General features: G+C 43.3%; 6 protein-coding genes across 9 annotated transcripts; 3 read left to right on the top strand and 3 right to left on the bottom strand.

The window, feature by feature from the left end:
- The first annotated feature begins 9960 nt into the window (after positions 1-9960).
- LOC121178068 (L-threonine 3-dehydrogenase, mitochondrial-like) lies at positions 9961-12052 on the top strand. The gene is made up of 9 exons (XM_041032572.1): positions 9961-10144; positions 10239-10281; positions 10450-10520; positions 10634-10783; positions 10904-11076; positions 11199-11289; positions 11437-11529; positions 11615-11791; positions 11906-12052. The coding sequence occupies exons 1-9, from the start codon at positions 9961-9963 to the stop codon at positions 12043-12045; spliced, it is 1122 nt and encodes a 373-aa protein (XP_040888506.1). The 3' UTR covers positions 12046-12052.
- c24h8orf74 (chromosome 24 C8orf74 homolog) lies at positions 11830-15385 on the bottom strand. 2 transcript variants are annotated; one of them, XM_041032573.1, is made up of 5 exons: positions 14914-14974; positions 13998-14181; positions 13609-13832; positions 13341-13490; positions 11830-13251 (listed from the first exon to the last, which is right to left on the bottom strand). In XM_041032573.1, exons 1-5 carry the CDS (start codon positions 14959-14961, stop codon positions 13018-13020), a joined length of 840 nt encoding a protein of 279 aa, XP_040888507.1. In that variant the 5' UTR covers positions 14962-14974; the 3' UTR covers positions 11830-13017. The 2 variants fall into 2 exon arrangements, with proteins under 2 accessions (XP_040888507.1, XP_040888508.1); XM_041032574.1 differs by lacking the exon at positions 14914-14974 and adding an exon at positions 15300-15385 and having other exon boundaries at positions 12892-13251.
- A 5561-nt stretch (positions 15386-20946) lies between these two features.
- On the top strand, positions 20947-31130 carry rp1l1a (rp1 like 1a). Its single transcript, XM_041032808.1, has 7 exons — positions 20947-21180; positions 21456-21848; positions 21943-22207; positions 22363-27464; positions 27814-28791; positions 28874-30040; positions 30657-31130. The coding sequence occupies exons 1-7, from the start codon at positions 20947-20949 to the stop codon at positions 31128-31130; spliced, it is 8613 nt and encodes a 2870-aa protein (XP_040888742.1).
- A 3452-nt stretch (positions 31131-34582) lies between these two features.
- gckr (glucokinase (hexokinase 4) regulator) lies at positions 34583-49458 on the bottom strand. The gene is made up of 19 exons (XM_041032807.1): positions 49117-49458; positions 41466-41615; positions 41305-41373; positions 41145-41213; positions 40944-41017; positions 40559-40625; positions 40356-40409; positions 40180-40274; positions 39958-40063; positions 39687-39805; positions 38793-38891; positions 38384-38481; positions 38083-38159; positions 36815-36911; positions 36628-36737; positions 36292-36369; positions 35676-35819; positions 34958-35092; positions 34583-34862 (listed from the first exon to the last, which is right to left on the bottom strand). Exons 1-19 carry the CDS (start codon positions 49456-49458, stop codon positions 34749-34751), a joined length of 2097 nt encoding a protein of 698 aa, XP_040888741.1. The 3' UTR covers positions 34583-34748.
- LOC121177810 (XK-related protein 6) lies at positions 49199-56194 on the top strand. Its single transcript, XM_041032148.1, has 4 exons — positions 49199-50043; positions 53246-53442; positions 54196-54613; positions 54708-56194. Exons 1-4 carry the CDS (start codon positions 49457-49459, stop codon positions 55210-55212), a joined length of 1707 nt encoding a protein of 568 aa, XP_040888082.1. The 5' UTR covers positions 49199-49456; the 3' UTR covers positions 55213-56194.
- Positions 56195-60969: 4775 nt separating this feature from the next.
- Positions 60970-69253, bottom strand: enpp4 (ectonucleotide pyrophosphatase/phosphodiesterase 4). Of its 3 annotated transcripts, XM_041032150.1 has the most exons (9): positions 69145-69253; positions 66774-67011; positions 66341-66634; positions 66067-66171; positions 65168-65366; positions 64872-65045; positions 64369-64638; positions 64177-64284; positions 60970-61765 (listed from the first exon to the last, which is right to left on the bottom strand). In XM_041032150.1, exons 1-8 carry the CDS (start codon positions 69177-69179, stop codon positions 64181-64183), a joined length of 1419 nt encoding a protein of 472 aa, XP_040888084.1. In that variant the 5' UTR covers positions 69180-69253; the 3' UTR covers positions 60970-61765; positions 64177-64180. The 3 variants fall into 3 exon arrangements, with proteins under 3 accessions (XP_040888084.1, XP_040888083.1, XP_040888085.1); XM_041032149.1 differs by lacking the exon at positions 60970-61765 and having other exon boundaries at positions 63401-64284; XM_041032151.1 differs by lacking the exon at positions 60970-61765 and having other exon boundaries at positions 63401-64284; positions 66774-67039; positions 69145-69245.
- Between the last annotated feature and the right edge of the window lie 520 nt (positions 69254-69773).

The following is a 69773-nucleotide window of genomic DNA, read 5'->3' as shown; positions in this document are numbered from 1 at the left end:
AGAACACATTTTTCCAAATTAATACAACAAAGGTGGCAAATGCAAAGTTATTATGACAGATTAGTAGGGACAGCCATTATCTATGAGCATAAGTCAAAGGCTGATAAACAACAGAATACCAGCAGCACATATTTCTCCAGCTGACCTAATGAGAGCTGTAATAGTACACAATGGACGGGGGAAGCAACATCAGGTTCATCTGACCCTGGTCTGCATGAAGCAGTTGTGTTGCCACAGAACTTATTATTAAATATTCAATATTAAAAATACTATAATTACTTTATGCCTGTGTACACTGGGAATTTGTTTTTACATTGTAATGAATCTTTAAGTAATTTGATGTCTTGTTTTTGTTTTATGTGAGCTCACCAAAGGTAAAAAAAAAAAAAAACTACTAAAATCCTAATTATGCCAAATTACAAATTTTCTACTAATAGAGGCAACAGTAAATGATATATAGGACAGTATATAAAAAATATGAATGTATTTTCAGAATATGAATGGATATATGGTGATATAGGTCACACTCTCTGCCCAAAGATAACACAAAACATTTGTGACACTGAGAAAATTCAGTTCATTCCAATTTAGATTAAAACCCATACGGAGTGCAATGCAATGTTTTGGTCCTGAGAAAACTGAAATTAGGTCGAGAGCAGGTGGTGACCGCCACCCACACACCCTTCACACAACACACACATACACACACACACACTTGCGGCACAGAGGAAGCTTCAGTCCTGGTGGGAGGTCTGAGGTCTGGCCCTCCACATTCCACAGACAAGTGTCTAGCACCTGCTAGGCCTCAGTCAGCCTTTACTGGCCAACAGATTAGGACGGGCGGACACACTCCAAATCCATTTAGTTTACAGTCTGTGTATTTGCATGTGTGTGTGTGTCTCAGAGAGAGAGAGAGAGAGAGAGAGAAGAAAGTTATTGTGCGACAAACTGAAATATTTAGCCGCACAAATTTTTCTTAATTTCTCTGAACAGTTTGTGTATTTTTTGTTTTAGCTCACATTAAAATCTCAATGTAACACAACACAAACATTTTGAAACAAAAGACTAATGAATCAACTGCGAGACACACACACACACACCCTTTTATACAGCATGTACATATAAATGCACACACACTTTCAGAAGCCCATGTCTGACAGGTGTACATGTCAGTGGTTAGTTCAACCTGGATCAGAGCATTTGGTCTCACTCCATAGAAGCCAGGCCCCCAGGGTACGTGTGTGTGTGTCTGTGTGCATGTATGTATGTGTGTGCCCATAACCCAAGGGCCCAATGCTCAGTACCCAGACACTACCCATATTGTTTTCTTCAGTGGAGCTAGAAAAAGGGAAGCTGATTTACAGAGCTGTCTGGCACTGGAGCACACGGATGCATGACTGACTCGGCCTAATGGAGTTTTCAGCTTTGGATTTACACTTCTCCCTCTATGAGAGAAGCCGAGCTGCACATAAGCACAATCTGGCTGCCGCACATCTCTGTGGCAGCTATGTCTGCGCCGCGATCTCGTCCTGCAACTGTTACCAAGTTACGTTTGCCAACAGATTTGACGTCTACAGTCTGGGCATTTTTTTTTTCTTTTTTATAATTCAGTAATAAAAGTAATTTTCCCCCACCCCACTATATCCATTTTTTGTGCACCTGTGCCCTTACTGTTGAATTATAATTTAATAAATTACACACTCTTGCTTTCAATGAATGATTCTAATGAATAAAAACAAAACCAGAGAGGAAATTTAAGCATGTAAATTCACTTACTGTATATTACTCTCAATTTAAGCGACAGTAACTGTTGTTAAAGCATCTTTATAGTTTTATTAAGGTATTACAACACTTAATGACTGCATTTAATATTTATTTTTGTTTTGTTTTATGCTCTGCACATATTAGCTTTAATATTCCTGGGAATATCTAAACAAAAGCAGCAGATACCTGATGGAAAATCACTGTGAGAAAAAAACTGTTACAGCTTCCATCCTGACAAAAAACAGAAGAAATTAAGAAATAAGGTCACAGGCTATAAATTGTTCAAAAAGCTGTCAAAAAGAAGAAAAGTGTCCAACTTGTCTCTCCTCCAGCATGGCAGCATGTCCCAGGCAACCACCGCCCTCGTCAGAATTAACCATCTCTGCTCTGTGAGCCACTGAGAGCCGAAGCTGGTAACGCTAGGAAAGCCAACATTAACGTGTTAACTGAACCTAAATCGGTTTTGTCTGTGTCGGATTGTTGGACTGCGATCAGGACAGGATTGTGTAACTGCGTGCAGCTGCCCCCAAACGCTGCCTTCAACAAATTACCCATTTCACAGCTCACAAAGCATTTAGCCTCCAAACTATGCAAACAAATCAATTCCTGTGCTTTTGGAAGGACACCCACTCACATGTGAGTGTAATATTTCTATCAGTGACCTTAATGCCCTGGACCCACTTCTAAGGAGTTCAAAGGCGGGAGATGTAATCATTAATCTACAATCATCGGTTTAAATTCATAATTTTCAGAGTATGTACCGTGCATCTGGGGCTGACGCTGGAGAACAACTAATTTCAGCGAGACCTGATTTCACCTGGCAAAGTATTCTGTGATGTTGAGACAAAACACAGCTAGAAGAAGAAAAAAAAAACAGCTTGAGCAGGGGTGTGAGCATAAACTATGAGAGCTGACTTTTCAAGAAACCTCAAGTCAAGACCAACAACTGCCAAGTCAAGTCCACATCAAGGGACAAGCCAGGGACATTTTAGCAAAGCCAGATTTGTGTACTTGTCGGCTCATAAGTATCAGCATTGCCAAACTAGGTCTGAGGTCTTTTAGACTCGAGGACATTGAGCACATCCAGACTTCCTTTATTATTTTATCAATTTGCCGTCATTGTCTGAGGGGGATCCTGAAGCATGCACGCCAAAAAAAAAAAAAAAAAAAAACGCTGGGTGGAATGACTCCCATAGTAAAAGCTTTGGTCCAGCATCAACTGTTGGCAGTGGCTAATGAATGCTATATAAACTGGAAAACTGATTTCCTTAATCCACTTACATTTCTTTAGATTCTATGGTGCGGTAAGCCTATTAGGCCACGGAGCTGTGGCGAATCGTGCACTAAGTGTTGAAAGCAACAGCGGTGGGAGACTGAGGAGGAAGGAACAACTGTGGCACAATTGTCTCGAAGAATACGCTACGTATGTACGATCAGTTCGTGCTTAATGTGAGCCACGGAGAGAAAGAAAACTAGAGGTTGAAAGCAAACCACAGATTTCTTCATCGCCTGTGTCCATAGCACTAAGCTTGGATTTGTCTCAGGGGTTTTTTTTCTACAGCATTTATCGAGAAAGAAAGAGACCAAGGGAGACAGAAAGAGACAGAGAGGGATCAAGGTCTCTCCCTATAATTACAAAGATAGCACGGTCGCATTCCCTCCCCAGTGGAGGCTCTGAGGCGTCACTCCCCGTCCCTTCATATTGTATAAAGACTGTTCTATCAGCCCAGGAACGGCATCATTGCTTGTAAATTAATTTGGGGTTCCTGTCAGTCGGGGCCCTCTCCTCTCTTATCTGGCAGTGTAATATGGGAAGCTGAGAGGCTGGGGAGATACTGCTGAGAGCGCTGGAGGAGAGGAGGTGAGGGAAGAGGGGACGGGGAGGAAGGGTGTGTGGCAGGGGGGTGGTGGTGGAAGTGAGTATTAAAGAGAAGAGAGATAAATAGGAGGAAAGAGCGAGGCAGGGACAAAACAAGAGAGGCGAGTGAGAGAAGAAAATGAGTCCCTGCTGGATATCAAGAGAGGATCTGAGGAAGGACCTGACTCAGAATATGGTCTGGCATCCTATTTACTCCTCCACCTCTCCTCCTCACATACACACTCACCAACACAAGCTATTTGTCATCCACATTGGACTCTACACCGAGAGGCCTTCACCTATCAGCACTATTTGTCCCCGTGTCACAGCCGGCGGATAAATCTTCTCCCGAGGACCCTTGTTTAAATCCGCCCCCTATTACCGAAGGTCCGGCCCTCTCATGATCACATGTGCTCAACACATACGCACATATACACACGTCTGACCCCTTCAGTTGTTTCTAATTAACCCCTCACCCACTGTATGTAGCCTCAATTCCCTAAAGGCAATAAATAGGTCTGACTACAATCCCATTAGCAACCGGAGTCATGATAGTGAATTAGAAGAGACACTGACTAAACGCTGGGATGGAGTCCATTCACATACAATATGAGGACTATTGTACTTATATATTAATTAAAAATATAACAACAACATGTATTATGACCACTGTGGTTTACAGAACACTTCCTCCTGTTATACGCTCCCTTTAAATCAAACTAATTCAGAGTTAATGATGTTTGTGTGTGTGTGTTCTTATATAACAGCCTGTGTTGATGGCTTGTTTATTTTAACAACTAATTCATGTTGGGCTGAAATCATCAAGACAAAGAGATGAAACTAAAAGACAGCTCCAAATGAATAGAGATGTGTTACATCTAAGAGGCTTTTATTTTGCTAATTTCAAACCAACAGCACTGTTTTTAATCCGGGGGGGAAATGGAGGAACTGTTGTGTCTGAGAACTGAACAGAGGCCGGATTAAGAAAAACACAACAGCTCACTTTATCGTAAGAGAAGTTAGTGCTTTCTAATACTGACAGAAGATCAGCGGTGAAGACGAGACACATGGTTTTGGGGCGTTTGTATTTCCTTTCTATGCTTCTTTATACTTCTGTGTCACCACATTTCAGAGGGAAATGTACTTTTTACTCTGCAACATATATTTGACAGCTATAGTTACTTTATAGATCGAATGTTTCCTTTAATAGTTTTTAAAATATAATGAATTGCTAGAGATTAAAATAACCAACATTATATAATGTTATTAAAATTAGCTCCATTGTGACACTTAGAGTTCCTGCATAAATAACAATATTCCAAAAATATCTACACTGAGTGGAGACATTGTGTATTAGTGCTTTGGATACTTTAACTTTTACTTCAGTGAAACATCTTAATACTTCCTCCAACACTGCTAATTACAAGGGAGAAGACTTAGAACATGAAACACAGATAACAACAATTATAAAGAAACCAGCAGCCTGACAGAGACTGTATTAAGTGTCAGTTAGGTAAAATGTGTTGACAGTTTTCAGTATATATTTCAACATGTCTACATAACAGCAGTGGGAAACTTTAACTTTGAGTCATATGGCTTCAAAGTGTGAATGACTAGTCAATGAGAAAAACCATCTGTGTGATGAGTGAGACTATTTCTGGCTCACGAAAGTTACAAAACACTGGTATTTCTCCACCATAATACACTGTAGGAAGCTAATAATTTACTGTTAATTGTATTCTTTGGACAGTGTACATGATAATACCACAGGGCATCACTTCATTGTGTTGCTGCGAGGGTAAAAGCCTTTGTTTCACCCAGGATTTTATGAGTAATTACATTCATGTTTGTGTAAGTAAACAATATATTTTTTTCCTGTGCTGCATTTCCACACGAAAACAAAGAATATCTTCTTTTTCATGTGGAGAACCAAAGCTGCCACAGCAAGAAAAGCCTCCTGTTATTTCAGGCATGTACACAAGACAACAATGAGCAAAACAAGCCTGGAGTATGTGTATACTACATATTCAGATATTTGGCAGAACTCCAGAACGGCCAAAACAACAGAGGCTATTTAAGCAAATGAACAATAAGACATGCATCATCTATTGTCGCCCCTTCTGTAGGGTTGGAACTGAATCCACAAGAAAAACTGGCTCAAATCCAGATGTTTGGATTGTGGAGGTAGAACAGGCCGCTGTAACACTGCTGATGGATAAATCCTGTCCAAGTCTTTTCTAAATAAATACACAAATACTTTCAAGTTAAGCAGCCGGTACTTTCTAGGAACAGGGAAGCAGGAACTCCAAACATTCAAATGCTGTCAATCCACAGAGAGCACCAGAGAAAATACAGCACATACAAATACATTTTAATCAGCTGGTATGTTTGAAATAAGCTGAGCTTTTCCTTTAAAAAACATCTGACTCTTGAAGCCATTGCAAAAGCTGTTAGAAATTATACAAATAAAATGAAAATAGTTTGCATTAGAAAATTACACAAGATTTTTAAAAAAAACAACAGTCCTTTTACTGCATCTGCAGGCACAGGAGGAAGCAAAGCAGAGATACAGGCCTCTTGAATTCTTGGATTTCTAGGTATCTACTGCCACCTAGTGACTCTCAGCAAACACACAATAATATGAATAAGAAAGCATTATTTTGAAACATGTCGATTTATATTCTGTTTTCAAGGAATTTGAGTGAACTATAAGCCAATCTTAAAAGTGTAGTAAACATGAAATTAAACAGTAGGGCACCAACTAATTATTCCTTTTAGAATTGATTATTCTATCCATAATTGTTTAGTCTATAAAACATCCTAAATATTGCCTGTAACAGCTTCACAAAGCCTGAGGTGACATCTTCAAATGTCCTGTTTTCTCTAACCAACTGTCCTAAAAGCCACTTTCATTCAGTGATAATGAATAAATACAGAGAAAAGCTGCAAATCCTTACAATGGAGAAGCTGAAAACCACAGAGCATTTGCCATAACTTAGTAGTAACTGACTTAAACAACTAATCCACTATGAGAACTGATCTATGGTAAAAATACAAGCTCAGATAAGTGTCACAGGCCTGATTCCTCACATGCATGACCTCATCCAGATAATCAGAGGATAAGATCTCAGCCTCATGGATGCAACATCAGAGAAAACTGCAAAATTATGATGAATCTCTCATTGGATGCATGTGCAGGTGTGTGTTTGCTGTTGTCTAGGAGTGTGTGTGTGTGTGTGTGTGTGTGCATTTGTAATGCAAGACACAGATTAATCTTCCTGCATGTAACAGAGAATAAATCACTTGTACATAATTAGCAGGGGCAAGGTTAGAACTGACACCAAGTTTCATCTTAATTACAGGAGGGAAATCTGTTCCATTAGTTTTATGCTGTTTGCATGAACACATCTTAACTAAGTTAATCACACCTGTCATTGTTCCAGGAAATGCCCACAACAACTTAGTGGTCACTTAATTTATTCTTATGGGAACGTCTGAATTTAATAATTTAATTATTCAGTACTGGTTGGGATAAAATGTGTGCAGTGTTAAGGTGATCGTTCTTATCAACAGAGAGAAGCAATCACAGATATATGACTGATGGTTTATACTGTGACACAGGTACAGATCAGTACCAAGCATTCACACATTTATATGTCAGAAAGAGTGCATGTGTCAAATACATGACGTACACAGTCGTAGCTAGTTGTATGTGTGGTATACAAATGACAAACAAGGTCTTCAGGTATTTCAGCCATTAAAGCCAGTGGCTCACAACAGTACAACAAAACAACAAATTCCCACAAGCAACTTACTGATCTTCTCCAGCCTCCCATTCACATATCATAGGCTTCAGAATCAACAGGTAACTGATCAACCAATAAATGCAACAACAACTAATAAATCCAAATTACTCAAAGCCTCTACGGGCTTTTTGACCTGGAAACTGTCTCTCTGCAGACAGAAGCTTCAGTGCAGGACATTACATAGCATCCATCAACAAGCACACAGCGAAGAGTTAAATGCAAGACCACAAAAGGCAAAAAAAAAAAAAAACAGTCATGGGAGGACATTGAGCCAACAGGAAACAAACCAGCCAGCAACAAGAAAACAGGCAGGGAGTGTGTGTGTGTGTGTGACTCACGTTTTGAAGCTCACTGAAGTTCATTCTTCTTTACTTCATAGAGATGAAGTTTCCCTGTCATGTAGTTAATGTCCAACCACACATTTTGCCATGTTGGTCCTTTACTTTGTCGGTTGACGCAGGAAGTCCTCATCTCCTCTCTCCACCTGCGAGCGCAGCCAAGGCAGGAGATAATATTACAAACAAGCAAACCTGAAAGTTGTTGTTGTTTTTTATTTACAGTTTATTACATATGTTGCTAAATGTATTTACATTGTTATTAAAAGGTGAGAGTATGGTATGAGTGACACTTAACTTAACATTTTGTTTTCCAAAGCCTCGTCCTTCCAGAGCGCAGCGTACGGCGTTTCTTCTTCTTTGCCAATCAACTTCACCTGGCGTCTTTACGATAGACGTCAGTGAGGGTGCAATACCGTCACCTGACCACAACGGCTGGGCGACGTTCACCAGCCATTACAGCCCAGAGGGGCTCTGTTGCGTTAATTAAAGGAGACAACGGAAGATGTGGAAGACAAGAATAATATAGTAATATCATAAAGTGACAGTTTTGAATAGCCAGAGAGCACAACCTCGCAATCTAAAATATTAAATCAAAAGACTGAGAGAAAATGAGAAAATCGCTGTAATGCGACTTATGTGAAACTAAGTTTTTTAAATTATTTTCAGAATAGATGGATATTAATTAAAATCTTTTTAAGTTTCTATGGATTTGATGTTCTGCTAGATTGCATTACTGCCAGGAGTTTCCATTGTTTGCCCGCTATACGAAGGGAATAAACTATTTCAAAGATTTAATGACATTATCACACACTACTGCCCCGAAAAGCATCAGTGTTGTCAACAACAAACACAACAAGCACTGGGCATTTTAAGTATAATGTCTTGTTTTTTGTTTTTGTTTTTGTTTTTTGTTTGTTTGTTTGTTTGTTTTTTACTGTGAATTGCATGTTTCCATAAAGAGTACATGTTAGATTTTATGAATTATAGCATCAGCAGCGACAGTAGCACAGGAAGTCAGTTCGATCACCATTTCTTTCAGCTAAAAGGTACAATCGCATACAGTCATCACATTTTATTTTGAAAATATAAAGAGGAAGCTCGTCTTTTATTTGGACAGGCTCGGTCGCCGAGCCTCTCGAGCCCTAAGCCAATCACCGGGCGACGGACGTCTGTCACAGCGCCGCGACTGCCTTCATGTTTCATCCCAAACACTGTTCTGTGTGAAGGAGTTTCAAAACGTCTTTTTTTCCCTTCCACTCCCCTGGTTCTCTTCAAAGTAAGGAATAAATGTTTTCCTGTACGTTTTCCTGTAGGCAGCGGTGCAGCCCGTTACGGCCGGCTTGGCTAAGTTTGAAGCTTCAGCTAGCCAAAGTTAATGTCAGACGGTTTAAAATTTAAATGATAGGCAGGCTAAGGTTACCGTTAGGGACCGTTATGTTAGCAGATCTTTTCAATCTAGAAGTAAAACACACTAAAAATGACTTTCAAACACAGACCATGACTAAACACATTTTAATTAATAGCGTGGATTCTGTTATTTAATGCGGCATGTACAGTGTACACCAGCTAGGACCAGCTTTGGGCTTCGGTTAACTAGTTATTAAATGGTAATATTAGGAATAATCGATGTATTTGTTGTGCAATTAAAAACCATAACACTGACTGAGAAACAATAATTCCTTTATTATGTCCAAAGAGTGGAGCTGACAGTGAGATGCTGTGATTGTGTAATAGTCACATGTTCGTGTTATATTTACCAGTTTAACACAATACAATGTACACAAATGTAGTCCCTGTTACAAAGCTGATAGATTGTACAGATCAAGGTTGGTGTTTCAGATTCGGTCACATTAATCTGACTGTCACCGTGAGTTTAAGAATGGTCTGGAATATAGATGGAGGAGTCTATATTTAGGCCAAGCAGGCTGTAAGGAGCTAATCTCAGATGGGTGTGGGGATTTAGGTCAGACTTATTTCACATATAGTGTTTTTCTTTTCCTTTTTGACTTTCAATATAATAAATATACAACATGTGTCTTTAGACTAAGTGGTGAGGCTTATTAAAGCCCAACATGAAGCAGCATTAAAGAACTGGTTGGCCAGAGTGCAACAAAAATAAAATAAATACACTTCCTGTCAGTAAACCTTTAATTTATGCTAACAATACATGCATGGGTTTCTAGGAGACTTTGTGATGCTGCTGGTGCAGTTGCTGAGAGGTCCAGTGAGGCATGCTGGGAGCAGGCCCCAGCGCAGTGTGGAGCAACTGATCTCGGCAGTATGTGGCGTCAGCTCATCTTCACGGCAGTTATCAGCGTCTGTGAGAACTCAGAGTCCATCCTGCACTGACACGGACCACCCCACAGTCCTCATCACTGGTCGGTTTTTGCACCGTCATTGTTACTATGCCAGTTTCTTTTTTTCAGGCTGTTGTTCTCACTTCCACTTTGTCTTTTCTTTTCATCACTGTAGGAGGACTTGGACAGCTGGGGGTGGGACTTGCCAAGTTGCTAAGGTAAGGAATTTACACCAAGTCCTATTTTATTGTTTAGCTATGTCCAACAAATAGTCTCTTGCTCAGTCGTGACAGAGTGACGAGTTATGGCACAGCAAAAGGAAGATATCCAAGTGCCGCCATCACTTTCCCCAGAATGTCTCACCTGTCTGTATGTTTTACCCTCAGGAGACGATTTGGTAAAAACAACGTGATCCTGTCTGACATCCGGAAACCTCCCAACCATGTTTACCATAACGGTGAGCATACTGGAAAAGACTGCTACGGTTTCTTTTAGACATTTCAGTCTCACTTTGACCATGCAAATGCAAAACATCTGTACCTAAAACCAGGTTGTGTTCAAACTCCACAGGCCCGTTCATCTTCTCAGACATCCTGGACTATAAGAACCTCAGGGAGATTGTGGTCAACAACAACATCAGCTGGCTGGTGCATTACTCGGCTGTGCTGTCTGCTGTAGGAGAGAACAATGTCGCTCTGGCCAAAGAAGTCAACATCACAGGTACATGCACACTCACATTTGTTTAAAATCACTGAAGACAGACACTTAAGTGTATGTTGCAGCAGCATTTAGAACCATCTTACTATGACACACTTATGCACAGCCTCTCTCTCTTCATAGGTCTCCATAACATATTAGACATTGCAACCGAACATGGTCTGCGTCTGTTTGTCCCCAGCACTATCGGTGCCTTTGGTCCGTCCTCGCCCAGGGACCCTACTCCTGAGCTGTGTGTGCAGAGACCACGCACCATCTACGGTGTCTCCAAGGTCCACGCAGAGCTGATGGGTGAGGTGAGACACTCATGTACAGACTGTGACAGACACATAGAAAGACATCTCAAGTCTCAAGATTCCTGTGTCTTTTTTAAGGCCCAGCGTTTCCGAGCCATGTCCTTCCTCTCTTTCTCTCTCAGTACTACCACCACAGGTATGGGCTGGATTTCCGCTGTCTCAGGTATCCGGGCATCATCTCAGCTGACTCTCAGCCTGGAGGAGGAACCACAGGTAAGCAGGTCTGAGCTGGAGGAATCCTCTCAGGATGACACCAACCCCTGACCCGGTTGTCCTCAGTGTCTTTGCTTCAGATCTTGTTTGTCTGGTGGTGTTGCTCATCGTCCTGTGAAGACCGGTCCCGTTTCTCCATTGTTTCAGACTATGCCGTGCAGATCTTTCATTCAGCTGTGAAGACCGGTCATTTCGAGTGCAACCTGCGCAGCGATACACGGCTTCCAATGATGTATATAGGTATGATAGACTTATGATAGAAATGTGTTTTCCCTGTCAATGCTTTAACTCTTCACCTCCTCCTTGTCCTCCTCCTCTTGTCCAGATGACTGTCTCAGAGCTACTCTGGAGTTCCTGGAGGTTCCAGCAGACACACTAGTCAACCGCACCTATAACATCAACGCCATGAGTTTCACACCACATGACCTCACCCAGGAGATACAGAAAATCCTGCCTGACCTCAAGGTCACCTACAATTTGGATCCTGTCAGACAGGCTATAGGTTAGAGTGCTGTATAAGTGGTATAATGACATCTCAACTGTTACACTGATGTTATTCCAAAATAAGAATTTAGGCTGGACACCTTTATCACATACCTCTCCTGTCCTTTCTCAGCGGACGGCTGGCCAATGGCATTAGAGGACAGCGCAGCGAGGCGGGACTGGGGCTGGAAGCACGAGTACGACCTCCCAGAGCTGGTGCAGACCATGCTCACCCACATCACCACAGCCAACCAGCTGGCACAAGCCTACTGAGCCTTTCTGTAGCAGCTCCATACAAAGCTTTATTTGAAAGGAGGCGAGGTTTCACTGCTACACTTCAGAAAATTCTGTCTGACCTGAGTCCTACCAACAATATTAAAATCCTATATTAACAACAAACAATTACAAGGAATGAGATCATTCAAATAAATACCAACAATTAAACTAAAATGCAAAACTCAAAATCAGAGGCAAAGAACATTCCAAACCACTAACTATCAGATTTGATCATATGATAATTAGTAGTTGATTAGATTTGTGATCATCTCTATTTCTCACCACCTTCCTCTCCCTCCTCATCTGTTCTGTTCTTTCTGAATGTACTGTAAGTTTGTGTATTTTATGTGTATATGCAGATGGTTTTGCCAGCCTGCTGTATGTAGGTGTGTAGCAGATAAATGCTCGCCTTAGAGGGCACTACTGCCGTCCTGAAAAACCAGTTGGCTTTTAAGTAAGAGCTGCACTCCACCTGGTCACCAATATGTACTGTAATCACTTACTGAAAGGCTTTACCTCAGGTACTGTTGTTATAGAAACTAATTACCTGATTGGCTAAACTTAACTTGACCTCTACACTAGGTGCTTTGAATGTTATTTAATTTCTGTTTAAATTATTTTTATTGTTAGCTGCGGTCACAGTGCAGAATATTTATGAATGTTGAATCTATGAATGCATGAGCAGTTACAAGCTGAACTTAGCTCTGTGAAAGAAATGTGTGAAATGAAGGGAGTGGATATTGTTTTGTTTATGTTGATGTTATTTATGATGCTGTTCTTTGCAGCTTTTCCTGTCAAATTAAAGGATTTCAGGATCAGAGACTTTTTAAAAAAAAAAAAAAATCCTGATGTGAAACCGGTTTTCAGGACTGTCCCTTCTGTGTCCATTCACACATACACATTTACTTGAAAATTGTGTGATTAAATAATAATATTGGCAGTGATTTCCCTCTACATTAGCTTTATTCACTACTGCTTCAGTCCTGTTTTAGTTTTTACTGTTTGTGTTTTCGTCTTTGCTGGTGTGTCTGGACGTAGACCTGTATTGGAGGGAACAGGATTGTGGAGCCTCCTGGTGGCTAAAGATGCCTGCTGCAGTTTGAGCTGCAGGATGTCACTGAGCAGTGAGACCTCTTGGTTCAGACTCGACAGCATCTGGCCTTCAGTGGCACTCACGGCTGCACGGACCACATCCAGAACACCCTGCAGAGAGACAGAGACTCAGCCTAAGTCAGGGAACAAAAAACACGAAACATACTTCTCTCTTATGCATAAACATTTTAAGTGTTAACCTCTTTGTCCAGCTGTACATCCTCAGGAATATCTCCCAGAGTGACCCTTAACCCATCGCGGAGACTCCTCAGCTCCTCCTCCTTCTGTTGCAAGGCTGAGGTGAGTTGGGTTTGCTGTTGCTGATGCTCCCACTGGTGCAGTTCTGTGCCCTGCAACAAATACAGTGCAACAATCATCAGGAGCCATTTCGTGGAGGCAAATATTTTTTTTCTTTAAATTATATGTTAATTGTAGCCATTTAGTTTCTAGTCACTGGTTACTGATCACCTGTGCCAGAGGGCAGGGTGTGGGCGGCAACTGCACCTCCAAGTGTAGCTCAGTGATGGACAGGTTTGCGGCTCCACCCACCGTCGCCTGGAAAAGCCTCCGCCGAGTGGTGAAGGTGTCTGAGAGGAACTGGGTGAACTTGTGTCGGTGCACAGGGGTTAGGTCTGGTAAACACTCAGACAACGTGTCTCTCAGCAAGGACAGTAGATCGGGTGTGTCGAGACCTGATGGATAGAGGACAATAAAATCCAGATGCCTGAGAGGAGGCTTACTAAATCAAACCAAATCAAACCTGGTGGCCATATTAAAAGCTCCCTGATAATGACCTTCAGGTGAAACACCCTGCCACCTACAAGACTTCAGTACAGTACACTGCTGTTTCCTCTCACCATCCAGCTGTGGGAAGATGCTTTTGGCAATCACAGCTGTCCGGATTACATCAGACCAGGGGAAGCCCTGGGCAGAGGCAAACATAGAGACGTCGTACACAAACTCCTGATGGAAGCACCGTCGTTCATCGCAGAACTCAGGCCATGAGAAGTGACAGCTGAGCCTCTGGACGCCAGCATCCCTCTGAAAGGACAGTACAGACACAAGTAAATGCATCCTATGTCTTAAAATCAAGTCTATGGCTTTGATCCAGGGCTTTGATCAGAATAAAATTTGTACATCTGTAAAATGCTGCCCCCTTCTGTAACTCTAACTTCCTACATCAAAGTTCACAAGTTGTACTTTGACTGAAGATACCAGCCAAACTGACCTTCATGCAAAATAGCTGCTTTAAGAGTGTTCTATTACTGAATAAGAATTATGACTGATTCACTCACTTCGGTATAATAAGAATAGTTTTTAGTACCTTTTATTTTTTATGTTCGCTTTTCATGTTTTATTTTGTAGGGTTTTTTTTCTGTGTAAGTTTCTTTACAATTCATGATTTTTTTTCCCCTTCCTTTAGCTGCTGTGACACTTCCGTTTCAGTGTGTGGGACCAATAAAGTTTTTATTTTCTATACGGTTACGTGGCTACTTTATAACCATGTGTCAGGTTATATGAGGTCATCATATTGTTTTGTATAATAGTCCATGAATTAGAAAAGCTGTCAGATAAACAGTGAAATTAAAATTAGAATATTTTCAATAGCATGTGTTTGGGCGGAAGTGGCTCTCACTGCGGTCGGTCACTTCCTGTTTGGCTTGATTATTTCCTTTTTAAAATTCCAAGCAGCATTTTAAGACAGTAATAACAGTAATTTCCCTCTGTACCCCTTCAGTCTCAGACCCAGGTGTTCATTCAGTGCCTGCCTACCTGAAGTCTCGATACCTGCGCTATCTCCCACTCTGAGAGGGAATCCATCCTTGTTTAACACAGGCGCACTTGATTGCCATGGGATACGGACGCGTGCGCGTTCGCCGCTGTCAACGCGGTGACGTCGGATGCACGCACGACGTGAGGGAGATGACGGAATGTTCGGATAAAGATTTTAGGTTATTATAGAGCTTTCTGTCACACTATTCAACATTAAAGAAAATTAACAGTATTCTAAATATTTAATTAAATACTTATTCTGAAATAATAACACAGCTATGAGCATAATGAGTCCAGCGGGCACCTGTTGATTAGGTTTAATGGCGACAGCTGTGGTTGACAAGTTATAATGATGGGACTGACTGAAGCAGCAGCAGGTCTCTCACTGTTATTGTTTGTGTCGGTGAGTTTGTTGGAGAACAACTCATCTGTCATGTAACTGGGCTTATCAGTCCGGGGCCACAGATGGCTCAGGCAGGTCTAATCCTCTTTAACATGAATCCCACTCCTCCTCTTCTTCTCTCCCTTCCTCCTCCCCTCTTCTTTCTTCTTCTCTTGTCCTCCTCCTCTGGTTCTGCAGGAAATATCGCGGACATAAGAAAGGATAACGAAAGTAATGCAAAAATAACGGATTTAACTTTTGTCAAGTTGGCCAAAAGCTCATAACACAACTTCCGGTTGTGCCTTTAAAAATAAAATATCTATTACCTGAAATTTCTAGAGTGGCATTTATTTTTTCCTCAATGCTTTCAATCGTATTAGAAAGCCGTCTGTGAGCTTAAGTAATATTTAAAACATATGCTCAGAAAAAAGTTTTGTTGCAGATCAATTTATTTCAGTGTATCTTGGTGATAATGGCTCAGGTAATTTTCAAAACAGAGCTAAGGATTTAAGGATGAGGATTTAAGCCTTCTGAAAAATGTTTTGAGAAGATAAATGTTTGCAATAAAGATTGTAATATTAAATGTAAAGCAGTAAACTACCACGTCAGACCCCTTTCTTTACCCACCCTTATGGTCACGAATTTGAGCTTATATATTTTTTTTACTTAATCTACATGTGTTTTAAATTCTGATTTAATATTTACCGTCACAAATTAATTTGGAAGTGTAACTTAGTGTACTTCCGGTCTGTAGGCTGCTAGCTTGACGCATGTCTGAACGTGCGCTTCTTATATGCGATCTCCGTCGCTGTGGCCGATCCGACAGACGGAGCGGTATCTCACCTCGGTCCATGCTCACCACTGGTCCTGACTCGACCTGACTTTAACACCTTTCTAACAAAATTCTTTTTGTTTTTTTCTTTTTCCTGGAGCTATTGATCTTCCATCATTCCCATCGGTATGCGTCCACACTGGTGAGAATAATCTTTCTTTTTCTTCTTTACTCCTGTTGCATTCAACAGAACAGGCCCATAAGATCTGTAGTGGGTGTAAATGTTTGTGTGTGTAGGCTGCCTGTGAATACACACTGAAAACATTACTGACTTTGTGTGTATACATATTTGCGTTAGTGATCCAGTTGTTAGAATGACACACATACACACCTGCTGATGGGATACGAGAGGGAGAGCAGACAGAGGAGTGAGTCCAAAAGTAGGCCACACATCATATAATCTCTCCTTTGCTTTCTTCTTCCTTTGTCCTGCTCACTGAACCGTTTAAGCCTCAGCTCTGACAAAACTTCACTCAGTTTTGTTTCCATTTAAAGAAGGAGAACACTGAGGTCCATCATTCAGAGGCTGGTACTGAAACATAAGAGTTTTGTTTCCTGCAGGATGAGGTGTGTCTGCCTGAATGCAGTTGTGTAACATCCACAGTGTAGAAGTGATAAACTCCTTGATTTATCCACAAGGAATACCTGTTAGTTTTCCGGAGAGCAGCTGCCTGATGCTTCACTTTCATGCCTCGAACCTGTCAGCACAGGAACTACTCATCCCTGACTTCCTGTCTTCCCAGAACTCTCTGAGGCCCACCTACTCTTTCCCCGTCCTTCATTAAGGCTGTGGAGCAGAGACAGATTGATGAAATATGAGTTACATAAGCCTTATGCAATAATTTGCTCAGTAAATCAACATCTCTTATTTCAAGGACACGTTCTGTGGATGGGCATAATACACCACTGTGTAAAATGCCCACGGTGATCTCAGAATCTCCAAGAGAGCATACTGTTGATTGGCAAAAGATATTTTTTCTTTTTTAAAGCACATTTTGTTGTTTGCAATATACTGAACAGCAACAAGAAACACTGCTCTTACTGAACAAGAAAGTCTGAAGGACACTCATAGTAATAATCCAGCTGAATAAAGCTTCAGCTTGTTGCTTCTTAAAGTATTTTTTTTATAGCACTTCATACTCTTCATATAGCACTTAATCACATTTTCATACAGATTTAGCATCAGTGTTTTCTGGCCAGAAACGTTACAGTTCCCGCAGCTGTTTTCAAAGAAACAGTCAGAAAGAATTTAGCAGCTACAGATAACACAGTGTGCTGGTCTTTCTCAGATGCAAAGAAGTTTACCAGAGGGGGTAAATATGTAAGTTCAATTATGTTTTGGAGTATGAGGCATCTTCTTTGCCTCATTCTGATTCACCAAGCTGTAACAGGCTCATTACTAACCACTGAGGCAGAGGGGTGTAAAAACCCAGAGTGTTTTTCCCCCCATCAGCCACGAGGGACAGCAATGAACCCATTCCTTACACAAACACAAACATGCAACACAAAGGTGAAGTACATGTTTTATCCACAGGGTTTCTGAACAGTGTATTTTGGTTTAATAATCATTTCTGGTTAACTTTAATTAATATTTAATGGAGTATAAGTCTGTTACAGTACTGCTACTTTTATTAAGTACAGGATCTGAAGTGTTATTTCAACACTGAGGCAGATGCAACACAGACTGTAGCCACGAGGGATCTGTCTGTCTGTCTGCGACAGATGCCTCACAGGTGAAGCCATTATTAAGTTCAGGCCACTTTTGGCATTAATGGATCAGCAGATTAGATTTTAGAGTCTTTAGATTCAGACTTACAAACTTGCCTTTGCTTTACCCCTTTTCTCACAGTCCACAGGTCTCATTACACAGCATCTGTAAAGCTCAAATTCCACTGTCATTCCCTAAATATCACTCTTTGTAAACAGGATCAAAAAACAGAACAGTAACAAGTCAAATCAAGGTGTAAATAAAAGATACTGCATGTGGTTTATGCTCAGAATAATGTTGTTTGTAACTGACCGTGATGACCAACTGGTCGTGATTGGTTCAGCATCAATTTTTCTGTCACTCCACCAATAATAATAAGAGGTTTGCCATGACACAGTTCAATAGGAGCAGTTGGTGTTTTCGGTGATTTCTACGCACCCTGCTGTCAAACAGATTGGCTGTAATTACAATCCTCTCTAGCTAGAGACGCGCATGTGTGTGTGTGAGGAAGACACACAAAGAGGGAACAATATGTGCTGGAAATCTCAGGTCTCAAGTAAAACCTTTGTATCCTGCTCGTTGTACAAACAGACTTTCTATATGTCGGCTGAAGTTGCAGTTGCTGTATCTTCACTAATATAACTTTGAGTGTAGGAATGTTTCAGTTACAGGCAAGAACCTAATTATCCTTCATATATTTGCCTTTGATAGCTAAGTTTTCTGCTCACCCTTGTTAAAAATCATCCCCATACGTTAAAGGAAAAATCAATCAAAATTGCAAAACAGCAGGCTCTTCTTCTCCAGGTCAGGTTCAGCGTGCATAAGAACATCACTTGTCTCACCACCATCTTGGCCTCACCATAGCAACCCCTCCCCCCCCCCTTCTCCCACACACACACACCGGTTCTTAAGCAGGCTTTTCGTTCTATCCTTAGCCTTTTCCCCCTCCTGTCCTCTCCTCACTTCCCCTCTCTCCGCCTGCCCCCTCCCTCCTCCGTGTGCCCAATTACTGACTGCCATTTTACCCTGAGAGCTGTGGAGCCGGGGGCTCTGCTGTAGCTGCATCTCAGTGTATGACTCAGGCTGCAGAGAAGAAAGCTGCCACACATTCACACACCTGCACGGATAGAAACAGCTCCCCTGCAGCTTTTTCACATCTCTTTGGACCATGTTTCCTGAATATGTGAGTAGCGTACCTGACAGTTGGAAGTAATCTGGTGCGAAAACGAATTTGTGGTCGATACTGTTCTTAAGTAGTTATATGATGATCAAAATTCTCTTAAATAATATATAGTGATATAATGAATGTGCTAAAACTGATCTGAAGTTTTGTTGAAATGTGCCTCAGCTTGTTTTTATGCTCAAAGAGCTGGCGCATAAAACTCTGAGTTAAAATGTTTGATTGTTAGTGTTTTGTGTACTGCACAATATATTTAAACAAAAATACCAAAAATTGGTTCCAGCTTCTTAAATGTTGAATTTACTGCTTTGTTTGTCAGACATGATAAAACGTAAGTATTATTAAGTGTGAACAAGAAGAATGCAGACTGGGCTGCATGTTCAGGTGCATGCAAACTGTAACCTCACACAAGGTGGGATTAAGTTGCTTGTTTGGTCCTCAGCTGGGAAAATAACTCAAAGCTTAGCTCTTAGCCTGTGCAGCTATTTCTACGAGTCAGAACAGAACGCATCCTGAATGTTAAACTTCAGACCTTCTTTTAGTCCTGCAGCAAATTCTGTCCCCCTTCATCGCTGTTTCACTGGTCTTTGCAAACAACTTAAAAATCATAATATTTATGTCCTGAGCCTCACAGTTCAAATGCATTCTCATCAGTTTCAGAGCTAATCAGAATGATTCGGGAACTATTTGTTTACGCCGCGTCACCTTGGAAACCAATGATTTGCTGCCGTGTTTTTAAAAACCACACACTTGCACTTGTAAAATGCAGTCAGCTGTACTAATTCTGTAGTTAACATGTAAATATGATATTCAACTGTCACACTCCCCTTAAAAGATGTAAAGTTGTTAAGAGGGACAGAGCTGAAGGGGGATTAAGCAGCAGTGCGTCATGTTGGGAGTGTCTACAGCTAAGAGCAGTGATTTGGCCTGAAGTCTGGCTTCATGGGACTTAAAAGCTAAGCTGCTGATAACATTCACCTTTTTTCATAGGTTACTGAAAGTCATCGCAGGTAACAGTCATGATTACCGTCATTAACATTTTACTGAATATAAGCAGTGAGGTGGACTGATCACTGTCGGCTCGTATCAGGGATACGTGATGTTTGTTTTTTGGTTTGGTCCAAGCTTCAAGTCTGCATGTACATGATTATCCAATTATCCACACAGACCTGATCAAACCCATCAAAGCCAATCAGAACTGCACTGATTGTTATTGTTATCACACAGAGTGAAACAGTATGAATTACGCACAGTACATTATGCAAGCTGGTTTATGCTGCCTGTTCAGAAGCAGGACAGAAACTTTTTACGTCCGCTCCAAATAGGATTTCTAGATGTGTGCTAGTCCACACCACTAAATATAGCAGACTGTGGGAAGCTCTGTCTTTAACGTCTATATACTGTAGCTCTTTATGTAGCAGCGTTTGATATCGCCCGTCTACATTATGTAACTATTTTATCCTTAAAGTTGAAGCCAGTTCAGACGCCTTTTGTCCCAAAATTGACCAAATCTTTTGGAAAGCATTGTCAGTTTATATCCTTTTTGGCCATTTAAACAACAGTGAATGCAGAAAAGCAACAACGGTTTGTCAGATAACAAAACATTGCCTACTGGTTTGATTCAGAAAGTACTTTGTATAAAATCTTACCCTGTTTTAGCCACATGACATATGTAACTCCCTGATTGTCAGGTAGTCCTGTTAGTGGATGTCCTGTCCTAAATCCTCAGTCAAACCGTAACCCTGACTTTGACTTGTGACACTGTGTGCATGCTTAGAAAGTCTGTGAACAGAAAGGCAACAAATAAAAGCTAATGCAGACAAAATGGCAACTGAATCCTCTGAAATCATTTGCATTGGAATTGCTCTTTTCTGTATTACATATTTTAACTGCTTTGCTATGCATCCCTCAGGTGTGTGTAAAGGTGCAGCATGCATTCGGTCCAGACAGCTTTGTGGGACCCCCGCCCCCCATCTAAACATGCCTCACCTCTCCCGGCGCCACACCCCACCAGCTTACGCCTCGCCCGTGTGACCACAGCAACTCCGGCAAAGCGGATCACCTTCTACAAAAGCGGCGACAGCCAGTTCGGAGGCGTCAGGATGGCCATCCACAAGCGCAGCTTCAAATGCTTCGACGCCCTGCTGGACGACCTTTCCCAAAAGGTTAGTGGGACCGCTGTCAGAGCTGTGATGACGAGATTTCTTTTGAAGCTCACTGTGAAGATGCAGACGCACAGCACTTGTAACCTTGGCAACAGCATTTGTTCCACTTTCCTAAATTTTCACCCGACATGAAAGACATCTCTCTAATTTCTTTCAAACTGCCTTTTTCTTGTGAAAACATTTGATTTGGAGACATAACAGCAACAGATAGATACAAAGCTACAGTAGATTTCTATAGAAAGCATGTATATGTGTATATATGTGTCCTCACACAGGTGCCCCTGCCATTTGGTGTGCGGACTGTAACCACCCCCCGCGGCACCAACACCATCAAACACCTGGAGCAGCTCCAGGATGGCGGCTGCTACCTGTGCTCTGACCGGCGCCAGGCTAAGCCAATCAACATGGAGCTGGCCTGCAAACGCCCGAGCATCTGGTATCATCACGGCCGGAGGCCCCAGAGGCCTGAAACCTCATCCGCAACGCCACCCGGCCATTTGCCTTACAGGCAGCGACGGATTCTGCTGGTGAAGAACAGCGAGCCGGGGATGAGGAGGAGCGTGGTGCTGAGCAGGAGGTCGACCAGGAGCATGAGGGCCTTTCTGGATGAAGTGTCCGAGGTGATGCAGTTTCATGTCCGCAAGCTTTACACTGCAGAGGGACGCAGGGTAAGAAGTGATCTGTATCATTATTATTATTATCTGTATTACAATTTAAAGTGTGTTTTGCATTTCAGTGGAAACACTGTGAATTTGTTTCCAGATTGACAGCATTCAGACCCTGATGACTTGCCCTGGTGTCTTGGTGTGTGTCGGCCGGGAAGCGTTCAGTCCACTGCTGATAAACTATATCAAGAAGAGCTCTGAGGAAAAACTGCCTGGTCTGGGCAGCAGGTCCCCTGGTCTCGGCCCCAGGACTCCTGGAAATGGCGCCCGGTCTCCTGCTACACAAGGAGCAAGATCCCCGCCTCATGGAGCTCAGTCCAGAGCCAGCGAGTACAGTGAAGGACATGAAAGCAAGAAAAATGGTAAGTTGTTTGGTCAAAGTGTTTATATGGACACAACTGAGTAGGTGAATATGCCACAAACAAACCTCAGCTTCAACAACAGACCTGTAAGTGGTAAAAGGAGCAAGAAAATTAGAAATAATATTTACATTTAAATGTGCTTTTTCTCTTTTCAGTTAACTTTGGTCTGGAAACCAAAAAGAGCATCATCCACCCTCGTTCTGATTCTTCAAACCGCTCTGCCCGCTTCTCTTTGTCTTCAGAGAAATCATACGGCAACGGTGTCAGTGCCTACTCCCAGGCCAGGCCGGCTATTATGAACGATGACATTGAAAAGCGTGTGCTCGTCAATAAAGACGGCAGCCTCTCAGTAGAGATGAGGGTGCGTTTTCGCCTCCACAACGATGAGACCCTACAGTGGTCCACGCAGATTAAAAAATCCCCGTCTCTGACCAATGACTGTTGCCCCCTGAGCCAGGTCCAGTCCGATTATCTGCAGCAGGGCCAGTCAGAGAGCTGCTCTGACCCTGATTCCATGTCATTTGACCCGGAGGGTGTGGATTATTCCAACCAACCTCTGCAGCGTGCGTTGGAAGCAAACCGCTGCCCTTGCTGCTACCAGAAACAGGCGCAGCAGTATGACTTGTGGGAAAATCCAGCACACAGCCACAAACAGCCTCTTGTCCCACCCCTGCATCCACATACGTCTAGTCACACCCACACTATGATGAGACACACACACTCCTCTAGTTCTTCTTCATCATGTAATTCCAGGAGAGTGGTGCGCTGTCGAGCACAGCTCTCCAGCTGTGGAGCAGGTTCAGGTTCGGAGCAGAGCCAGCTAGTTCAGGAGGAGATGTGTGTGACGGAGCAGGTTGAGCGCAGAGTCGAGGTGGCGCAGGATGGAGACACCCATGTAGAGGTATGCAGGGTGAGCCGCTGCTGCAGCCGCAGCGAAGTGGTCGCAGTGGACAGCAACCTACGACCGCACAGCAGCAAGTCGGTCGAGGATGAGCTAATGATGGAGGACGAGGGGGTGCGCCCGCTGTCTGCAGTCAGCAGCTCCTCACATGTCCTGCAATCACTGAAAGAGGACCAGGATGATGATGATGACGATGAAGATTACGACCTGCCACCCAGCGCCTCACAGTGCTGTCACAGCAATGAACCGTCACCATGCCCAACATCCCAGACTCAGGACAAGCCAGTAAGTAATGAAGGCAGAGGAAGCAGGGCATTATCTGTAGCTTCCTCCTGTCACTGTGGAGCAGAGGAGACAGATCGGGCTCCCAGCTCCAAGTCCAGAATGAGCAGAACCTCTTGCAGGTCTAGCAAAGCCAAGATCCCAAACTCAGAGGAAGAGGGGGCAGCAGATGATGAGGATGATGAGATAAAGAGGGGTGTCAGTGGCTTGTCTGGTCACACAGGACTTTCAGCAGGCTCTCAGAAATCAGGAGTTTCCAGTGTGTGCCCTAACTGTGGGGGCTGCAAACATGGAGTCAACTCTGATTCCAATAGTACAGCTTCACAGAGGTCCCACCGTTCCCTTCAAGTCTCTCCAAGTCCTGCCTCACCCCTCTACAAGCAAGAGAATGCCACTAATGGCAGTAATGACGATGACTCAGATGATTCAGCTATGTCAACACAATCCAACAAGACCAACCTCACCAACCACGGGCGCCTCTCTGCAATATCAAATGTCCTGGACGGCAGAGCATCTGGTGCCATGTCCAGAACACCCACACCCACTGAGCCAGCAGTAAAAGAGGAAGAACGGGCTCCTAGTGCCGCCTCAGCAACAAGCCACAGGTCCAACAAATCACACAAGTCTGGCTGTAACGGTGCCACTGATGTCACGGGTGACAACGAGGAGGAGAGAAGCCCCAGCGCCACTGGGGCTCAGTCCAACGTGTCTGCCAAGTCCAGAAAGTCTCACAAGTCCAACTGCAGCGGCACAGCTGAAGCGCCTGACATGACAACAAGAGAGGAAGCAGAGGGAGAGAATGCTGTAGAGAGAGCAACCAGCTCCATGTCAGCCAAATCTGGTGTTTCGGCAAAGACCAGTGCTTCAGTCAAGTCTAATAAGTCCAACTGTCCAGGAAGTACTCAGGTTGCCTCCCCAGTTGACAATACAGCTGTGGAGGATGATGACACAAACAAAAAATCTCCCAGTAGCCTTTCTGTAAAGTCTAATGCTTCTGCCACATCTGGCAAGGCAGAAAGACCTGACAGTGCCCTGTCAGCTAAATCAGCTAAATCAAATGTAACAGCAAAGTCCAGCACTTCTCATAGGTCCACTTGCAGTCGCTGTGCAAAAGTAGTATGTCCAGATGCTAAGGTAGCAGATGAACCCATCAAAGCATCAGGACAGGAAGACGGAACAGAGGGGGAAGAGAGAGCAGCGAGTGCCATGTCAGCCAAGTCCAATCTGTCTGTGAAGTCGAACAAATCCCATAAGTCCACCAAAGCTTTGGAGAGGTCACTTTCTCCCAGGTCACAGGCTGAAGGAGATGGAGAAGAAAGGGCAGTCAGTCAAATGTCTGCCAGATCAGTTAAATCTAACACGTCTGTTAAGTCCTCAAAGTCTTGTAAGTCTAACTGTAATCGCAATGAAACTGTGGCATCTCCAGGCTTACAGGTCGCAGAGGAAGCTGAAGAAAAAGAAAACGAGACTGTAGAGGAGGAGACACAGAAGAGGTCAGAAAGTGCAATGTCTGCTAAATCTGAAAAAGAAGAAAGAGCAGCCAGTGCCAGGTCCTCAAGGTCTCATAAGTCTAACTGTAATGGTAACACAGGAGCAAGTCCTGAAAGACAAGACAATACAGAAGATGGTGAAAAAGCTGAGGAACGGGCTGCTAGCGCTTTATCTGTTAAATCAGATTGCTCTGTAAAGTCTAACCATATAAAGACAGACGCAGACAGCATGGTGGACAGAACCCCCAGCGCCATGTCGGGGAAATCACACAAGTCCCAGAAGTCAGAGCGCAATGCAGCATCTCCAAACAGAGAGGAGAAGCAAGATGAAGGTCAAGAACGGGTTGCTAGTGCCATGTCTGTAAAGTCCAAATCTTCAGTGAGGTCCAGTACTTCTCACAAGTCAAATTCTAGCAAGAATCTCAAATCAGTGTCACCAAGTCCAAATGTTGTTACCATTAACACACCAGAGGAAAATGAGACAGCGGAGAGAGCACCAAGCACTGCTTCAGCTAAATCAGTGAAATCTAATGTTTCGTCCAATCATAATGGAACAGCTGATGAAAAGGCTGTGGAAGACAGAACACCGAGAAGTAAATCCTCTGAACACTTACTTGGCCAAACACTTTCACCCAAGAGGATACGTTCCCCAAGGACCCACGCACCTAAAGTTCCAGCTGTATCCCCCAACAGTCCTCAGTCCTCTGTCCAAAAGCTGCTGCCTGGCCCCAATGCTGAAGAGACAAGAGGGCCCAGTGCCTTGTCAGTTCACTCCACAACCTCTGCTAAATCTGGCAGGTCCAAATGTCACTGTGGAGCAGCTTCAGCACTTGCAAAGGCGAAGAAAGAAAAGGAAGAGGAGAATAAGGAAGTGGAGAAAAGGGAAGACAACGAGGAGCTTAAAAGTGAGGAGGCTTCTGAGCAGGCTGCTAGCATCTTATCATCCTCTTCCAAAAGACAGAGAAGGGAATCAGGAGGCACTGAGCAACCGCTGAGTCGACACTCATCAGGGTCAGTCTCTCTTGGGTTGCCAGAAGACCAAGAAACAGCTGACTCAGACAGCGGCAAGTCCAGCATTTCGTTTCACACAAACACTGAGAGTAAGGGCCGAGTGAAGACAGCAACTCCTGATGTCCCCAAAAGCGCAGAGGAGTCTGCTGTAAAGGAAGATGTGGAGGAAGCAGGGTCCACCGTGTCTCAAAAGTCCAAGAATAATAGCAATAAAAGCACCTCGTCTCACAATCTTCCAGCAGTCGATATCCCCACTATTGAAACTCCTGGAGAGGGTGAAGATAAAGATAAAGATGAAGAAGATGGAGTGCAGAAAACAGAAAGAGCAGCCAGTGAAGTTTCAGCCAAAAGCAACAGGTCTCACAAGTCCTCTTGTAACTGTAGTGTCAAAGCAGCAGCTCATAAGCCTAAAGAGCGACGTGTTAGTGCCAGCTCAGCAGGAAATGACCTTGAAACAGAAAGTGTGAAGTCTGCTTCAACATCAAAAGCTAAAAATCTGGATACCCCCGACAAGAGAACCTCATCTGCAATGTCATCGGCAAGTGCTAAAGTTCGGAATAAATCCCCTGCAAGTGCCAGCGCAGCAAAAACACCTGTTGGAGACTTATCAAGTAATGACACTGAAAACCAGAACATCAGTAGACCAGTGAGTGAGGCCAAAGGGAAAGAAGACATTGCAGATGACGAGACAGCCAGTGTTCACTCCAAGAGTCCATGTTGCCTCAGGCCTGAGTCTGCAGCTTCAGCTCAATCAGGAGCAAAAATGAAAGCCACAAAGCAAAGTAAAGGAGACGATTCAGTCAAATCTGACCATTTGAATCCAGTCAAAGGTCCCAAGGCCAGATCTACTGCAGGTAGCGACAGTGGCAGTGTCAAAACATCCAGTTCCCAAAAGAAAGAAACACTTATCAAATCCTCTAGCCCTGGTCCCTCACACAGCTCCAGACCAAGCAGTAAAGTGGAGACATGTAGTGAAAGTACTCTGTCTCACTCTCTGTCAGCGGCTGACCTGCTAAAGGAAACCATGGCGGCCCGTCCACACAGCCAGCAGTCGAAGGCCAGCAAAACCAGCGGCAAAACCAGGAGTGAGAAAAGCGCCAAGTGTCAGAAAATCAAGAACCAGAATGATCAGGAGGAGGAGCTGACACCTGCCTGTCTGCCCAACGCTTCCCCTAATGAGGTTGTCAGCAACTGGCTGCAGAGCATTCCTGTTGACAGCAGCATGCTGACAGTAGGTGATGAGCTGCATGAGGGCGAGCAGGACGAGGAGGTGGAAGAGAACCCTGGAGAAGAGGTAGCAAAGGAGGGGGAGAGTACTGAAAATGAGAAAGTGGAGAAAGAGGAGAAAAGTGAAGCTGAAGAGGGAGTAGAGAAGGAGGGAGAAGCTAAATGTGATGCAGTAGAGGAGGAGAAGAGTCCAGATCCAGCTCCAGGTGATGCAGTGGGGACTTCTTCTCGAAACAACCCTCTGCTATTGAGTAGTGAGTCTCTGCCCAGGAACTGGCATTCTTCTGCCGCTGTAATGAAGGTTCTTCTGAGCTCCTCTCTGGGTCGATGCCGGAGCATGCCGGAGGTAAGCCAAGAACTTAAATGACTTCTTTTCTATGTGATCGTGTGATCATCTTATTCTGTAATCACAATAATCACAAAATGCATCAAGGTTCAAGCTGTCTTTTTTGTGTCTTAATAAAGAACCTATTATGGCTCCATTGAACTATTTAACTATTTGTGATATGGTTAATGTGTATTTCATCAATTAATTTATCAATCAGAACAGTAAGAGCAGTTGAAAGCCTAAAAATATTTAACTTGCAATAATAAACACAAACAGAAAATCAGGAATCAATCATCAATGTGAAGCATCAATGTTATGAATGTTATGTGGATTATTGGTATTCTTCTACATTTCGTGTCTTCTGTAGGTGTCTCCAGTTTATGGTCGCAGACTGAGCACATCGGCCAGAGGGCTGTTGGACTGTCTGGCCCAGCTCCAGCTCATTGAACCTGCAGGGAGCCCTGGCTATGATCAACAGAAAGACCGCAAACAGCAGTATGAAGACATTATGGCCATCCTCCAATCCCTCTGGCTCACTGAACCCAGGGACATTGAGGCCATGAGGGTGAAGGACACTGGCGGAGAGCAGGTGACGCCACCAAGGTCCTCATCCGGGGTGGACATGAGCAGTGGCTCTGGTGGATCAGGAAAGGAGAATGGAAATCAAGGTGGAGATGAAACACCCCCAAAAGAGACAGAATCTCTACATGAGGATGATGGAGCAGAGAAGGGTGTAGAAAAGGATGAGGAAAGAAATGCAGAGGCAGGACATAAGGACACTGAGGCAGAACCAGAGGAGACATCCACACAACAAGCAACTCCAAACATAGCAGATGAACAGGAGCAGAGCGAAGAACAAAGTACAGTCCCTCCAAGTCTGGACAGCCCAAAAGCCACTGACAACCCCTCATCGTCGGAGAAGAGCTCTGCCAACGACAGCTCCAAATCCCCCACCGATAATGAGCATGAGACGGTCGAGGACTCCAGTTCAGGCACACCTCCAACTGTGCTGCGAGCACCCTTGTCCAAACGACTATCCCAAGACCCTGATCCAGTCTGGGTCATGCACCTTCTGAAGAAGCTGGAGAAACAGTTCATGAACCATTACATTAACGCCATGGCGGAGTTTAAGGTTCGCTGGGACCTTGATGACAGTCTCATCTTGGACACAATGATCTCTGAGCTCAGGGACGAGGTGAGTCGGCGCATCCAGAGCAGCATTGAACGCGAGATGAGGAAGATTCAGAGTCGGGCTGGCAGAGGGGGGAGGTCGCCCCGCCCACCGCAAGGAGGGAACCTCTCCAGGGAGTCCACCATGACAGAGAAGAGACGTCGAATGTTAAAGGTAAATCCAAAGCAAACATGCTTTACATTTAACAAGGTACTGCTGCTCGAATGCAGAAAGATAATTATGATTTATTTTTCAGGTCATGAAGAACCAATCAGTGAAAACCGCTGACTCTCTCAGCGATGGAGAGATGACAGGTGAATTCAGTGACCAGCGAAGCGACGATGAATACTGCCCCTGCGATGCTTGTGTTCGGAAGAAAATGGCTGCCAGACCTCTCAAAACCAACCCCATGGCGGCTGAAGCACCAGTGATGATGGAGTTTGACCTCCTTAAGATACTTCAGCTGAAGAAAAGCCCATCACCTGCGCCTGTAGCCGTGCCCCAATCCACAGATAAGGAAGTAGACAGAGTGGTCATAGATGAGGAGGGGAGGAATTTAGAGGTAGTGAGGGAGGAAGAGGAGGAGGATGAAACCAAAGAGGACATTAAAGCTGAGATTGTTTTAGAGGAGACGATCCCAGAGGAGGACGAGGAGATGGAACAAGAAGAAGACGGGGGTGAGGCAGGAGAAGAGGAGGAGGTAGGAGATGAAAATAGTTTAGATGATGAGGAGCATGAAGAGGGACAGACAGGTGGTGAGGAAACTGGAGAAGAGGAAGCGCCGGTAAATGGAGAGGAGGAGGAAGAGGGGGAAGAAGAGGGGGAGGGAGAATGTCAATGCCAGTCTGCCCGAAATGAGGAGGAGAGTGACGAGGCAGAAGAGGGAGAGGAGGCTGAGGAGACCGGTGACAACAAAGGTGAGGATGAAACAACAGATGATGAAGAGAGACGAAAGGTGGAAGGGGGTGAGAACGCAGAGGATGAAGAAGAGACAGGAGAGGATGAGACGGGGGACAACGAGGGTGAGACAGGAACTGGGGAGGAGGAGAGCGACAAGGAGACAGTCACAGAGGCAACAGCAGGTAAAGGAGAGGCCACTGACAATGGTGAGGATGAGGAGGAGACAGAAGAGAAAGAGTGTGAGGTGTGTGATTTTAAGCCTGAGGAAGAGGAAACATCAGAGGGGGAGAGCGGAGGAGAGGAGGAGACAGACGGTGACAATGTTGTAAAGAATGAGGCAAAGGAAAAATCGACTCCGGCAGAGGAGTTTGTGGAGGGAAACGTCAGCACGTCTGCAGAGGCAGAGGATGAAGATGACGGGGAAGATGGCACCGGAGAGGGGGAGTCGCATGAGGACGGAAAGGGAGGAGAGAGTGAGAAGGGGGAAGAGGAGTCATCTGAGGAGGAAAGAGCCTCAAAACAGGTAAAGGAGGAGACAAAAATGCAAAAGGAATTTATCCAGACAAATGTGGAACAGCTCTGTGAGGCTTTATTCTTAAAAAGCTTGGAACAAATTAACTGGGACACATAACTAACTGTTCCTGCATTAAAATTATCGACACCAATTTGAGCACCTCCTATTTTAAGGCTCCACCAAGTGCCTGAACACGACCGCAAGTCCACTGTGCCTTAAAGAGGAACCTGACCCACTGCAGCCTCACCGCTAATTCTAAGCCTGTGGGAAAAGATAATCTCACTATCCAATTAGACAGACTGAACAAATCTGTTTTGTTTGGCCGCAACGCAAGAGCTTCCACTGACAGACGTCTACTGTTACTGTCAGTCACCTTTAACCAAAACCTGTGTGTTCTCATCTTGTTTGACTCAGACTGAGACTGAAAGTGTGTTATTCAGTTTTAGAGATGCAGCCTCCTGCTCTGATTAAATGAAACTAATTACGATACCAAGCATTAGATTTTTGCCTGCTATGTAACTCACTTGTAGCTGTAATTAGTGACACTTAGCTGCCCCAGCAGTGCCCAACTTAGTTAATTACAACTCCTCAAAGATAATTTACTGTTATCTTGTTCAATCCTCAGGACCAGGGGGTGGCTCCACCTGTCTGTGTGACAGAGGGAGAGGAGGCCGACGCCGAAGACTCAGACACCGACAACAAGCGTCCAAGTGACACCAGCGCGGACGAATCAGGACGCGAGGGTGCTGGAACCACAGGAGACGAGGAGGAGAAAGAGGGAGGAAGAGATGGAGATGAGGAGGAGGTTGAAGAGGATGCTGTGGAGGAGTTCAAGCCTGAGGAGGAGGTGAATGGCAGCATGAGAAAGGATGGCGCTCTCCTCCATCAGTTCACCAGGACCTCTGTGGAGTCCCAGCCGGGGTCCCTGGAGAACATTGACATGGATTCACTCCTGAACCCTGTGAGCTCTGTAGAAGTGCCCAAAATGGCTGCCGGCATATCCACCACTGGTGGTACGAGCCAGAGAAGGAGCCGGTCGCCAGCCAGGGTCAAACGTCGCAAACCCAAAGAGAGTGATGTCGAACTGGATAACTTATAACTCACACAGAAACCAAAACTATGGTGCGAATTCACAGACTTTGAAAGGGTCCGAGACTCCCAGAAACCCTTGCTCTGTCAGTGACTACACAGGTAGAATTACGTAGGTTAAAAAAAAACTGTAACCTAAAAAACACAGACTCAAACACTTGAAGCACTTTATCACTCCAGATCCCGTGTAGGAGGAGTCACAGTGATTTACATGTAGAATCCTGAAACTTGAAACCACCACCTTATCCTATTTAATGAAATGAATTATATTTATAATGGTTATTTGTACATTCTGAAGGTAACTGTATGTATCTATTGCTGTACTGTATGTGTACAAATAAGGTATATTTTTGAAAAAAAAAAAAAGCATTCTTGACACCTATGGGTGCACAGTATTATGCGAACTCTTTTGTGTTCAGTGGACCACAGGTTTAATGATTTATTGACTCATATAGCCATTAATATACCAAGTACCTCAGAGATATGTTAGATGTTAACTGACTGTTTCAGTAGTGTTTGACAGAACCACTGTTCTAATATTTGGTTTGAGTATCAGTTCATTTCTTTGTCTATTTATTGGGCTTGTCAGTGGATTCTCAGGGGTTTGGACAGCCAGGTTAATTTGGAAAGCAGTCATCTCCAAGCTGTTATTATTCTGTTATTAGTAAGTTCTAAACTTACTGAAGCTCTCTGATGTAATCTTTCTCTCTAAGAGTTAGATGAAAAGATAAAGTACAACTCTCACACTGGCACAAAGACTCAAAACAGGAGGGAAAAGTCAGCCAGGCTCTTATTAAAGGTAAAACAATAGCCTACTGTTACACCTAAAGCTAATTAACATGTTTTACCTTCTTTGTATAACCTGTAAAACGATAGCTGACATGTAAAACGACAAGTTGTGGTTCTGCAGGAACTTCCATGAGCCAGATACAGCATGTTCATCTGTGACCTTTCGGGCCAGGCTACCCACTCCTCTCTGCGAGAAAGTCAATGAGCTTATTTTTCAAAATGCTGAACTATTCCTGTGAGTTGCTTTTGAATTACTTTATTGTCTAGAAAAAAACAAAAACAAACTAATTTACTCCAAATCACAGCCTGTATTTTCATAGATGTATTCTTTTATCTTTTTAGATGTTCAGAATTTGTTTTTCCTTTAAATTTGCTTATGTGTAAACTCTTCTCAGCACCTGTACCTCATTATATTTATTTAGTTAAATTACTGTGACTATTTATTGTATATCTATTTCTTTTCCCACAAATGTAGTTAAAACGCTTACAGTGACACTGAGCATATCTTTTGTGTTTCTGGTGCACAAAAATATCTACAGTAAATTCCAGGAGGCAACAGACTGAATTTCAGTTTGATGTGAACCTTCCTCTGCTGCTTTTCTTAGGTGTGTGTTGCATGCTGTAGATTCAGGTGGGGTTTGCATAACCAGGGTGGAACAACAGCGTGAAGCGTGTTACTGATGCCTTACTGTATCCATGGTTATATGAAGGTAGATCGACAGACGCAGAGGGGGAGATCACGGTTAAGCGGCTATCTCTCTCTGTCAGCGGCTCTCTAGCAGAATCAAAGAGCCTGTAAAAGACACAGGAATGTATCAAAGCTGCTCTTTAAAATGCTGGAAGATATACTTTTTAGGGCCCCTAAGAAGTATTTTCTCTTATTTACCCAAACCAAGCTGAGTGAGCTGGGTTCTAGGCTTACTCCCTAACTGTATTTCTGGAGCAGAGACATTCTGCGAATGGTCACTGTGTGTTCAGGACAGTATGAAGGAGGCAAAACATGTTTATCTCTTATTGTTTTTTTCTTTCTTTTTTTGACAAAAGCCTCCAGTCTGGGGTACCAAGAGGTTGTGTGTGCCTATGCTGCTATTGGTCTGTTTGGCTGTCCATTAATCTGTGACATCAACAAGTGAACATCATGTACCTGGAGCAAATGAATATATGAATGTAATAAAGTTGAAATAAATAAAAGAAGTCGGTGATTGTCATTATTTCACCTCAGTGTGAGCTAACTGAAACGTTGCTACGGTGGTGGATTTCCATTCATTCTAATGCTTTTTAACCGTTGACCATTTCTTACTTCACACTGGTGTGATCTGATTTTAATCTAGGTCTAACACATTTTGAACTTAATGGACATTCTAGGAAATAGACTTACCCACTTTCTTATCAGGAGTGTGTACGAAATATGGAGCTAGAGCCTAGAGGCAGTTAGCTTAGCATGAAATGTGAATAAAGGGGAAACTAGCTAAGGCTCACTCAAAAACACACCTGCCAGCACCTCTAATGCTGCATCAACGCAGAGCCTGCACGACAGGAAGAAGAGGAAAACCTCATCTTGGTTACAGCAACTAGCTTTACAGCTGTTTAGTTTTTATTTCCAAACTACTTTCTACTGAATCACTTGTGCAATGAGCAACTCAAATGAAATTCCATTCACCCTCCTCATTTTGTGTGAGCAGCTACAGAAATCTCAGGGACAGACTCTTCAAACCCTCAGCAAATAAAACCTAAACTACCAGCACCCAGAGATCACTATAGCAGCACTGTAAATGAGAACCTGTGAGAACCAACCCCCCTGAACAATCATCCAGTTTCCCCTCTCTTCTTTCTGTCCTGCCTGCAGGTATTGAAGCATGTTGTTGCATCAAACTGGTGAATTTGACACATTATTTTCGTATCTGGAGCACCAAGTGTGTTAATTAGATTTTAAAAAGTACTTTTCAGAGCAGTATACTGCATTTACTTTCCAATGGTTCACTATGTGTAGCTGCAGTCCTTGTATTGGTCTCTAGGTGGCAAACAGTACCTGTTTTTTATTAGAAAAAACCTCAGAGGTGTTCATTTAAATGCAAGAATTATGTGCTAATGCCTTCTGATCCAGATCTGATGTCCACTTTTCCTTCCTGCGTTGCCTTTGCTCTGTGATTCTCCACTGTGTTTGGCTCTGCTCCAAAGGTGTTTCCAAAGCTGCTCAACCGCTCTCAAGATACACTCACACGTCACGCTAATCCAGTACCTGTGAGTGTGTGTGTTTAGCCATGGAGGGATTGAGGTTGACTTACATCACACGGGCCAATGAGGTAGAGCCTGTACCTCCAGAAAACTGTCACAGAACACAAGATGAAAATGTCCGTCAAACATCATCCAAGGGTCAGTTTTAAACATTTTAAAATAATTCAGGTAATAATACGTGTTGTGTTTATTTCTAAGTTCATTATGTAGTAGTAAAAGTAAACAGAACAACATACAGGTATTGGTGTTTTCAGTCTGTGTGGGTTAGGACAGCATGTTTTTGTGTTCAATCAATCATTAAAAAATAAATTAAATCAAACTTTTATTTTTGTATTTGCCTGATTGTATTGCATGAAATACATTCTTACATTTTTCACTTAAACTACTAATTTCCATTCACTGTCTGTTGTTACAGTACATTAGCAGGCTAATGTACAAGTCTGCCCCTCAGTGTTAGGACATGGTTTTGCAGTTAGGGCCGAGACTGCTGCAGCATTTAGAAATCTGAGAATCAGAGACAGACATTAAAGTTGACCTCTGACCTCTGTGTATAGAGGAAATAGAGGACTGAGTCAATACATGAATGTACTGCATGTGTGTGACATTATGAGAGCCAGGCCTCCACAGCTTCCCTTATGATTGGCTGTTGCTCCAAATGAGACTCTGCCTCTGGGAGAGACCAACCAGTCAGTAGACAGACCAAAGCCAGAGGGACCACCTGCACACACACACATACACACACTCACAAACAAAATATAATACACCCAGCCTCCTCCACCCATCTATTCCTCCAGCACCTTCCCACCTCCTCACCTTGGTCCTGTTTCTGGCAGCGTGTGTGTGCAGGGTAATCTCAGAGGATGCAATGTCCAGTGTCAGCTTGTCCGCTCGGTAGATAGCCTTCAAAAGAGCTTCCTCACACTTGGACTCAGGATGACCACACAGTTTCTAAAAGGAGGGTGAGAGAGCTTCAGTTCAGCTCCACAGTTCACAAAAGTGTTCACCAGAACACCGATTCTCTGTGAGGGTGGAAGCTGGAAGTTCTCCTTCTCCTCTACACGAGCTCAGACTGAGGTACAGATCAGGAGAATGTGCTGTGTCAATGTGGTTTGAAAGTTAAGCAAAGAAAAGTTAAGTTTATGCAGCATCATTCTAGGTCAGACATCCCATAGTGCTTTCAAGCAAAAAAAAACACAAAACAAAAGAAAGACACAAAACAGAGACACAGTATAAAAATATTCAATACAAAAGACATGAAATGTGCCGAAATATAACTGCATGCACTGTTCTTGATGGAAATCTCAACTCAAAACAGGTTCATCTTCGTGCCATATCTTCAGATATGGCACGAAGAAAACAAAGACATCTTATTCATAATGTATATTTAGGACCATGCACTACATACTCATACAATAGGCAACCAGATCAGGAGCTCTTCAGGACAACAACAAAGGATAAGACATGTATATGTTGGTGGAGCTGCTGGGTTAAAGTCCTGTTTATGTTCTGTTAAGGGTGTAAGTCTATGTACCTGAAGTAAACGTGAGGCTCTGCGGTAGAGTTTGCTGTTGGTGACCTGCACGTCGATCATGTGGTTCTGGTAAATCTTCCCCTTTAAGACGTGAGCTCCGGTGCTCACAGCGTTCAACACCAGTTTAGTGGACAGCTCCCACTGCTGAGAGAGAGAGAGGGAATTATACAAATGAACATTACACTCTGTTCAGACTGTTAATACTGATCATACTGTATATATATTAGCATATTTATATATACCCCTCAGTGTTATTTATAGCTCTATATACATAGGCATTTAAGGTTAGATGCGTTTTGTTGTCTCAGTACTTGGTTCAGTGAGAAAGCCATACTGAGAATAAACATTGAACGCATTAAAAATAAGCCATCATCTAGAATAAGATGTACAGAACATGAGAAATAACAAAAAACTGAAAATCGATAAAAACAAAATCAGTCCAACCGGGAGGACGCTCCCTCTGTCTAGTGTACTTATTTCTCTGTAGCTCTGCAAAACCCTCTGTTGATGGAGGGTGGAAGCCAAAGAGAAAGACAGTAAATGAGGCAAAACAGCTATTTATCATGCTCCAGTGAGTCACTGAATCAATGTGTGTGTCCATGCGAGTGTGATGTACCATGTGTAGTAAGCTCCCTGAAGCAGGTGTCGGCCAAGTGATTTTTAGTGCAGATGAACACAGCTTATTGATGCCACCCTGCAAAAGACAATGAAGACAAGCAGATAGACAGAGATAGATAGATAGAGACAGACAGACAGACAGACAGACAGATAGATTAGATAGATAGATAGATAGATAGATGATAGACAGACAGACAGACAGACAGACAGACAGACAGACAGACAGACAGACAGACAGACAGACAGACAGACAGACAGATAGATAGATAGATAGATAGATAGATAGATAGATAGATAGATAGATAGATAGATAGATAGATAGATAGATAGATACTTGGTGTATAGCAGCTGCAGTGTCTCCATCAGCGTGGTGATAAACAGCGTGGAGGTTGGACGTCTTCTCTCTCACTCTGCGTGCCAGCTTCGCCACTTCACTGACATTGTCTGCGGAGAGAAGCTGTTAAGGCGCATGCTGGTTTTATCTGGACAGAATTCAAACGCGAAATGAAATGTCTTCTCACCAGAGTGTGTGTAGATAAGTAGAACAGTGTCCTGGTCACTGAGACAGGGCAGAACTAAACGCAGAAAATCCTCATGTGCTATGCAAAACTGAGGTCCCTGAGGACAGGAAACACATCATGTGTTCAAAACCCTCCTGAGAGTAAAATCCTTTGTTTAGTTCTTTATAGTAGTTGATAAATTTACATTCATGAATTTTATATGATTACATATCAATTTAAATAACAGACACAGACTCTTTAAAGGCCCTAAATTTAGCAACATGTGAATGAAAATGTGATGATAGTTTTGAGGTTGTTTGCTCATGTTTTCAGGCTGATGTCAAACGAATCAGATCAACCCACACCTACACAGTCCTTATGAGCTGACGCTTTCTGATCCTACACCTAAAGATGTTTTTTTCCTTCAAGCTTTATCTCTGACTGTTGATTCTTTAGTCATGAACGTTTAACAGACAAGACAAAAGAAAAAAAAGACAAGAGATGGTGCACGCACACACTTCGTGCGTCATCCTGATGTAAACAGACTCACAAGTTGTTTGTCTTCCACTACTGTTTTGTTTCTTTTTTTTTTTTTTTTTTAACAGAGCAGCTTGTTTCCTCCCTCCAGTGATAAATGGGTTATTTTGAAAGGAACTCTGGTGCTGTTATGAACAAGTGCCTAAATAATACAGGTTATATCTTATAAAAACAAATATTAACTCTTATAATAAATATCTTATCTCACAAAATAGATAAAGAAGGTACCTTGAAATTTCAAAAAGCCAACTGCAAGATGTTATGGCCTTACTACAGCTACATACACTAATTAAAACCCAGCAGTGGTATAATAAAAAGACTAAAGCAGATTAATTGAAAACAGACATCAAGTCCAACAGTGTTTCATAAACCAGGTACATTAGGGTGCATTTCATACTAATCCAGTGCTGGGATAATCTATAAGTAGATACAGCAGAGACAGACATGGTGTGAAATAAAAGCTGGATTTCGCTTTAATTGAATCTTAGTGGATTTCAAACATTTTAATACTTTGTAAAGCCTTGTAAGGATTTTTCAGACCCACAGACAAGCAGAAGTCTCCATGATTTGAGGCAGCACTGACAGCACTACTGAATGAAACGTTCATTCTCCTGAACGCTGTGAGATTCTTCATTGTTAAAGATGGTGCACTGTGTTAAATTAGAGCCTTTTGTTCTGTATTTGCAATAATTACTTGTTCATTAATTCTAATCGTCCTCTTTTGTTTAAATAGATTGTTTCCCTTCACGTACCAGTGAAGTCAGGGGACCCTCATTGTTGCTAAGCTGTCTGTATCCTCCACTCATGAAGCCACGAACATCCTCGTAGTCTGATACACACACACACACACACACACACACAGGATACATCATGCAAATGTAAAAGATGTACCACCAGCAAATTACTATGTGAATCACAGAGTTTTACATCTCTGTTCACTCACACCTGCCTTTCCTGTGTGTTTTAGCACATTCTGATAACACAGAAAGAAAAAAAAAATCAATCAGGTGCAGCATTGTTGAGCTGCTAATGAGTGCGTTACACTCGTCTCACCTGCTCCAAACGTGGGGTTACACTCACTGGCGTCAATGAGGCCAAGCACAGCCAGGGAGCCCCAGCCCAGGTAACACACGCGCCCTCCAAACCGCAAACTGAAACATGTACAGCAGAGCAGCAAATAATGAAGTTCCAAACAGGTGGCATCTGGAAGTTTTTACGAGCTGCTAATCCACGTTCAAAGACGTCTCACAACACAAATATCACTGCTGTGGATATGATAAAGGGCAGCAGGTGTGGTAACTGTCGAGTGTTAAGTGAGTTCAGTCATGTTTTAGTGTATTTTTATGATGATTCATGAAACAAGAGCCAGAGTGCTGCTGTAAATGAGAAAGTACTCCGAGCCTGTTTCCTTATTAAACAAAGTTCGAGGTTACAGTGAAAGGTGTATTATGGGATGTTTCACCTCTGTCCAGCTGCCTCCACCAGAGTACTTATCCCCTCACTCTGAGCGTATGTGACGTCCAGAGTTTTCTCATATGCTCTCATGTGCTGCAGGATGCCCCTGTTGGAAAGACAAATGAGCTAAACAGGCAGGTGCGCAGGTGTTTGGACAACGACTCAGCTTTATGAGTACTACATCAGTGGTGTCAAAGTACGTACACTCCAGCACACTGTAATTATACAATCACAGAATGTCTTTCTGCACTGGCCTGTAGAGGTCAGCAACACACAATGAAAACACTGCTGTTAATTTGCTGTTATACACACATGAAAGCTTGCTGAAGCTTGGAGAAAGGAAGAAAGGGACAGTTAAAGAAATGGCGTATGGGTTTTAAGCATGTCACATGATCAAGTATTGATCTGTTGTCCACAGCTCCACAATAACTGGTCCAGTACTGCCGTAGCTAACACACACAGAGCATTCAGATTCAAGATGAAGCGATGTATGTGCAGCCATGTGTGCCTTCTCCTGTGCTAACATTAACACTGTACCCGAGAATTTCTGCTTTTATACTGATACATGTGCATGTATGGTACTGACATTTCTAAACGCACAGATCACCCTTAATGTGAAAAACATGTCTGGGACACATAGAGATCTTCCAGGCGGCTGTTCGTGGGAACTGTCAACACAAAGAAGCACTTAGGAAGCTGCATCTTGTACCTTTGGGTGCAGAGTCAGAAACTAGGGGTCCTATGAGGTTACTTCAGGTCATGACAGAGGACCAATAGTGTTGTGAATCCTATCTACATACTATCTACTACTACTACGTTTTTTTTGATTATTAGAAAACATTCCATACTGGTTAGACTTCAGTTAAACCCAATAATTTGCAAAACACAGCACCATGCTTACGTGTATGTGATGGGTGTGTTTGTGAAGGCAGCAGCATGAGCAGCAGACAAGACAACGTCCAGGAGGATTTTAGTGGCACTGCCTCCCTTCATCCTCGAAGAGCCACTGATGGCTTCCGGCTGAACACACAACAACAACAACAACACACATCGAGTCAGAGGCTGTAAGTATCGACACACGGCTCCCTTGTTTCTAACTTTGACACAAACGCAACTTGAACTGTGTGAATTATTTGTACGAGAGTGTGATGAGTACAAGTGGACGTTCTTACCCCAACTGCCGGGTTGATAAGGAAGGCTGCTTGACTTTTAGTCAGCTCCTGCATCCTTTGAACCACACTGCGAAATGTGAACGTGAAGCCACGTATGGGCTCATCCCTGCACAGGTAATCACACTGTTATTCTGGTTTGTTAAAAAGAAACTTTATCAACCCCAAAGTGATATGTCATATCAAACTATGCCTAATTTACCAGCGTTTTGTATGTATACACACTTGGCTTGATGTGTGGGGTTGAAGCCAATCAGTACAGGAGTGTAGACCTCAGGGTGCTGCAGGCAGAAGTCCAGTTGACCTGCCACAAATGGAGCCTACGCAGCCAGAAATCAAATATACACAAATTAAGTTATCTACAAGTTTACAAGATTTTGACCAATATGAGCGGGACTTACAGATAATCCACAGGAAATGCCAATGAACAAAACCTGCTTCTTCCCCTCACAGACCTGCAGGGCAACAAAAACATGCAGTGGTCAAATTCAAATGCTGGAGTTTTCCTTAAAAAACTCCCACTTTTACACTATATCTTCACACAAACGCCCACACACTGAGACACATACACACGCACACGCTCTGCCTCTACCACGTCCCTGACCTTCTTCAGACTGAGCATGCCCAGTTCGGGGTCATCTTCAGGATCTTCTTGGGAGGAAAGCAGAGCTCTGAGGAAAAGGAGAAGCTGAGATTTTATCGAAACGTATTCACAGCAAAGCCACGTCATTTTTAAAATAGACATATTAAACACTGTGGTTTTTGTTCTTGTCTATTTTTTGTGATAAATGCAAAAATGCAGCATAGCAGTAACGATGCTAACTGACTCAGTATTGTCAGTTACAGTGTACTATTTAGCTAATGTTTGCTAACATTACATAACATTGGCCACTTTGTCACAACCTGTAGCAGTAAATGATGAAAACGGTGTTTTATTGTTTTAGAGATTTTTAGAGATAGCATTCTAACTTAACACCGTCTAACCCCACCTGTCTCCTCCTGCAATGATGTAGGAATAAATCAAACTCTGGTCCAGCTTCCTCAGCTCTCTGTTGAAGCTTGACTAGTGACACACACAATGTAAACAAAATACAGAAAACAGGAATTCATTTTCCATGAAAAACAAAGTGAGATTTGATCAGATGACTTCAGCCCACTGTACATCCTGAGCATTTCAAGACATCTTTTACCGCCGTGAGGAAAGCCAGTCGACCAGAGGTCCCACATCCGCTCAGTACAACAAGGCTGTCCTGAGGATCCTGTGAAAGAAACAGGAGGACACACTTTTATCCCATGTCAGACTAACCAACAGAAATGCACACAGACAGGTAGATACCTTGGGTAAGATACCTGAAGAATGAGCTCCACCCTCCTCGCAACCTCCATCACAGTTTTCACCACTTGGTCACTCAAAAGCCTCTAAAAATGACATTTACATGATCATTTCCTGAAAGAAAAACTTTCCGAATACATGAATGTAAATTTTAAGGCTACATATTGAATAGCTGTACCTGATAGGTTGCATCTGTCTCCTCTTGAAACATTTGGGCGTCACAGGCCTGTAACATCCTCACAATGCAATTGGCTGAAGCTCGGTCGATGTCACGCGTCAGGGGATTGGACTTTTCGGATACAGGAAGCGTTGGCTCATAATCTGGGGACTACAAAACATAAAATAACAATGTTTGCTGTATTCAATCACCTCTGTCCTTCCAGCTTCAATCTTCTCATCTAACTTTCTGCATGAATACTCAAACTATTCTTTAAACTTACTTCCCACTCACGAATCGTGGAAGGATTAAAAGTCCAGCCTGATCCCGCCATGAGTTTGTCCTTTTCTAACAAAAACAGTTTGTCCCTCTGTGCCGTCCACTTCCTTTTTGTCAGTTACAGGGATTCAGAAAGAAAATCGCAAAGTGCTCGGCTCTATCTGTTGTGACAAAGTTCACTTAAGGACCTTTGAGACTGAGGAGTGAAAGGAAGTATGGATTTCTCTGTCACACAACACAAATGCCTAGAGTACCTTTGGATTAACGGCAAAAGTCATTCTGGCAGCTGTTTTATGGGAAAATAAAAGAGACATAAACTACACTCACTTTAAGAGAGGCAAAGGAAAAACATGACCAATCCCTGGCTTTGAAATCATAAAATGTACCGCAGCGAAAACAGCTTGAATATTGAGATCGAACTGAAAACCCAGCATGAGACAGATTTTTTAAAAAATCATCTTTGATCTTGGCTCTGAAAGTATTGGTTCACAATAAATAAAAAATAAAAATGAAAAAAAAAAAAACCCAGTGAACCTTGTTCCATCATTTTCAAACATGCCTTTCAATCCTACAGTGTACAAAAGACCCAACTGCTTCTCGGCAGTGTGAAAATATTTACAACCCAGCAGATTGTGGAGTCTGATACATTTCATCACTTCCAGTGGACTCGATCGCACTGTTTGCTGCAGCGTGCCTCACTCCTCCATACTCCCACCACAGTCTCTCATAACTGCCAGCTAATTGCTGTCAGTGACACAGCGGCGAGGACATTTTTCACATCATGTTCCATCTGTAGAGAAAAGACTAATATTATTTCTCCTCGCACTTTGTAACTCCTCTCGCCTCTTTATGTTTTTTTTTGTTGTTTTTTTTTTTATGCAGGATTCATCCAGTGTAAACTCGTACTTACTTTGACTCTGTGAAGTGATGCATTTGTTCTACTGGCTCACGCTGATTATTAATGACATCGAACATCTGAAGTACAGTGTGGTGCTAACCTCTCTGAGTCAGACCAACACCAGGGCTGTGTGTAGGGCTGTGTGATAAGTCAAAGCCAGGATGTAGCACTTTCATAGTCTGATAGATGCAACAACCCAGAACATTCAGTGTCAAACTGCTTTATGCTCAGAGGAAGTTCAGATGCTGTTTCTACAAATACATATCCAAAAATGATTTAATCCTCTTGTAAAAAAAAAAAAAAAGGATGCTCAGTAGCCACAGTATCATTTTACTATAGTTTCAAATTTCAGTTTGACTAAGAGCTTTGACATTTGGGCCAACCTATGAAATAAACAGCATCATCACCAGCTCTCAAAACTTCCTGGGATTCAGGCTAACCATACACTTATTCAGGTTCCTGTGTCAAAATACAGTTTTCATTACTTCAGTTTTGGCAAACCCTGGGCCCAGATGTATTGTAAACTGACAACAGAGGCCCATCAGTTCATTTTTACCCTGAGTCTCTCTAACAGGTTAATACAGCCATAGAAAAAACATTGTAAATCTACAACATGATTTTGTGACTGCACTTTAATTTCAATTATTCGCAGGAAACAAATAAAATCCCATCAAATCAAAATTCTCTGTGTATTTTATTTGACATAAGACAAAATAAAACAGTTAGGGACCTTATCTCAGGCATTTAAATCAAAACCAAATCAGTTTTCAGATGAGGGAACCCAGGGTTCACTGGTCAATCAGAGCTGACTCCTCAATTAACCTGAGTGATAATCTTTATTCTCACAGAAGCAGAGACAGATGGTGAAGAGGTAGAGATGCACAGGACACAGTCACAGTTTTCTGCTGTTATTCTGGTTCATTCCATGTATGTGTTCGGCTCAAAAACAACTCAGCCCTGCGTTCAGACTTCTTTTGGCTGTGTTGACTTTTGCAGAAATCTAACAAGCCCTTTCAAACGTAGATGTCTGCATTTAACGAGCCCCCCTCCTCTGCCTCTGAGTCTGTGATGACTCGGAGCAGGGAAGCAGCCCTGCTGCATTTTTCACAAACCGAACACACTGTCCTCACTGAATGATGCAGCACCAGACTCTTTGACCAGCCAGTGACAATGTCTGAATTTATACATAATACAGTCAGAGGAGCTCAAGCACAAACTGTCTTGTTCTCTATATGACTAAACTGATGCGTACAGCTTTTTTCCTATTTTTAGTTTCAGTTCATTTTACTCCTCAGTACCTGTGTTTAGGTGCCATTGAAATCAACATGTTTTCAACCTGTGCGCATCATAAATAATAAATTCTGCTCCACCTGAGTTGACCCAAATGGCCTCGCATCAAGTCAGGCGTGCTGCAGCACCGCACTGCCTGTTGACCTTGGCACCTAACCATGAAAGTTCCTTCGATTTAGAAGAAGGACCCCCTTATTCACATTTATGTGTGAGTTTGTGTGCTTAAACCTGGACTCCAAACATCCCAAAGACCCTGAACACTCATGGAACTGTATTAAGAAATGCAACAATCTCTATTATACATATGATGATTTAAAACTGTCTTTTTGTTTCAAATTTGTATAATAATAAAAATAATTCCAACAGCATGGCAGCAGATTTCTCACACTGCCAAAGCACTGAAATGGTGTCACATCAATTTACCCTGAAAAAAGGTATAAAACTGCCAACAAACACATTCCAGCCAGCTTCTGTGAGCTGAACAAAATTAACATAAAATGACATGACACAGCTGTATAATGACTTTTTTAGAGCTTTGGTCTGCTGGCCTCCCCACGGCCTTGGTGTATATTCACATATTCAGCTGCAAACAGTATGTGCATCTTAATTCCCCGAAGATCTAATTTCCCTAATTCATACTGTTTAGAAGCTGTTTTCTTGGGGCTCTGTCATACTTTACCTAAGTATCTCCTGCTTTATATTTCTACTACATTTCAGAAGGAAATACTGTACATTTTACTCTACTACATGTATCTGACGACTGGAGTTACTTTACACATTAATATTTAATGTGCATCTGCAGCTCAGTTGGTAGAGCGGGTTGTCTGCAGATCTTAACACTGGTTTGATCCATGGCTCTTCACTGAATGTCTTCGGGTAAGACACTGAACCTTGGACTGCTTTGAGCACATGGGGAGCCCAACCTAAGTAAGTTCTGACACTTTAAATACATTTAGTTGATAATACTTCTCTGTAGGAAGATGAAATATACTGCTGGCCTCCAGGCTTTATGTATAATGATTAACATGTTCAACATAGTATAGTGCAGCTAGTTAGGAAGTGAATATTTTACATAGTGGAACTATTGGATTTGAACACTTTTTCCACCACTGTCGGGCTCTATTTAAAATTTGGAAGTGGTCAGTGTCCTCCCCAGGTGTCCTTCCTCCTGTGCTCAGATCACCTTCAGCTGAGAGATCTCTATTTAGAGCAAATAATGCTCCAATCAAACAAAACATTTTTGCTTGTATTTGTGCATAGTCAGCGCTTCTGAAACTCTGTGCTCTTCTTTGTGTGGCTCCTTTTCTTAATTTGCTTTTTTTTTTTGCGTTTTTCCTCTAAAGTCTTGGTGCAGATGCACAAATGTCTGCATATTTAAGAGGCCCTGAACAGCGGATATAAAAGAACATTCTAAGTGGAATTTCTATCTTGTCTAACTAAATCAACTCCTTATCTCGCTCTGTCCTCATTCACAGCCAGATTAAAACTCTCTTGTTGTGTCTTTCTAATTCCCATCAACTCAGAACAAGGTCATTGTTTTGATCTTTTTGAGGCTTACTGCTGATCCAGGAGCTGCTGCTGCCACTGCCTACTTTGTCTTGAACAGCACAACCAAATTATCAGCACACCAGAAGCGTTTGATCTCGAGTCCTCCTGCGTTTCTGCTAATTCAATTGGATAAATATTGTATCGCAGAGGGTGGAACTGCAGCTGCATCCTTGTCTGACTGATTCATGAGGTTTGGTTTTTATTGCATGCACATGTCGTTTTATTGTACATTATTTCCATTATGTAATTGTTTATTCTACTAAAACTGCCACCCAGGAGATGTTCATGCCAAACTGTGCCTCATATTTGCTACTAAACAGGAGAAAAGTTTAAGAATTTGTTTGCATTCAGATGTGCTACAATGTGCAACCAAGACTTTCTGAGGATTCAATTTTTAAATTCCTGAAAAGCCAAAGTCGTGCTGTGGACGACAGCGCCAAACATCTACCCAGGTCTCTGCCAACACACGTCTCTGCAGGTGTCCAGGTCACATTTATCTGCATTTCTGAAAGATTTGGTCTAATTAGCCTTAAGTCAAGGTGTCAGGGAAAATATCCCACACTCCGAGCTGTAGCTGAATAACTCCAATGTTGCTGTCACTCACTCTTATTGTCTCACACAAGCACGCACACACACACTCACACACACACAGTTACACAAAAATCTACTCCCTCTCCCTGTCCTTCAACTGCACAGCCATGGTTGTCATGACAACAGAGAGGCTAATCTCCAGTGGACAGAGAGGGAGAGAGAGAAAAAGTGCAAGTGCTTGCACAGAAACGTGCTTATGAGAACAAGGAGCAAGCGTGTGTATGATAAAGAGATGCAGTGCATGTTTGCATATTTCTTGGTGTGTGTGTGTGTAAGCATGCTTGTTTAGAGGGGGTAGTTTGTGCATGCATGTACATTCCACCTCTATGTAATGACACTACTAGCTGCATTTTTTATCAGAGGTCTTATTCCTAAAGCAATGCACAGAAAGCCCATTAAAAATATATATATTTATACAAGAGCATACCCATGGTATAGACACTGGGGGGTCGTCCAAATGAGAGCCCTCCCCTAAAATGTAAAAGTGCATTTCCAACAGTTCAATGACATGAAAATTGGCACATCGAGAACACAGCTTTGAGGATTACGCTGACCATTTGAATTGGAATAATCTGTGATTTCTCCATGATAATGGCTGCCCATCCACTTTTTTCTGTTCTGGTCTATTGCTTACTGTTTACTGTTTACACACCAATGAATTAATGACTACAAGTACATGGATGCAGTACTCAAAGACACATTTTTCATGAAACATAAAACAATGGAAAAAATTTTAACAAAATTCTGACACATTCTCTTCGTCACCTGGTTTTGTATCAATGAGACACTTTGCTCTTTTGTTTGTTTGTTGACAGTTTTTAAATATCTCATGGAAAACTGGTGCTGTCCACTTCTGTCTTAATCTAATTATTACTGTAATATTGCTGTCCATCTATCCACAGTCATTCATAGACAGGATGCAGTTACCTGTAGTCCATTACAAAGGTACATATACTTACTGTCTATGTGCTCTGCTGAAGTTCATTATAGTTCACTTTCCACGTTCTCACCTGATCATCTCATGTCCCCGTCTTCTGGCCTCAGCTTTCAGCATCTCTGTCCCTCTTCCTGTCTCTCTGTGCTGCCTGCATGGTGAACAGATAGCATTATTTTACCACAGGAACAATGACTGACCTTGATGAACATTTTATTTTAACTGTTGTGTTTGTATTATTAGTTTTACTTACTGTAATGTCATCATGCTGTTTAGCTAGCTATATACTAGCGGTATACAAAAAGAGCAGTGTACAATGTACAGTAGTCAGTGGTGGAAGAAGTATTTACGTCGGAAAAAGTCTAAACGAGTAAATGTACTTACACCACTTCCAGTAGTAACAGTTACCGGAAACATTAGCTTTGACTTTTAAGCTAAGCTAATGTTAGCTTCTTTCTCCGTTTTTCAGCCGTTACTTCCTCCATGTGTTCTCCTCCGCTGAGTGACGGAATGTAAAAACCCGTTAATTTAACACAACAGGATAAAACGACGAACAAATAAAAGCGACGAACAAAACAGGATAACGGAGCTGTGTGTGCTAGTTAGTCACGCTAATTAACCATGGAGGCTACCTGGTGTACAACCGGGAGGCGGAGTCACAAACCTGTTTCATCCCTTTTCATTAGCAAACGGAAATTAAGTGAAATTAAACAGGAAATGACGAGTGACTGGGTTCATTAAAGGAGGACACACTTAACATATTTTCTAATGTGTATTAGGGGAGACTTTCATTCTTTCCATCCCTCTTCTGATTCCTCTATCCATCCTTCCCTCCTCAGTTTTTACTTTCCTCTTCCAACCTTTGAATACATCATTTTTCTTCATTTTTTCTTTTCCTGTCCTTCATCGTACTTAAGATAAAACCCATATTTAACTCCCCCTCATGACCTCCTTCTTAAAACTCCAATACCTATCTTTGATGTTTCTTATCTTCTTTCCCAATTCCTACAGTAAATCATTTTTTCCTCCTTTGTCCTCTGTTTTTGTGGCTCTGTCCCTCGAAAATGCGTCTTTTCCCTGTTTCTGTCACTGACACGCCTTTTTCATCCCTCCAACAATTGCTAAATCTTCCACTCATCCTCTCTCCTGTCAGTCTTTTCATCCTTTTGAACTGCTTCAGCCTGAATCATCTTTTCTATCTTTGTCTCTCCACACACACACACACTCCTTTCATCCCTCCTCTAATTCCTAAATCCATCCCTCTTTCTCTCTGCCCCTCAGCTTTGCATCTCCTTTAGTTTCTAACCCCTCTCTCTCAAACACACACATGCACAGTGGTCCACCCCAGTTTCTCACATTCCTAAATCCCCCCCATCTCCCTGCTTGCCTAGCAGGGATCACAAACACACACACACTCACTCACTCATACACACATATGTTAGGGCTGATTAGGCTGGCAGAGCTACAGGGCAGTCAGCCCACTGGAGAAGATGATGGAGGGATGGATAGAGTGTGAGGGAGAAAAGGAGAGGTGGGACGTGCAGAAGGAGGGGGGTACAAAGAGAAGGGATGGATGGAAGAAAGGATGATGAATGATGGAGAGATGAATGGCAGAAGGTGGAAATCTCATTTTTCCTCCCTCTTCCAGAGGGAGAAAACAAGCTCTTTTCATTAGAAAACAATCGCCTTGTTCCCATACAGCGCAGCGTTCGATTGCACGACCCCTACACTCTACTGCGCGCGCACACGCACACACACACCCGCGCGCGTGCCCGCGTGCAGATGTGAATTCGGGGTTGAAGTCGTTATCCGGTAGAGGGCGGAGTGAGAGTGCGAGAGAGAAAGTGAAGAGTGGGGAAGCAGGAGCTGCAGAGGGCTGGAGCTGCGGAAAGGAGCGGAGCGGAGATGGGCTGCAGCGGATGCCGGGCAGGCCTACCTGCTGCCTGAGAGCGGGCGGTATGAGAGGCAGGAGTCGGGGCTCCTCCGGTTGACTGAACAGGAAGGTTTATATTAGCTCGAGTCGTGGTCTGAGAGAAGAGTCTGGTGTCCGGAGCGCGCCCACACACATACACACACACACACGCACACACACAAACACTCACACGTCTTAAGAACAGCGGGAGATGCATTACGTCATAGCCTCCCGTCGCCCTAGATGACCGCGCGCGCAGGACGGGATGATGCAGGGCTGCTGGACTAGAACGGGAACGGATTCCGCTGCTGCTGCTGCTCGCGAGCGCCCGGTGGCGGTGTCTCGACCGGACGAGGAAGAAGGGGAGCCGCCGTTGCGCGGCCGCCGGCTCTGATGGCTCCTCGCGCCCCGGGCGGGAAAGAGACACAGCAGTCGCCGCGGTGCGAGAGGGAAGGGGGCAGCAGGTATCTGGGAAGTGACGTGGTATCCGCGCCCCGCGAGAAAGCACAACGGTGCGGTTGTCGTGCGTTTCGCAGGAGGGCAGGAGCGGGAAGGGGAACATGGCCGCGCAGTCGGACGGCGGCAAAGCCGGGGTCGGGTGCGGCGGCGGTGGTTTCGCCCAGCTGTACGATGTTGACGCCGAGGAGCCGCTGGACTCCGCTGCGATCCACATCTGTCAGTGCTGCCGCTCCTCGGCTTGCTACTGGGGCTGCCGCTCAGCCTGCCTCGGCTCTCTGCTTGGTGGGGGCCAGCCTGCCGGAGGGGTCGGCATCCGGGAGACTCACTGCCCGCCCCGGGAGCAGCTGTGGCTGGACTGCCTCTGGATCATCCTCGCCCTCCTTGTCTTTTTCTGGGACGTTGGCACGGACCTGTGCTTGGCGGTGGACTACTACCGGAGGCAGGACTACCTCTGGTTCGGGCTCACTCTCTTCTTCGTACTGGTGCCGTCGGTGCTGGTCCAGATTCTGAGTTTCCGCTGGTTTGTGCAGGACTACACCGGCGGGGGGCTTGGGGAGGTGGAGGGGCTGACCAAGCGGGGCGCGGTGGCTTTGGGGTGCCTGTATCCCGGCAGGGACCGCCTGCAGCTGGCCACCATCTGGCTGTGGCAGGCCACCATACACATCCTCCAGCTGGGACAAGTGTGGAGGTAAGGAAGAACACAACACAAAAAGGAACACACACCTGAAGCTAACCTATCACCACACTGCTTTTTCTCTCTCACTCACAGACACGCTCTTTTTCTCACACACACATACACACACACTTAATGATGCTAATGGGTAGAGTGGTGTGTCTGCTCGATGTAGCTAGAAGAAGAGAAAGCCTGCTTCACACTGACAGGCAGGGGAGGAAGAGCAAGATGAGGACAGAGTAAGGCTCTGTGTGACCTCTCCAGCACTTCAGTTACTATCTGGAAATGACAGACAGATATTGTGTGAGACAGTCAGAGAGACAGCGATCCTACTCTCAGGGACACACTCTTATGATCTAACTTTTTCTTAGAGTTTCATGTCATTTCCTGGGGGGGGGGTTAATTCCATAACTCATGGTGTATTTATGGCTGAGAGGGTTTAAGAGTGAAGTCATTATAAAAGTTACTACAGCTGTGTTACTACAATCTGCAATGTAAGAGTAAGACATGATAATTAAAGACAAAGTAAGACACATCCATTGTGTCTGACTGAGACACTGTCCATGGTGCTGATGATGTATTCAGCACCACGGACAGTGTCTCAGTCAGGGTTCCTCACTGTAGTTGGAGAATAGAGGGGTCAGGACTGTGTGTGCGTGTGTGCACATTAGTGAATGCGTGTGTGTGTGTGTGTGTGTGTGTGTGTGCGTGTGCATGTGCATGTGTGTGCTCATGCGTGTCGGCGTGTGTGACCAGTGGAAAAACGGTGTCACGGCTCTTCCCATGAGTGTCAGCATGCATGGAGAGTACAAAGAGGAAAAGCATCTGTGCTTCTGGCAACACATCTCCCTCGCCATCACACTGTCTGTCTCTCTCGCTATCTCTCACATATACACACATACACACACGTATATGCACAACTACACACAGTTGGAAAAGGGTGGGTGCTAATTGTAGTGCTAAAAGCACTGGCGGGAGAAAACAGAAACACACACATGCACTCTTTTGCTCTTACATACACACACGTGTTTGTACTGCTACTGTAGAGTCTTTGCTCTCCCTGTTCCTCGTTTCATTATCGTGTGTGTTTGCTCATGCATGAGTGTGTAGCTTTGACAACACAAGTAGTAGTAGTAGTAGTAGTAGTAGCAGGAGTGTGCTTGCTTGTCTCCAGCCTCCTAGCACTCTATACGAGGACAGTGACTCTCCCTCCCCATCCCTCTTTCGAAGAAGACTCCTTAATGATGTCCACTTGCCTTTGGGCAAGCAGAGAGTAGAGTGTGTGTGTGTGTGTGTGTGTGTGAGTGTGTGTGTGTGTGTGTGTGTTTACATCCTGCTGTGCTAGGGATGTGCTACTCAGCTCCTCTGCTTCGGTCTCTTTGTGGTTGTAGGGTTAAATCAACCCCCACACACATACTTACATTCCTCCTCTACTTCCATCCACCCCACCCAGTAATCACCCCCTCAGCCTGCAGAATGGACTCTCCCACCTGGAGGAAGTGAAGGAGCAAGAGAAGGAGGAATGAGAGAAGGGGGGGGCGCTGTTTGCAGCTGAGGAAATTGTACGGCCTGATTGAGACAGATCACTTAGAGATGGCTGTGGAGAAAAGGAGGGGTAAGGATGGAGGAGGGAGAGAGGTTGCACATGCACAATGGGAGTGAACGGGGGGGAGGGGAGAGTTAAGAGAGCAAGAGGAGAGAGGGAAAAGGAAGAGTGAGAGGGTGGGGGTAGGGTGGAGGGGTGGAGGATCTACTGTATTTATGGTTTGAAACCACATCCTTCCATGTCAGGGCGTTAAGTGGCTGTTTTCCTGTCGTGCTGCACAGCAAAGCTTTAAATCCTTCACCTGAACGTAAATGATCAGACTTCCTGTTTACACACATTTAAAAAGCCAAACAAATGATGCTGGTTATTTATCCTTCACTGTTCTTGAGTCAAGGACAAACCCCATTTTTGGCGTTTGCATCTGACTGACGGTACAAAATCGATTAAATCAGCTTTGAATGGCTCGTTTAGAAGCACTGACTTACACGAACGTGAGTAGTGTGCATGCATATGTTACGTGCATGTATGGAAGGTGCATTATTTATGTTCTGTGAATTAAGCTTGTATGTTTCAAGCCAGATGGCTGTAATAGGCGTACATACAGAGCCATGCATAATGTAAGAGAGCACACACACACACACACACACACGCAATGACACCATACAGTGATGCACACACGGGGAAGCAGGATATCATTAGAGTACATTTGCACACATGTACCTATACACATATATGTGGCCACACACACACACACACACATACTCTCTTCTCTCTCTCTCTCTCTCTCTCTCTCTCTCTCTCTCTCTCTCTTTCTCTCTGTCAGTGCCCTGAGGCAGTTTTAATTGAAATCCTTGCCCACATCCCACCCACACATACTGTAGTTTCCCAGTTCTAGAAATCCACTCAGTATGTATAGATGAAAATCTTGTCACGGCTTTCTGTTCACAAACAGCGTTCTATTAATGATCAGGTCGGTTTATTGTATTTATAGTGGAAGGTAAGTACGGCTGTAAGTTATAGCTTTGAGAATTTGTATTTGTTATTTTTATCAAATTAAGCAAAACAAAGAGGAGAGTGGGAACAGAAGTTAAGTTACTGTTGCATAAACTAATAATATTTCTACAGGGAAGACACTGTTTCTTGCAACTGCCACCTCTCCTAAGTCTGCATATTCTGTCAGAAAATCAAAGGCTAAAGTCGAGTGGTCACCAGACATTTTTGTCTTGGAAAGAATGATGCTGATTTGGCTGTAACTGTAGATTGTCATTAATAATGAAGGAACACTGCTGATTTAGAATCGTGCTTAGACTTGAAAGAGACATGTTAAAAAAGGATATTTCGACTTTTAGTCCTTGTGTGGGTCAAGCTCCAAAATGCCCACAATGCAACTCAGCAGCATCTTTCACTGGAGCTCCCCTGCCTGATAAATGCCCACATTTTTCAAAAAGCATGCTTCAGTTTGTAACATAGATTTTCTGTTCTAATTTCTTTACCCGAGATAACCCTGATGACATCTTCAGGGTCATTTATTTCAGACTTTACAAGCAGCACTCCTCTTAAGTACTCTGAAAGTCTTTTAATATGAAATTACAAAGGTTACAAAGATTTTTTTTATTTCACCAACAGACCAAATCAAAAAAATATTTGCTTACCTCTGCTTACCCCCTGCAGGTACATCAGGACGCTGTATCTGGGCATCATGTCGCGTCGGCAGAAGGAGCACCAGCGGCGGTGGTACTGGGCCATGATGTTCGAGTACGCAGACGTCAACATGCTGCGGCTGCTGGAGACTTTCCTGGAGTCTGCGCCTCAGCTGGTCCTGCAGCTCTGCATCATGATCCAGGAGAACCGAGCCGAGACGCTGCAGTGTAAGGAGGACCACCTTCAGTCTTTCACATTATCACACAGGGTGTCTGAAAAGCCAAGGAGACCAGCTTTACACGAACACTACCAACTTCCTGCCACATTTACCAACATAACACCGTGTTTTCATATGGACCACAAAGCACATACAAAGCAACAGCTGCACAAACAGTAATTAGCAATTTGCACACATCGTGCTCGGTAATTTGTGGCTGCAGATGGTGCTGCTTTTGGATTCTCACACAGTGGTGAGTGTTCAGGTAGCCCCGGATAGACAGAACAATCATAAGTGTTCGGGGGACGTGCTAGCCAAAGTCCATCAGCCTCCTCTCCTTATTCATCCAGGAAATGTATCATCTAAGCAGGCCACCCACTGGTGTTATTCATCCCTATCACTTTTTTGGGACACCTTCCACTTTAATGCAAATATGTGACTAGTACAGGGGGTGGATACACACAGCAGCTGGGAAATTAAAAATGGCTTTATATTGTAGACTCATGCCGTTAAGCGTCATTACCAAATGTTTCTATCGTGTCACACACTACCTCTTATTTAAGGGTGTGCTCAAACTATTACACCCACACTGACTCAGAATATATCTGTGCCAATGTACTCTTTGTTTCACGAACCTTGAAACCGTGACTCCACTTTGTTCTGAATGATTGACTCAGAAAAAAAGGAGCATCTAAATCATCCACCTCTGTTCTCTTTTCCTACTGTTATTCTGCTCTTGTAACCCTCCTCTGTCTCTCTGTAGGCATCTCCTCCCTGGCCTCCCTCCTGTCTCTTGCCTGGGTCCTGGCCTCCTACCACAAACTGCTGCGAGACTCTCGTGACGACCAGCGCAGCATGAGCTACCGTGGGGCGCTGCTGCACCTCTTCTGGCGCCTCTTCACCATCTCCTCTCGCGTCCTCTCGCTTGCCCTCTTCGCCTCCCTCTTCCACATCTATTTTGGCATCTTTGTGGTGCTCCACTGGTGCGCCATGGCCTTCTGGGTGGTGCACGGAGGCACCGACTTCTGTATGTCCAAATGGGAGGAGGTGCTGTTCAACATGGTGGTGGGTATCGTCTACATCTTCTGCTGGTTTAACGTGAAGGAGGGCCGGACGCGGTACAGAATGGTGGCGTACTACACCGTGGTGTTGGCTGAGAACACCATCCTCACTGGGCTGTGGTGAGTCAAAGGAGAAAACGAGGGGATGTGGTCAGGTGTGGGTTTGGGAGCCAGTTCCCCTGAGGTAACCCCCCATGTCTCCTCCACCCTGCAGGTATGCCTACAGGGACCCGGTGCTGACTGACTCCTACGCCGTCCCCGCCCTGTGCAGCGTCTACCTGACGTTCGCTGGGGGTGTCCTGGTCATGCTGCTGTACTACGGCTTCCTGCACCCCACCACTGCCCATCTCCAGCCAAGCCCCGCCTCGTCCTGCTGCGCCCAGCTGCTCTGGGGTCTCCCTCTACCCCCGTCTGCCCCGCCTACCGCCCCGCCCACCCCGGCCCATATGACCAAGTCACAGACAGAAGAGGATGTGGCCGAGACGTGTCTTCCCGTCTTCCAGGTGAGGTCGGCACCCCCCACCTCCAAGCCAGAGGGCCCGCTTATAAAAATCGACATGCCCAGGAAGCGTTACCCAGCGTGGGACGCCCACTACGTAGACAGGCGCCTGCGGAGGACTATAAACATCCTGCAGTACATAACGCCAGCCGCCGTGGGCATCCGCTACCGTGACGGACCCCTACTGTATGAACTGTTGCAGTATGAGTCCTCACTCTGACACACACAGACACACACACACCAGTACACATCAGCACATGTGCCACCATAAAGAGATATGTATGTATACGTGGATGTTCAGATTTAGAGAAGATTTAGAAACACACACACACACACAGTGTCGCACTTGGTATAAGCACACAGACACAAAAGCAATCTGTTACACTATAATGCGCACACACACTCACAACACAAACACACACACACACACACACACATTCCTTGCGGGCACTTACAACCTGCGAGTCCCCATGGCCATGACTCAACAAGCTGCTTCAGCGCGAGTCCATCTCTCTCCCTCTCTCTTTATCCCTCTGTCTCTCTATTTCCAGCTCCTCTAATCGCTCTTCATTTGGTCTCATTTCTTTAATTTCACACGTCCGTGCTCCGCTGTGAAGAAAAAAAAACACAAAAGTTAAAAAAAAAAAGAGAAAGAAAAATGAGCACAGTCTCACGCCACAATCTTTGACCACCGCATGCCATTTACGTTGCGTCGCTCACACTTTCACGGGTTTCAGTAGAATAAAAAGATGTGACAAAGAAAGACCAAATGTCACTTTTAATAAAAGGCGTTTGTGAACATGTTGTCGTTAGTCTAGTTAAAAGATAGTGTATATATTTTCTATGTACAGAAGGGATGTTTTTTTATGTACTGTTACGTTGTCGACTGGGGACAAAACAGTTGGACGCGTCATTTTTTTGGGGGGTTGGTTGACAAGGCTACCGGGAAGAGTAGCAGAGCATGATGGGAAAGATGGAGATACTGGCTTAGAATTCACACTCAAATTAAAAACTTGTTAAGTCTCATATTTGTTAACTATGGAGCTAGAGCCCGGACGGAGTCACGGGGAAAGAAGGGGAAGAACGGGCAGTTTTGTGCTGTGACGCTGACTAGTCTGGGCTAATTTGTCACCTGGCTGCAGCTTCATACTGAACCAACAGATAAAAGAGTGGTGTCGGTTTTCTCATCTAACTCTCGGCCAGAAAGCAAATTAACACATTTCCCAAAATGTCAAGCTGTTCTTCAAAGGATGCCAAGACTTAGGCATAGACTAAGTTAAATGACCATTAGCAACATTAGCGCTAATGTGAGATAAAATGAGAAATATTAAAAACTCAAAGGTCTTAGCATGGAGCTCTGCTGAGGACAGATGATTTTAAAGTTCGTAATACGAAACATTTACACAACAGTACCCAAATCCATGTGTTTCTGAAACCTAAAGTATTTCAAATTGGAACATTAAACATTACTAATACAAGCCTATCACACAGTTTTGTGTGTGTGTGCCATCCTGGGGTCATACTGTTGTTCTCCATCATTTCCCATAATGCTTAGAGGGGTCGTGGGAGGTTGAATTTTCTTTCGTCACTCCATCGACAGTTGTTAACACGTAAAAGAATCCGTCTGCGTCGGTTTACGGTCTGACAATGGCATAAACAAGAAACCGTCTCCAAATTTTCTACAGAAAGAGCAAATGCAAGACTAATTATTTCTGATCTCTGTCTACTACATTTTTCTGTGTGTGATGTCTTAATCATGTCGGTCCCACGCTAACAGGGTGCTGCCACTGAAGCTGATATAAAACAGATCTATACTTCAATCGTCACAACCCTCCCGATGACTTGTCTTCTCCTGTGCCGTGTCCAATATCAACTCCTCCAAAGCCACCCACGGCTGAGCTGTGATGCATGGCTCATTATTTATTTTTTTGTTTGTTTATCCCTGTAATCCAAGCTGTTACATTGGCAGGCGACAACAAATGAGCCGAGATATCAGTCATGAGCCCGTCGACAGGAACGTTGCTCCTGAAAATCTCACGCCGTAATGAGGCCGCCTTAACACCCCGCCGTGGCGAGCGAAAGCAAAGGGTTTGGAGGGAGGTGAAAGGGTTTCTCTTTGCCGTCCAACGCGCCGCACCTTTCCTCCAGTCCCATGTCTGCGGTAGAGCAGGTGAAACCCGGCCATGAGCCATTTCAGAAGGTGCGGTTAGTAAAGACGAACACAAACACACATGCTTCTTCTTATTGCTGCTGTCCAAGAGGATGGAGCAGGTGAAAGAGAAAGAATTTAAGAGTGTTTAAACAGCATTGAAAGGGTTACTTTAACATATTATTGGAGTCTCCTGTGTTTTTTTTTTCTTTCTTGTCCAGATGGATCACACTGCAGACAGGTCTCTCTGTTAGCGAGGGCCAGGTTTTCCAGAGCTGAAATAATAACGTGATTAGTCAACTGATGGAATCAGCCACAATTTTGAGTCATTAAATTATAGTTCCAGCAAAAAATGTGCAATTTTCAGCATCTGAAGAATTAGGACCAGCTGATTTTGAATTATTGATAAGACAAAATATACAGTTTTAAGATCTCACCTTCATAATGTTCTCTGGAGACTTGTTCTGTTCCAGTGGTTCCCAGATGTTTTGGCTGGTGACTTAAGATAAAGCAGTTTCTATGTGCAGCTCCCTGCTGAGATCAGATTATTCAACAAGTGACAGCGAAAGTTCAACTGTTTGGGAACCAACGTCATAGACAAACAATTAATCGAACAAAAAAATACAAACTGATAATAAAAGTAATCATTAGCTGAGGTCGTATCATTTTTCATCAGTGTGTCAAGTGAAAAAAAAAAAAAAGGAGACACCAAAAAAATGTTGACGTATCCCTTTAAGTTCTAATAATGTGAACAGGAGCGAGCTTGCATTACTTTTCCGTGGTGCTAGTCGATTAAAAAACAAAAAAAAAAAAAAAAAAAGACAGATCACTTCATTTGCTGCAAACTGGCAAAGTAGGTTCAGTAGGTGCGAGCGCGCAACAGAAGCAGCAGCAGCATCGGTGTTCATATGGTGCAACTACACACTCAAGCTACAGAGTCAATTGGCTGCTAATCCCACTTCATATGGTGCAAATATGAAACACACATGTACTTATGGTGCAATAAGGGCAGATTGTCTCTTTGAATTCTATGGTGCAACTTGAGTACTGCCTTCAGTTATCAGCCAAGGCTGTGCCAAAGGCTCCGTCCAAACGGACAACTGCTCTTCCTGTCCTGCAGAAGCTATGCAAGTCTCCGACGCAGGGAGATGTGCTTAGTGTACATGCTCACAACACACACACACACACACACACACACACACACACAGGGTTTTCCTCCAGAGCAGGGAGATATGCTTAGTACACACATGCTGACACACAGTGAAAAGTAGTGTAACAACATGGGATATATCCCTACCTCACCGCTCCAACACCAAACACACACACACACACTAATGTCCAATAATCCCTTACCCCTTTATAATTTGGGAACAATATTCATATGGTGCTATTGAGTAAAGCTGGATGGTTTTTGTACAGTTGTGGTTACAGTGGTATGAAGACTTTAGCCAAATATGTTTAGAAAACCTGAGTGTTTCACGTTCAGATTGATTCAATAGTGTCATTCAATCAATCTGACTCCTCATGTAGAGAGTGTACATAAAAACAGCAACACCTTCTGTCTCTGTGAAACTTAGCGACACACACAAAAAGCTACAATGCCTTAACCGCTCGACAGAAGTGGAGGAGGATTTTTTTTTTTTTTCTTTTAAAAGATATCTGAGTCATGGTTATGTGCAAAAAGATGAACATTAGGAAGGTGGGGCTTCTTTTTTGGTACACTCTAATCTGGACATGCACTGTACATTAAGCATGGGTTCAGTGTGTCAGAGCACAGAAGTCAAAGGAGAACAGCATACTATGTTAGCACGTTGTCCTAAAAACCGAATATGTGCCATTTAGAGAACACAGTCAGGCGTTTCCTGTTAGTTTCACAGATCGTGCTCGTGAATTTCTTGCATGAATGTTCTGTTCTAGATGTGAGGGGGCACGCCTGCTCCGAGAAAAACCGAGGGTTACTGCACAGCTTCACGTGTACTTGTGGGAGATTTATGTCGAGTCTCCAGAGCAGCTGTCCCACTAGCTTTTCCCCAGCGCTGACCTCTGACCTTTTTAACCCAAACCACAGCCCCCTTTGCACCCAGAGCTCCAGCCAATCAGAGATCAGGTTTAACACAGCTAAATCAGGTCTGACACAACCAAAAATTACAGTTCTGTCTTTATGAGCATTCATCCTGTGGCGTTCAGACTCCACTGCAGCCTCATAATCAAACTGCAGGTATCATCTCCATTTGTTTTTGATTCAGGTTTCCCTTCTTATGATCCAGTAATGAAAACAATCCATGGATCCACACTCGGTCTACAGCTGAGTCTGCACGCTACGAATGAAAAGCTCCTTCCTTCACCCAAAAAAAAAAAAACCAGAGCCTTAGCCAGGCCCGCTCTGTAGGAAACTAAAATCCAGTCAGTGTCATTGTATGGCTACAGATCCACAGCTATGCAAGGCTGCAGACAGAAAGGTTCTGGGCTTGGATAACCTTTACAAAAAAAATACCACATCACTGTACTCATGTATTACTTGTTTCAATACTTATTTTAAGCCTTTTTTTTGTTAGTTTACAATGAAGAGGTGAGGAGAGCAGAAACCATGAAGTGTTAACGTGCAAACAATGCAAACGTGATGTACCATTTGTTTACATTTCTTGAAACTCTTTGCATTTGTTTGTGATAATTTGTGATAACTTTTATGCTCTTAATTTACATTTTTCTCTATCAAGTTGGTGCGTTGATGGGTAAACATTAGTCGGGGGTGGAGAAAACAGTGTAATACACCTTTACCTTGGGAAGAACCGTGACGATGCAGCCTCCCGACTGGGGAATGTGCATCTGAAGATGAAAATCAGAACCAGAAAGTTATTTTTCTTTTGTAAAACACATAAATGTTCCACTATCAGGGTCTGCAAAGCATATGAGGCCTGTGGTTAAGCTGTGAGTGTGTTTGTGTGTGGGTGTGTGTCTGTGTGTGAGCATGTGTGATGTGTGTGTCTGTGTGTACGTGCGAGTGCAAGCTACCGTATGTGTCAGTAATGCTTCATATGCTTTTTTTAGCCAAAGTTTTACTTGCTTGGTCCAGAGCTATGAAAGTATCATCACTCATCGTGGTTTTGCAGAACTCGAGGCCAGACGCTAAGCTGTTTCTGATCTCAGACCAGTTCCAACCAGATCTGAGTTCAACTACAATTGAAATCCTTTCCCTGAGGAACGGAAGTGGTTTGGTTGTTTTGGCAGAAATGCCCAAATCCTATCACAGGAAACGGTCTGGAAGGATTTCAGTGGTTGGACTCAGGTTTGGATACTATAAGCACAGAGCAGGGTCAAATTAAACCTTAACGTGGATGTACCTATAAGATCAACCATGAACTTTTATTTTGTTGAGGTCATGCTTTTCTACTATGTTCTTCAGCTTGGGAAAAAAAAAAAGTAGTTCTAGAGATTTCGATGTGCAAAAGTAGCTTTTATTTTCTGTGGTTGGCATTTTGATTGTAAATACCTTTTTCTGGTAATCCTCCTCGGTTGGATCTATGTTCGATGAGTTCGCTTAGATGGCTCTTTCAAATGTACTGATAGTAAATGTTCTTTATAAATAGCCAGAATGTAAGAAGAGAGAAGAAAAATACGGCTTGACTGGAAACTGTGTTTTCGTAGGAGTCTGTGCCATCGTGTTGTCTTGAGTATAAGCACACTGATATTAGATCTGTAGGCAAGGATGAAGTTTTTGGAGGTGATCTGCCAGACAGCCATAATCAACCTTTGGTTCTACTTTTATGAAAAAAAAAAAAAAGTAGTACAAATAGATGAATAATGGATTTACATAACACGTCTCTCACATTCCTGCAAAACATTAAACATTGTTTTTAACTGAACTGCAAAGAAAGACCATCTCCAAAAGTCAGGACAGTAACTCTACTGGCAAAATCCCCAAAAATATGAGCTCAGACTAAAGACTGGAAACAGGGGGCAACAGTTAGTCTGGCTCTGACCAAAGTTTAAAAATAACTGCCTACCAGCATCTCTAAAATTCTCAAATTAACATTTTATATCTCATTAGTGAAATCCATACGGAAATCGAAGAGCCCGGGCTAGCTGTTTCCTTCAGCTTCCTGCATGGCTAACCGTCTCCTGGCTGCTCCACACTGAGCCTGCGAGACGCGAGGCTCGTATTCATTTTCTTTTCCAACTTTTTGGCAAGACAGTGAACAAGTGCATTTCACAAAATGTCTATCTGTGTTCCTCACCAGGCTGTGAGCAGCACAGATTCAATTCCACTCACTCCAGACAGAGCTACCAAAACCTGGCCACATTAAACCAGAGCTCTCTGCATGGTTTGATACTGGTGTCCTGATAAAATGGTCATTCTCGCTGCGTGAAGCTACTTGCTGAATATACGCTTCAACACATGAGCTCATATTTCAAACTGAAGGAAGAAAACAGAGGAACAACACCAGCTGCCCTGCAGTTTGTGTGCTTGGTGAGAGTAGTGGCTGTCTGGCTAACATCTCCTGACCTCGCTGTAGAAGTGATGGCTGTCGTCATCGACCATGTTCAAGCCGCTCCTGCGTCATAAAAACACCATTCAGGAATGTTCCGGTCTTTGGATGAATTCCCAAATTCACACCGAATGTTTCTGACCAAGAAAAAAAACAAAAAACGGGAGAGAAACAGGAAGACACGTTCTGTTATCTCCGGTTTGTCCATTTATTCTGTGTCTACGATAGTGTAAATGCATTCTGGGGAAGAGTTGAATGATATTTTCAGTGGCTCTAGGTGGCCAGCGTTAGGAAATATGTTATTTTTGTTACAATACCTCCTGAAAAATAAAGTCTATTTATCTGTGAAGAGACAAAGATTTACAATAATACAGATGACTACATAGAAATTATGACAGATTTTAAAAATTTGAAAAAAAAAAAAAACATATAAATGAATATGTGCAGTTCATATGGTTTTGAACATGATACAGAAATGTATATGCGTCAGTATTGAGTTTGATTTTATATATTTACCATTTTATTACATTGTAATGTTGTGACTGCGATGGAGAAAAAAAATATAAAGGAATATAAATTAATTTTTCCAAATGTGTGTCGCTCTTCCTTTCCATTTGATGGATTTTCACGCTCCTTTGAATAACAACAGAAAAAGTCCGATTCTCAAACAGATTCATTCATTTTGAAAATCTCGTGGAAATGTCTCTACAGGCCAGACAGGAAATTGCATAGTACAGAAAGGATTTTTTTTCTTTTTTTTACACTTTTCAAAACAGGAAAACAGTAACTTTAAGATAAATACGATAACCATAAATCGTTATGAGACTGGCAGCCTCTATAGTGCATTCTCCATCATTTCTGTCTTTGCTTTATGGCACAAAGCTGCACTGTTTTATACAGAACAGTTAGAGGGCACAGATTCAAAATCTGAATCACAGAAATGACTGATTTGACCTGAAGCAACCGTGTTTATGGCAAATACGGTTTCAAATTCTGACAGACACCAACAATGACAATTAGAGTGAGTCCGTCATGTTGACTATGGTCTCATTTGTTTGTGGTGATTACATCAAGGCAACACAAGAGTCATTTTACATACTGATGCTGAAAACAAAGCTACTCACAGGACTAAGATCAGAACATGGGAAGAGTTTGGATGTGGAACTTTTCCTTTTTTGTCCGTAGACTTACACACACAGACATGAACAGATGCATGAACAGTGTATACATACCACTACATATATAGTTGGAGAAGCATGCGATATTCTATAGTATATCTGATGTAAAGACCAAAACCAACAGTGCATTAGTCCATCAATCACTGGCATGTCTCCCCTCTCTATGGCTCTCAGGCCCAAGTCCACTGGTTCCTACTGAAGACATACGTCTTAACAACAGCTCAGAAATATATGGTTTATTTTTAAACAGCTGGGGACTGTGGTTTTTAGCCAATACTACTCAAACAGGAGTAAACGCTGTGTGCGTTGGAGGGGGAGTACTCTGATCCACATCTGGTGAGTGTTTAGCAGCAGGATGGTGTGTGTGTGTGTGTGTGTGTGTGTGTGGGACTGAATCAAAATAAACTACAGTGTGTGTGTGTCTATGTGTGTGAGACACATAAATATGAAAACTGATTATTTCAAGTTAATGAATTTGATCTCTTAAGTCATCGTGATCCAGTGTGTTACTATCCCACCTGATGCTATTAATAACTATTATATTACCTTAATTTTATGATCCACACCCTTCTGTAGGAGTCCCTGTTTCAGATGGTGAGTGTCTCTTTGGTATAAATCATATACATACTGTAAGAGCCTAACTGATAAGTGACACACCTGCACTTACAGGACAATTTGCATAGAAATCACCCTCTTTAAAACACAGTGTCACCTTACTGCTGGATTTATAGCCACTGTTCATTTTAAACTATCGTTTGACAGAAAAAACGTTTTAAGCATGCGAGGAGGATTAAAGCCTGACAGAGATAACTTCACACTCAACGTAACAAATAATCCAAAACAGCAACCGACAATCAAAAGTATTCCGACTGAAAATATAGACATCATTTTGTAAATCTCTCCTCCATATACAAGACCCAGTGTAAATGACCTACTGGCTCCCCCTGCTGACAAAGAAGTTACACTACAACACACACAAAAAAACCCCATATAAGATATTTTCAATGCTTAAAAAAAAAAAATTGAAATTTCCTCAAAATTAGATCCATTGCACAACAAAACAATCCTGGTTTCTTGTCACATGTTCAAGTTTCCTGTAAAAGGATTTTTTCCCTATCAGTAACATTATGGAGTGTCAACTATAGTATTCACCATATGCTACTGCTGTTTTTACACCAGTGTACAAGTCCACAGCAGGTGTCAGTGGACCTGAAGGCTTTTTAAACAGCAGGTCTATTTACTGCATATGTGCATTCACACATAAACACACACGTGCCAGTGTGAATGCTCACGATGTGGCCTCAGTGGGTAAAGTGCAACATGTCAAGTACAGGTGACACAGATTTTTTTGTGTGACGACTGGTTCTGACCGGTTTACTGCAACAGGGGGTCGTCGTCGTCGTCGTCCTCAATCTGCAGTCTTTGGAAAGGCCGGGGGCCCGACAGGTGGCGGCGATGGCTCAGGAATCTGAAAAGAACTGAAGGGACAAGGCCTCTTAGTTTGATTATTCACTGGTTGATGATTCAACTATTAATATACTTCTGCAGTCATCTGGACTTACCAGTGATTGTAGTGAGAACCAGTAAGACGCCCACGACCAGGCCGATCACCAGGGGAACGTCCCAGCAGGTCTCGGCAGCCAGCAGGCACCGAGAATGGTTCAGGGTGCCGTTGTTGGGCTGTGGGGGCACTGACAGCAAGTGGCACATGAGAGGGTAAATGTCCACGCTCTGTAAACTGCTGATTCGGTAACCTCGACGGAAGCTGGGCCCCACTGCTGCCAGGAAGGGGTGCATGCTGGGTAGGGCGTTATCGTAGCCGTGATCACCCACTGAGGGAGGGAGGAAGACAGAGAACTGGTGGGTGGCGGCGCAGTGTCTCTGAACGCACATTAGGAGAAGGAGAATATTTGTGCGTTGTACTTGTGTTCACAAGTTTTAATGTGTTTGTGTACCTATCTGCTTGCAAAGTACCTGGACCAAAGACATCCTGATATCAAATATCCCACTAAAAATCCCAGTAGACACACCTGTTACTCCTCAAACATTAGCTGAAGAGACCTACATCTTGGCAGCTTGTTCCCTCGTCGCACTATGGTCCAGCCTTCGTCAGCAATCAGTATGATTGGCTGGATGCGCTCGTTGTTCCGGTAGTGCAGCCTATCGGGGATGGCTCTCTTCAGATACGCTGTCATGTGAGGGTGGCACTTTTTCAGCAGGGCGAAGACGGCCTCAGGATCTGCACAGGCACACGCACGGCAACAGACATTTCTGTGAATAACTCACCCATTCGTGTTTTTGTACGGTTGTGTTTTTGTGCCTGCTCTTTTATCTCGTGCCAGCTGACGTAACCCTGGTTACCTTTAAGCGGGATGAGGGCGGCGACAGGTGTGAGGTCCACCAGTGTGTAGTTGTCGGGGTGGAGGCAGTCGTCCAGCCGTATGAGGCGCTCGGCCGAGCACTGAGCCATGCCGTGGTCACTGGTTACCAGGATGTTGACGCGACCCCAGAGGCCGGTCCGCTTCAGCTCCGACATCAGCAGGCCGATGTTGTCGTCAACCTGGTCGCACAGAAACAGCTGTTAATGACTGTTTCAGTCAAGCTAATTTCAAACAACAGGCGTTCTGTCTGAAGTGTTTGTGCCAAATTTCATGTTAATCCATCTAATAGTGGTTAGATATTTCAGAGTGGATCAAAGTGATGGACCTGTCTGATCGACACTGGCACCAGTGTGACTCCTCTCACCTCTTTTTCCTTTTTATGAGCCAGTTTTATGAAGCACTCACTGTACAATAAAAGGTTTGAATCTACTGTAGAAGACTTTGTTCAACACTGTGACGTGCTGTGGCTGGAAAAGCAGACGTGTAATTAGTAACCAGCCAGGGTCACGCTGTTATGACTGCTGGCTCACTACCCTGGCGTACTGGCACAGGAAAATGGAAAGTAGTTTTACAATTAATGTTCTGTCACGACCACAGAGAATCTCTCAGGCGTCTGCTCAAACTGCACAATGTATTTGTGGTCAACAGCTTAACAGCAGTTGTAAATCATTGCACAGGGTTTGTTTAACTGGAGGTGACCATAGAAACAGCCATGACAACATGTGTCATTACCAGTTAGGTCACCGGTGAAAAGAAACCTAACCACTGGTTAAACTGACCACAGACCAACATGGGGCTTTTCTTTGAAGCAGGAAATTTCAAGAACAGGTGTCAGGTGTCTTTCACAGAGCTTCTCTGAGGCAAACCAAAGTACTGCACCTCTTTTAAAGCTTTGCCCATGGCAGTGGCGTTGTCTGGGCCATACATGTGGCCTGACCGGTCCGGTTCCTCCCAGTACAGAGCTGCAAACTTCACTCCCTGCTCCTGGTGGAATGAGACATGTGGTTCAGAATGTCAGACACCAGCTACAACCCCATCCAGGCAGATGTTAATGTGTGCAGCAAGGTTTTAGAATGATGATAGAACAAAGTGGGGAAGGAAGTGAAAATGTCTGTAAATAAAGAAAACAAAGCAGTAAGTGTAGCTTTTCTACCGTTTCATTTCCCAACATCCAGTTTGTCACGTTCCCAACGCGTTGTTGAAACGTCACACTGGGGTTGTAGTGAAAGAAGTGCGTCGCTGTGCGGTTGCCGATGATCACGTCGGAGCCTGGCCACATCATGGCCGCCGTCTTGTAGCCATAGCGTAGAGCCGTGACCCAGAGGGGCTGTGCCTCACTCCACCACATTGGGTCGGTGTTATTGCCGATGTGGAAGTGCTTGTGGCTGATGGGGTCGTACATGTTATTGGCCAGCATGCCGTGAGACTCAGTATACAGCCCTGTCACCTGGAAAGAAAAAAAACAATTTCTTTGCTTCAAATGTAGTTATAATAAGACAGTTTACACAACTGTTCTACTTTCTGATCACTTTCTTCCAGCTGCTCGATAAACAGCTGGACACATAAAGCACAAGCAGTGGGGTTACCAGGCTGTAGTGGTTGGGAAAAGTCTTGGTGATGAAGACGTTGGTGAGCTGCTCCACCAGGACCCCCTGGCTGTGCAGGAGCTTCAGGTTCGGCATGGGGAACCTCTTCAGGTAGTCGGCTCGGAAACCGTCGAACGACACCAGCAGCAGCGGCAGAGGACCCTGCTGAGCCGTGTCGTTTTGTGAAGCCAAAGCTGTGACACCACACAGGAAGCCCAGTACTATTTTAAGTAACATCCTGAAGAGATGTGACAGAGAGTTGTTATCTGCAATTAGACATGAAAATACATTCTGCATTCACAAGTAGTCGTATCTAGTCACAGCAATATTTGAATCACAATTAAAAAAACAAAACAAATCTAAAGAAACTGTATCAAGATTGTTGGCATCATACTCACGTGCAGAAACACAAAGAGAGAAAATGATTCTGTTTCTGCCAAATTTGTTTTTTGGTGCTTCACTTTTGCTTTGTAGGAAGTGAAACTTATAGCGGTTACTTCACGCTGTAGGCACAGACAACGTGGAAATTCCAAACCAATCTACTACTAACAACGCATGAACGCCCGCTTCACTTCCTGATTGTTATGGCAAAAAAAAAAACAGATGTCTGCTAGCTTTACTTTTTGTTATGGGGGATGGTTTTATCTGCAGGTATGTGTATAGTGTGCTTTGTGTGGCCAAGGGTAAAAACTAAGCCAAGTGATAATTGAGTAGGTGTGAGGAGTGGAGGAACTGGTCTGTGTCTAGTGAGGGTTCGGGGTGGTGAATGTAAAGGCTTTCATATTTACTTTCTAACAGTAACTCTTCTTATACAACAGCATTTGAATTTTTTAAAAGCCCACAATGGACAGTATGTTTTTAGCTTTATTGTGTTGCCCGTGATGACTTTGTAAATGGTGTGTAGAAGAAGCACGTCTTAGGAGCATAAATGATTTTAAGTTTCAGATAAATGAATTCATTCACTCTCTCTAACGCACATTGTAGTTATTTCTGTTCACATCCTGTGTCTCACATCAACATCCTTTTCCATGTGCATCAAATTACAAGACAAACTCATCATACACACATGCTGAGCTACTGTACAAAGAGAAAATAAAAGCTGGTAGCAAAGTTAACTCAACATATTGACACTGTCATTTATAGTTTAGTTCTTTAATGATGTTATTGGGCCTGATGTGAGAGTTGTTTTGTATTATGTTGCACTGTCCTTATTGTTTATAACCTGCCACAGAAAGAAGGAGAAGTCTAAGTAAGATATATATTTAAAAGAAAAAGAAACGAATGACAAATAGTGAAACTCCAAAGTCAGACTAGATATGACTAGGTCTTATTTTACACACATTCACCCACAGTTTGGCCTGTAATGTAATTCACCCAACACTCTCTTCCTGTTCAGCTCACTTCTGTCAAATATAATTTTCTTATTTACTTTCTGAATTGAGGGAGTTAAGCAGCTCCAAAAAGCAAAGATCACAAGCTGTGATCTCAGAGACGCATGAAATTGGAGCAAATCTAAAGAAATTGGATAGACGACAAACAGCCTGGATATGACTGGAATACAGAGAGACACTGAATCCCTCTCCCCCTCTTTCTACTTCGATTTCATTACATTCATTAGCCTTTCATTAGTTACTGAAGTAAAATCAAATTACTAATGCCAGCTGAAGTGGTGCAAATGAGTGCAATGAGTAGTAATTTTTAAGTTTGTACACACACCCTCCTGACCACATGCTCTCATTCTGTTCTACTCAAGATCTCCCTGAAACATTTACAGTTTTCTTAAATTCAACGTGTCCACATGTTAAACATACATGCCACAAAAGTAATTCTTTTTCATTTTTACAACACATTTTCTCTTCTTTATAAAAAATGTCCCTCCTTTTTATCTCTGTGTGACTGTGACTCTTACCCTTGTCCCTTGTCCAAACTATAATTACTATTATGAATTACCTTACCAAGTCTTCACCCACACTCTCTAAATGTAATGATTGACATTATGGTGACATTTTTTTTGTCCCTCAAAAGGAAGGCGAGTCACCACAATGTGACTGTTAAAATAAACACGTATGTCCCTGCAGCAATAAGGTGATGCAACTGATCTTAAGCTGAAAAACTACCTGGACAAAACAAGTAAATAACCATAAACAGGAAGTCACTGTTTTTAACAACAAAAAAAATGTTGACTAATAATTAAATTATTTTTTGCAGAAAATGCAGAAGTCAAAAAAAGAAAGTGTAATGTGGAACGAACACGAAGAATGGCTTTTATTTTCACTACCAACAGAGCTGCTTACCTACCTACATATCATTATGTTAGCTTGCTAATGTCACAGCGTTCACATAAGACTAACGGTCAGTCTAACGACGTTACCTGTTACCGGGCAGACAGGGAGCTGTCCTCCACATAACGAAGGTTGAAGAACTTTTCCCTTTACTCTATTTTCGCAGCAACATCATTAAAGGACTTCCTCAAAATACACAAGTGGTAAGATGTTGTCGAGCTAGCTAAGATTATTTTTAGAAAGTTCCGGTCAAGCATTTCAAAATAAATCCCTCTTTGAAGTACGTGTTACCGTCATTAAGAATGAGGATATTTTTGCTTTTACTAGTTTTGTTTCCTACAGATATACCAATTCAAATGGTAATATATGCACAGCAAGTTAAATGTTGTTCTATTTAGGAGTTTTAAAAATATAATACTTTAATTTTGAAGTAAAAACGGTGTACCTCTGCCCTTGTTACGGCACACTTTACGTAACCGTCGCCTGGCGACTTAGCTAAATTGACAGTTCAAGCAGCCAATCAGCGTTTAGATCAGGGAGCGACCTGGGCGGTGCGCTTGTAACACGTATGTGGTTGATTGAAAAATCAGTTACTTAATAATTGCTTCATCTTTGTTAAAAATTAGTAAATCTGTAATGTTTATAAAAGGAGCCAGTTTTAGCTTGAATCACAACCTGAACAGCCCACTACTGTGCCTTTAGTGTTTCCTAAAATCAC

The sequence above is a fragment of the Toxotes jaculatrix genome, chromosome 24 (assembly GCF_017976425.1).
Source record: "Toxotes jaculatrix isolate fToxJac2 chromosome 24, fToxJac2.pri, whole genome shotgun sequence".
NCBI classification, from domain to species: Eukaryota; Metazoa; Chordata; class Actinopteri; family Toxotidae; genus Toxotes; species Toxotes jaculatrix.
This window is presented reverse-complemented; position numbering and strand designations above follow the sequence as displayed.

Bases quoted from the DNA above. Each gene is read 5' to 3' on its own strand.
- LOC121177810 (XM_041032148.1), top strand. From the start codon at position 49,457: ATGGCCGCGCAGTCGGACGGCGGCAAAGCCGGGGTCGGGTGCGGCGGC. The intron at 50,044-53,245 runs GTAAGGAAGAAC...TACCCCCTGCAG, and splicing joins CAGCTGGGACAAGTGTGGAG to GTACATCAGGACGCTGTATC. The intron at 54,614-54,707 runs GTGAGTCAAAGG...TCCACCCTGCAG, and splicing joins ACCATCCTCACTGGGCTGTG to GTATGCCTACAGGGACCCGG.
- rp1l1a (XM_041032808.1), top strand. From the start codon at position 20,947: ATGCATTCGGTCCAGACAGCTTTGTGGGACCCCCGCCCCCCATCTAAA. The intron at 21,849-21,942 runs GTAAGAAGTGAT...ATTTGTTTCCAG, and splicing joins ACACTGCAGAGGGACGCAGG to ATTGACAGCATTCAGACCCT. The intron at 22,208-22,362 runs GTAAGTTGTTTG...TTCTCTTTTCAG, and splicing joins ACATGAAAGCAAGAAAAATG to TTAACTTTGGTCTGGAAACC.
- LOC121178068 (XM_041032572.1), top strand. From the start codon at position 9,961: ATGCTGCTGGTGCAGTTGCTGAGAGGTCCAGTGAGGCATGCTGGGAGC. The intron at 10,145-10,238 runs GTCGGTTTTTGC...TCATCACTGTAG, and splicing joins CCCCACAGTCCTCATCACTG to GAGGACTTGGACAGCTGGGG. The intron at 10,282-10,449 runs GTAAGGAATTTA...TTTTACCCTCAG, and splicing joins GGACTTGCCAAGTTGCTAAG to GAGACGATTTGGTAAAAACA.
- c24h8orf74 (XM_041032573.1), bottom strand. From the start codon at position 14,961: ATGGATTCCCTCTCAGAGTGGGAGATAGCGCAGGTATCGAGACTTCAG. The intron at 13,491-13,608 runs GTGATCAGTAAC...TATTTGTTGCAG, and splicing joins CACCCTGCCCTCTGGCACAG to GGCACAGAACTGCACCAGTG. The intron at 13,252-13,340 runs GTTAACACTTAA...GTCTCTCTGCAG, and splicing joins ATGTACAGCTGGACAAAGAG to GGTGTTCTGGATGTGGTCCG.
- enpp4 (XM_041032150.1), bottom strand. From the start codon at position 69,179: ATGTGGAGGACAGCTCCCTGTCTGCCCGGTAACAG. The intron at 67,012-69,144 runs GTAACGTCGTTA...ACATCTCTTCAG, and splicing joins CCCTGTCTGCCCGGTAACAG to GATGTTACTTAAAATAGTAC. The intron at 64,285-64,368 runs GTAAGTCCAGAT...TTGTCCCTTCAG, and splicing joins GGTTCTCACTACAATCACTG to TTCTTTTCAGATTCCTGAGC.
- gckr (XM_041032807.1), bottom strand. From the start codon at position 49,458: ATGTTCCCCTTCCCGCTCCTGCCCTCCTGCGAAACGCACGACAACCGC. The intron at 39,806-39,957 runs GTAAGAACGTCC...TTGTGTGTTCAG, and splicing joins TTATCAACCCGGCAGTTGGG to CCGGAAGCCATCAGTGGCTC. The intron at 34,863-34,957 runs GTGAGGAGGTGG...GTGTGTGTGCAG, and splicing joins CTGCCAGAAACAGGACCAAG to GTGGTCCCTCTGGCTTTGGT.